General features: G+C 38.9%; 3 protein-coding genes and 1 pseudogene across 5 annotated transcripts; all 4 read left to right on the top strand.

Moving 5' to 3' along the window:
* Positions 1–2,099: 2,099 nt before the first annotated feature.
* LOC149815884 (UBP1-associated protein 2C-like) lies at positions 2,100–7,376 on the top strand. Of its 2 annotated transcripts, none has more exons than XM_089988672.1 (7): positions 2,100–2,323; positions 5,342–5,462; positions 5,674–5,808; positions 6,124–6,320; positions 6,399–6,474; positions 6,564–6,947; positions 7,043–7,376. In XM_089988672.1, the coding sequence occupies exons 1-6, from the start codon at positions 2,181–2,183 to the stop codon at positions 6,903–6,905; spliced, it is 1,014 nt and encodes a 337-aa protein (XP_089844798.1). In that variant the 5' UTR covers positions 2,100–2,180; the 3' UTR covers positions 6,906–6,947; positions 7,043–7,376. The 2 variants fall into 2 exon arrangements, with proteins under 2 accessions (XP_089844798.1, XP_089844797.1); XM_089988671.1 differs by having other exon boundaries at positions 5,665–5,808.
* Positions 7,377–7,867: 491 nt separating this feature from the next.
* Positions 7,868–9,960, top strand: LOC149815883 (pentatricopeptide repeat-containing protein At5g59600-like). The gene is made up of 2 exons (XM_089989309.1): positions 7,868–7,996; positions 8,083–9,960. The coding sequence occupies exons 1-2, from the start codon at positions 7,991–7,993 to the stop codon at positions 9,643–9,645; spliced, it is 1,569 nt and encodes a 522-aa protein (XP_089845435.1). The 5' UTR covers positions 7,868–7,990; the 3' UTR covers positions 9,646–9,960.
* An 18,581-nt stretch (positions 9,961–28,541) lies between these two features.
* LOC149815881 (beta-glucosidase 12-like) lies at positions 28,542–70,270 on the top strand. 2 transcript variants are annotated; one of them, XM_089989336.1, is made up of 13 exons: positions 28,542–28,664; positions 29,001–29,070; positions 29,169–29,227; positions 33,550–33,625; positions 40,088–40,165; positions 41,105–41,192; positions 53,613–53,865; positions 59,640–59,755; positions 60,580–60,797; positions 60,904–60,935; positions 65,035–65,137; positions 65,222–65,330; positions 69,907–70,270. In XM_089989336.1, exons 4-13 carry the CDS (start codon positions 33,565–33,567, stop codon positions 70,073–70,075), a joined length of 1,227 nt encoding a protein of 408 aa, XP_089845462.1. In that variant the 5' UTR covers positions 28,542–28,664; positions 29,001–29,070; positions 29,169–29,227; positions 33,550–33,564; the 3' UTR covers positions 70,076–70,270. The 2 variants fall into 2 exon arrangements, with proteins under 2 accessions (XP_089845462.1, XP_089845461.1); XM_089989335.1 differs by lacking the exons at positions 28,542–28,664; positions 29,001–29,070; positions 29,169–29,227; positions 33,550–33,625 and having other exon boundaries at positions 41,105–41,190; positions 69,907–70,215.
* Positions 41,960–42,078, top strand: LOC149815882 (5S ribosomal RNA; annotated as a pseudogene).
* Positions 70,271–72,089: the final 1,819 nt, after the last annotated feature.

The following is a 72,089-nucleotide window of genomic DNA, read 5'->3' as shown; positions in this document are numbered from 1 at the left end:
CGCACGTGCATGTGTGCACAAGGGCGCTTGAGGCGCAATGTGGTGTTTTGATGGCGCACTTTGCACTTCTCGCAGCGGTGCGATGTGCAAATGTCCGTTTTGACTTTTCGATTTTGAGTTATTTGTCCGTTTGAAAGGCTTTAAGTTGCATGTATATCGAGTTAATGTTACATTGTGACTGTTGGACAATTTTGAAGGCCTTTGATTGACAGTCAAAGGCGGGTGACCGTTCAGGTACCTTTTCATCCTATTTTCAAACCGTCAGATTTATAACCATTAATCTCATTTATCGCAAAGCGTTTTGGCCTCTCTAGAAGTCTATAAATATCATATATTTTCGTCTTTTGAAAACACAAAAAATTTCTGACTCTCCAATCTTCTTCTTCCTTCTTCTTGATTTGGCTTGCAGAGTACAAGTGTGGTAGAGATCATCTGTCCTTGTGAAGCGGTGACTCTCTTGAGGTTTAAGCCTAGTTGTATCCTGGGGACTCAGTCACAACAAACCCTTTTTCGCTTCTTCGGACTTTCCGGAGTGAGGCGATTAAAGTTCTAAAGATAGTGATCTTAAGAACATGTATCTAAGCTTGAGATCTCTTTTCTGAAATCCATTTTTCACAAGGGTGGACTAACACTGAATGCATGTGTTTTTTAACTTTTGCAGAGACCCCTACTACCAGATATCTCTTAAGCTCCATGTGGCAGAGGAATTCGAACCTGCGCCTTCAGCTTGGCACATGACCGGCTTATCACATGGGATACCACAGAGTAGCCATTAGCTTTATTGTAGGTCTAGCCACTACATTCAAGATAAGCCTGATGACAGTGGACTCCCGTGGGAGCTATTCTCCTTGCATAAGCCCCATGCCCAACATCGGCTATGGAAGAAGGATCCTAACCACAGAGTTTTACTCTAGTGGAGAGTTGAGGCTGAGCCAGCGCGGTTAGGTTATGCTCCTGGGGTGATTTCTTGGAGTAAATAATAATAATAATAATAATAATAATAATAATAATAATAATAATAATAATAATAATAATAATAATAGATAACCCTGATGGGCCTCGTTTACAAACAAGCAAAAAATATCGAGAAACGTTACGGCAGTTCCTACCACCCATAAATTCAGGTGGGCCACCACCTGAAGTAATAAGTGCTGATTGGCTAGAAGTGGATCTGCCCCTATTCTACATTTCCTAAATGAGCAAAAGGTAGTGCAAAAAAAAAAAGACAAGTTCATTATATTTGGTATACTCTCATATCATTTAGTATTAACAAAATTATTATAAAATTTATTATAATATAATTAACTTAGACCCTAAACCCTAAATGTTTCTTGAACATTGAGGTAGGCTCAAGTGATTTTTGGTTAACGGCTTGTCAAAAAGTCAGGCTTATTAGATCCCACATTGGATCCCACATTGGAGTCCCAAGGCTATATATATATATATATAAGTCATGCAATATGATTTGCACAAACATTTGTGCATTAAACACCTGATTGCCCTCCATCAGGCCTTGGGCCCCACAAGTCCCCAAGATGGAGGGTGATCAGGTGCTTAATGCACAAATATTTGTGCAATCATATTGCACCTGATGTTTTCACTATATGCCTGACCTGGTTCCACAGTGCTTGCTCATTCTATTGGCATAGATATGCTTTGGTTGAAACCCAGACAAGGTTGCAAATTTCATCATGAAGATTTTCTTAGCTAGAAAAAACTAATTAGTTATTTTTTTCCGAAAATGACAAAGTTTTGAATATATATAAAATTAAAGACGCATGTCAAAAATAAGGAGACGTACAAAAAAAAATAAAAAATCCCATTAAAATGATGATAAGGTTCTATGTATTCTTGTAAATTTGATATCCTAGGATCCTTATAAATTTGAGATTTAGGGTTTCGAAAAGCGTATTGTATTTATAACCATGAGGTCAAGAAGCCAATTAAATAGCTCAAAATATATTTTGTAAAATTAAAAAGAACTAAAAATATATTTGTTGAAATTAAACAAAAAAAACAAAAAGAAAGAAAGAAATAAAGTAAAAAGTAAGAAGATTAGAAGCAACGGAGGAAGCAAAGGGGTTTAGGGGCAGGTTGGTGGGTGACAGGGTGTTGGGTCGGGACAGCCTCGTCCTAGAATCGCCTAAAAATTGGAAGAATCATTGAGGGGCCGAGGCGAGATGGACGATCTGAAGAAGCGGAAGATCGAAGGGGAGGCGGTGCTGGACATGTATCCCGTCGCGGCAGCACCCTCCGTCGAAGAGCTGCGCCTGCTCCTCGACCCTCTCAAGAAGGAGCAGCTCGTCGATATCTTAATCAAGTTGTAAGCCCCACACGAATCACTCAAACTCTCTTTTTCTTTCTTTCTTTACTTGGGGTTCAGTGAAACCATTCGATTTTTTGGTTGAGTTTCTTCTTTCTGATGATTAGTGTACTTTTTTCTGATCCAAGGATACCGCCTGATTTGTTGGTTTTCTTCGTCTTCGTGAAGTATTCCGTTGTTATCGCATACACCCAAATCGTGCCTTTCTATTTTCTTTCTGTTAATATGTGTATCTTGATAGTTTGCTTTGTGGTTTTTGTTGATAACCCAACTCATTTCGGTGCGGTGGTCTGTCCGTGGTTTTTTGGTTCTTGTCATGGTCATTGCTCATGCCGACATCTTTTCTTGTGTTTCTTTCTATCTTTTGGGAGCTAATTTTAGGGTGTTTTTGTTGGTATTGGCGGTCTTTTTCTGTGCTAACGATTATGTTTTGTTTCTTAGTTTCTGGTTCGAGCTTCATGGCCATGTGTTTTTTTTTCTCTTTTTGGGGTTTTTCCCTATTTTTTCATTTGAAAAATGCTGAAAATCAAACTGGGTGTCGGCCAAAACGAGGTCAAATATAAAAGGGAGATTTTTGAACCAATATCCTGTATGTACCCAAGATGGAAAACCTCGCGACTGGAAAAGCGCGTTTATAAAGTTTGGAATAAGATTAGTCCTTATGCACTCAAGACACAGAAAGAAGCAAATTGGTGCTGCACAAACTTGGCAGACTAGAATGCCCACACAGTTAAAACCCTATGTGTTTGCCCTAGGCATGAAAACCTAAAGAATAGTGATTTATGTATTCATAAAGCCAGTGCAGTAAAGAACAACTCCTGCTTTTCTCTTTTGTTTTTTCCCTTCACATCTCTGGTTTATGAGGAAATTGATATCCTTTGTCGAAGATGCTAAGACCACATATCATGCCATTCAGCCACCAAACCTTCTGCTTGAAACGGCTCTAATTAAGTCATTTTAATGAGGAAGCATGCAGAGATATTATTCTTATTTTTCATTGCGTTTAATGTTTTATGACAGTGTGATGCTGCTATTAGGTTGTAATGTTAATATCTGGGTGGTACGTGAATTGATATGATGAAAAAAATAGTAAGGAAGGGAATAAGTCTGGGATTGCAAGTATGAGTTCGCCTCATCTGAAGTTAAATTTAGCCAATATGACTAGCCACCCATTGTATCAATAAACTCTTGAATCAATAGGAAATCTGATTCATTCTGCATTATTGTTGATGAAGATTTCTATCTTTGGCCATAAATATAGTCTTGTTGACGGAAAGATTGATTGGATATAAGTACGTGTTGTTTTATTTTCAGTTCTATCTATTTGTATCCCCCAAAACACACAGGTCTCTCTTTCTCTCCCAATCACACACATATGATCATGAGTTATGGAAGCCTTTCTGAGGAACCATGACTTTTTGAATAGTTATAAAATAACATTGGTCTGTTATCAATGGATCTTAATACATGGGTTGATTCTAGGAGGAAGACCATGAAAGGTTTTCTGATTATTTGTCCTGAAGGGGCTACATTTTATAATCAGTTCACTGATTAAAAAGATGTGGTTGAGAAGGCAGTGGTAGATAACTTGGGTATATGTTACCTCCAATAATGCATCTTTCTGGAATTTTGAACATCTGTACGAACATGTGGAGGCATTTGTTTTAGATCCAGCAGCATGACACAGTGAAGTATTTACAGAAGTTTGTAACAAAACATTGAAGATTTTCGTGATGGTGTTTGCTATAATGAGATACTTTAGAAGCGGGCAACACCATAAGCCTGCAGTTACGTGTTTTCCCTTTCTTGTCTTGACATTTAAGAGCACATATAGTTTTATATATATCTATAAGTTGAAAGATTGTATTTCTTCCGAAAGAAGGATAGAAATTAGATGTCAAACACTGCATGAAAAAGAATTCACACAATGACAAATTTCAAGCAATTCGTTTATGTTGACAGGGATGGTACCATCTATTCAGGTTCTAGATATAGCAGATAGTGCCAAGAAGCTTGCCATGTCATGGAATACCTGCACAAGGCTATGGACCACATAGAATAAAGAACCAAGATATCCTATATTGTTCAGAGCAAGTATGCACTAATTTTGGTAGATAACCTATTAGTAGTCCGAGTATCTGGTAATCTTGGTCCATGTGAAGAATTTTGTGTGAAGCTGCATCAGTTTAGACAAGTTTGGGTAGGAGTCACGTAAAGTCTTATTGTGCATGAGTGCCGTTATTTCAAACAATGTTAGGCTTGAGCTCCACGCTGATGTAATAGACTAAAAAATCTGTGATTTGTAAAAGGGGAAAAAAGCAATCAGGTACATTTTAGGTCTTTTCATTCTTAGTGTTATGCTACACCCTGCTGCTTATATTAGTTGATTAGCAGGTTGCATCTGGGAATGATATTTCCATGTGGCACCACATACGTGTCTTAATCCATGCATGCGATTTGTTCTGGTTGTTTTACTTGCTTATTTTTTATATTTAGTTTTTTGGAGATGTTTTATCTATGGATAGCAGGAACAATTTATAACTCTGCTATTGTTTAATATCATTTGATAACAATTTTAGAATCTGTTACAGTGGCTTTCTGCTGGTGCTCATACAGTGGTTGCAGACTGAAGTAATAGCCATATTTTTACAGTGTTTGTAATGGGACATGAAAATGTTATGCATAGGTTCATTAGTATTTGTTTTAGCAGGTTTCTCTTGGTTCTCATGCTAAAACTGAGATAAGGAAACATGTCTGATTTGATACTGTAACTTTTATCTTATATTGAGGACAACTACACTTCTGTTTATCGTTTTTAGTTACTTGATATATTTAATAGGAGGGAAAAAATATTTATCCATTGTCCAGTATCTGCCCATCCAAATGCTACCAAGGTTCTTTTCTTAGACACCATCGTGTTGAATACTTTGGATGCTTTTCTTGGCCTTCAGTGATACCTGAATGTTCATCCTGATGACTGCTGTGTGAATTTGCATGTGTGCATGTTGAGCCATACAGTGGGTCCCAATATCCTTCAGTTGCAGAAGGCATTAGAAGTGTTGCAAGTGCAGATCCTGTTCACCGAAAGCTTTTTGTGCGTGGATTGGCTTGGGAAACTACTTCAGAAACCTTGTGTGCTGTGAGTGTGTTGCTTGCTTGTTGTGTGTCTTATGGCAGTTCCCTAAAAAAATTTCAACCCATTTCCAAGTACCAACCATTCCTAGAGACAGTAACTTTGATGACTTTTAGGCTAATTCTTGATGAAAGTTTTTCATAATGTATGTTTCTACAGTAAAAGGCATTTATGGATGTGCATGCTAAACTTATGATCTATCATCCAGGCTTTTCAGGTACATGGAGAAATTGAGGAAGGAGCTGTCATTATTGACAAGGCTACTGGAAAGTCACGTGGATATGGATTTATTACATATCGGGGTATGGAATCAGCTCAGAGGGCCTTGAGAGAGCCTAGCAAACTGATAGATGTAAGGAAATAAAAGAAAAACTACACGTTTCATAAGCACTACAGCTATTGCTTGGTCTTCAGTGACCAGTAGGGAGCTAACTAAGATCCCTTTACTCTTTCTAATAATTCTTTACCTTGTTGAAACTCTCAATGACCCCATCTTGTCATCGCAATGGCCTCTTTCCTCATCCAGTGGCCTTCATTTTTCAAACAGTTCTTCCTTTTAACAAACAGTAGATCGAAGCCATGCTTCTCTTTTAGATGTTTATTTCATAAGGTCGTTAATTGTCAAGTAACTGTGACTGCTTGGGCTGCCTTTTGATGGTATTCTCAGGGGCGCATGGCTGTTTGCAACCTAGCATGTGAAGGTTTGAGCAGTGGTTCTGTAACAGTTGATCAAGCACAAAGGAAGCTGTATATTGGGGGCCTGTCTCTGGAAACCTCAAGTGAGACATTACTGAATTTTTTTGCCAAGCATGGTGACATAGAAGAAGGTTCCGTTGCTTATGACAAAGAGACAAACAATTCACGGTATGTTGTCATCTCTTCCATCATGCAAGACTCTTGAGATTTTTCTCTTCTTTTAGTAATTCAAATATTTTTTCTTAGTGGGTTTGGCTTCATTACATACAAGACAGCAGAAGCTGCTAAAAAGGCCATTGATGATCCAAATAAGATCCTTGAGGTGAGCCGGGTTTGTCTGGCTGTGTTCCTACAGTTTGCTTCTCGTTGAAACATCATTTCTTGACATGGCTGTTGGATATCTGTTTCTAGGGAAAAGTCATCACTGTGAAGTTTGCAGATAGTCAAAAGAACAAATATGGCCAGATGCAATTACCAGCAGCCATGCTTCCAGTTGCTATTCCATTTCCAGCTGGGTATACAAAACCCGGGACAACCCATGTTGTGGGCACAACCCCTGTTGGTTATTCTGCATACCAACAGGCTCAGACTCTGGCTCCTTATCCCACCAGTTATGGCAATAGTGCTATGCAGTACTCACAGCAGTCTCAAGCTGCTTATGGATCTATAGCAGGAAAGAGCCCACAGCTTGCATTGCCTGCTGGAACATCCACTGAAGTTGGTTCTTACCACTTCTATGCAGGAAAGCACTGAACAGGGCACACTTTATCATTGTGTTGCAGATTGTTTCATGAGGTAACATCGACCTCAATTGCTTTTGTTTCTTGATATATCTTGCTACTATCAAAAGATTCAAAGCCTATCTGATCAACTTCTTTTTTACTTTGCAGTTCTGATTACCAGACTAATATGTGCAACCAGGGATCAAATTGTGATGGGAGGATGGTCAAGCTAGGTACCAGGAAGCCGCAGTTATGAGTTTTTTTTTTCCTGGTCTTTGTTGGCTGTGCTAAAGTTGAGGTTTTTGAGCATGCACAGTGAATGTAATTTTTTCTGAGTGCCATGTGAGAGAGCCTGTTTACAACGTTGATTTGACTATGAGTAAGATTATAGTCTTGTTAAAACTGTGGATATTTGAGGACAATTCTTCGACAGATGACCGTCCAACTTTTGGTCAGTGACATAAAAAATGCAGATGATTGAGGTGATTGGCCTGTTTGTTTAAATATTGTTTTTTCAATCGATCATTGAATCTGGATTTGTGTGTTTCCAAAGGAACTCCGCCAACAAGGTGGGTTAGGAAGAGTTGGACGTTAAAACAGACAAGACAGCAACCACTTCTGCATTGCTAACAGCGCCTCATCTGATTGTAACTTATTCTGAGCAATGCTAAGCACCCATGAATGCTTTGCCGATGATCTCTTGACCTTTCTTACAAAGAGGCTGTCTTCTTTTTTTTTATAACGAGGAACCTCGCCGAAGAGAGGAAAATTACGGGTAGGGCCCCACGACCACCCTGCCTTTATGTGGCCTATAATCTGAGATGAAGCCTAGTACTTTAGCAGCTTTGGTAAATTCCCTCTTTTCATCGTTAGGTGCACGCTGAGTCAAATTTATTGAACCCATTGCCGCTTTGCAGAAATCACCTTCGACAGGCACGTCAGAAATTACAATCTTTCTGTGTCAGCGTTTGGATGTACCAACTGATCGAGAAAGGTGTATGCGTTGGTATGCTGCATCACGGGTAGGGCCCCACGACCACCCTGCCTTTTTGCAGAAAACAGTATGCCAACTTATTCAAGTTTTGGGATGAGCGTGTGGGGTGATGCACCCCCTAAATGCAAGTAAGATGAATTATGGTGGGAGAGTTTCTGCAGGATCATCATACCATCTTCGGCGTTGTTCAGATTATTTTGCTTGCCTGTTGCAGGACTGCACGAAATTGAAAGCCCTTTGTCAAGGTAAGCAGATCCATGCTCAAATACTCGCGACAGGAGTAGCCATTGATGGTGAATCCCTACACTCCAAGCTTGTAGGAATGTATGCATGTTGTGGGTCTCTTCAGTATGCAAAGCTTGTCTTCAATCGGATGATGAAACCAAGTGTCTTTGCTTGGAATTGGATGATCTTGGGCTCCGCATTTCATGGAGAGTGCGATGATGCACTTCAGTGGTTTTCAATGATGCAAAAGGCCGATGTTTATGCAAACAGATACACGTTTCCTTCAGTTCTAAAAGCAATTATCGGCATAATGGACGTTCAGAAAGGAAAGCAACTCCATTGTGCCATCATCACCAGAGGCTTCGAGTGCCAAGTATCTGTAGCAAATGCTCTGATTGATATGTATGCTAAATGCAGGGATCTGAGGTCTGCACGTCAATCATTCGATGAAATGCGTCACAGAGATGTTGCTACTTGGACCATCATGGTTTGTGGGTATGCACAAAGTGGCCTGCTTCAGGATTCCAAAAGGTTGTTTGACGGGATGAGAAGAGAGGGAATCGAGCCAAATGAGTTCACTTGGAATGCAATGGTTGCTGCCTATGCTGAGAGTGGTGACTGTGGAGAAGCATTCAAGTTCTTCAATCGTATGAATAAAGAAGGAGTCGAGCCAGATGAGGTCACTTGGAATGCCATGATTGCTGGTTTCAGTAGAAATGATATGGGAACCACAGCGTTGGAACTGCTTGGGGAAATGGTGATCTTGGGACTGAAACCCAATGCGGTTACCATTGCCAGTGTGCTCCCTGCATGTGGAATCACAGGGATGTTGCACACAGGCAGACAGCTTCATTCTTTCATTTACAGATTCCAGTTAGATAGGAACATACATGTAGGAACAGCGCTCATTGACATGTACGCAAAATGTGGCAGTGTTGGCGAGGCCCGTAAAGTATTTGATAAACTTCCTGAGAAAACTGTTGCTTGTTGGAATGCCATGATCGGGTGCTATGGCAAGCACGGCCAAGTTGAAATGTCATTGGCACTATTTGAGCAATTGCGAAAAATGGGGTTGGAGCCAAACCAGGTGACATTTACTACCATCCTTTCTTCATGCAGCCATTGTGGATTGGTCGAGAAAGGATTAGAAGTATTTAGGCTTATGAGGGAGAACTATCATGTAGCGATTAATCAGGAGCATTATGCTTGCATGGTTGATCTTCTAGGCCGTTATGGGAGGCTCACTGATGCTTATGAGTTGGTGAGGAGTATGCCTATGCAAGTTACCGAGTCTGTGATGGGTGCTTTCCTGAGCGGTTGTAGAGTTCATGGAAGGACTGAACTGGCAGAGAAGTTGGTAAAGGAAGTGGCAGGAAAGATGGGGAGTAGCAGGGGAGGACGTTTCGTGGTTATGTCCAATATATATGCAGCTGCTGGCAAGTGGGAGGAGGTTGAGGGTGTGAGGAAAGAGATGAAGGAAAAGGGAGTTCACAAGAAGCCTGGGTGCAGTTGGGTGGAGATGAAAAGGGTGAGCATGTCAGTTTCAGAGTAGAAAAGTCTGGGGTTTTGGTGGTTGTCATGTTCCAAGTTTTGTACTTTTACTGCACCAGTTAGTTAGCATCTAATTTATACGATCACGTGTTTCCGTAATTGGGCCCAGGGGTGTCCAAGCAAGATGGCAGAAAACAGCAGTTACAAGTGGAAAATCTTTGATGCTCCAGGAAGAATTTGAAAGTTTGCAACATGGAGAGCAATGCATAATTGTTTTGGTGGTATTGTATGGCATGGGTTTTAGTCTCTAATGCTGGCATAGAATTGATCATTAGCGTTTGCAACTCAAGCAAGATTATTGTAACATTAACACAAAGTCATGAGGGCAGGTACTTTCCATCATAGGTAGGACTGGGAAATGGGAACTGCTTACGGTTCAGCTTGTGCTCTGATCCTAAAATCTCGTTTGAACTCGTAAAATAGGATGAGGAAGCCAAACAATAGATGTTCCACTTGGCCCAGCTCGTACAGGTTTGTTAAATAATAAATACAAAAAATGACCCTATTGTACAATATATATATATGATTCTATCATGCTCATATGTGTGCTAAGGCAGTCAAAAAATTGAATATGTGATTATAGCATGTTCATATGTGTTCTAAGGCATCTAGAAAAACTCTATATGTGATTCTACCATGCTCAGATGTACTTTAAGGCAGTCAAAAAACTATATGTGTGATTCGATCATGCTTGTATGTGTGCTAAGGCAGTCAAAAAATTGAATATGTGATTATATGTGCTAGAAGGCAGGCAAAGCAAAAAAATTTATATGTGATTCTATCATAAATGATATATAGCATGTTCATATGTGTTCTAAGGCAGTAAAAAAACTCTATATGTTATTATAGCATGCTCATATGTGTGCTAAGGCAGTCAAAAAACTGAATATGTGATTATAATATGCTCATATGTGTTCTTAGGCAGTCAAAAAACTAAATATGTGATTATAGCATGCTCATATGTGTTCTAATGCAGTCAAAAAAACTTTATATGTGATTCTATCATGCTCATATGTGTTCTTAGGCAGGCAAAAAAACTTTATATGTGATTATAGCATGCTCATATGTGCTCTAAGGCAATAAAAAAGCTCTATATGTTATTATAGCATGCTCATATGTGCTCTAAGGCAGTCAAAAAACTGAATATGTGATTATAACATGCTAATATGTGTTCTTAGGCAGGCAAAAAGTTATATATGTGATTCGATTATGCTCATATGTGTTCTAAGGCAGACAAAAAACTGAATATCTGATTATACCTGAGAGGGACCTGGAATCGAAGATCCCCTATCCAGAACAACGGTCTTGATCTCATTTCGGAGAAAGGGGGCGACGATGTATTGAAAGTAGTTATTCAGTGATTCATTAACGATCTGACGTACATCATCACCAGAAAGAATAGTCGGCTGCTTGAAGCTTATGTCGGCGCAAGAAGTCGGTGAGTCGTAACTGGAAGAACCAATAACTGGTTAAGTGTTCATATTACTCCCAAACCCGAACACGCGACCTTTTTTGGGTTAACCTGCTGCAGTCACCCATGCTGTATGATCAAATGATGGATGCTGAGTAGCGTCATCGCCATATCGCTCTACCATCTGTTGCTCATATGCCTCCTACAAAATAATGTTTAAAGTATTCATTAATAATTAATGATAACATTATGATAACTTGCATATATATTGCAATGATTATTAATAGAATTAATACATACCGTTGTCGTTCTCGCCTTCTCTGATATGAAGACTCCCGTGGTCTTCCGTTTATGTGTTTCTACAAACACATTCTTATATGGTACACTGCCTCCTTTTTCTGCTTCCTGCGAAGTTAAATAACAAAAAATTTAGTACACAAGTTTGCAACAATACTTATAAAATTAATATTATATATTAATGAGTTACCATTTTCTTCAGGTGGCTCCCAAATGTCCTAGATCCACTTGTGTGTAGATGGGCTTCGGGCATCTTCGATCGATTTTGTGCAGCCTTCGCAGAGCGATTTCTAAATGCATCTCTCGCCCACTTATCGCACATTTCATCCCAGTAATCTCTCCTAATAGTAATAGGACCATGGCCCTTCCACAGTAATGGATCATCTACTACGCCAGATATTTTTTTGCTGCAGTCTTAATAGTGTGCAGCATGTCTGCAAATCGATTGGCAGCCACCTTCTGCCACACCTTCCTTGCATCATTTTCTTCCACCGTAGTTGCGAAGCGATTCGAAGCCTACAAATATTTTCAGAAAGCTAGTAGACATTGCTTAAATAAATTAAATATGAAACACATTAACTATGAGGAACAACTGTATACCATGAATGAGGACCACAATCTGTCTAACACCTCCTTTGGGTACTCTTTCTATTGAGCAACTGGTCCTGGTAGATGTTGAAGAAGTGAATTCCTAATCTCCCGTACTTCTTGTGGCTAAAACCTCGTGTTGCACATGAATTGTTACACAGTAAATATCAATATAAAATATTTAAAAGATATGCAATAATTGAAAACAAAATACTTACGGTCGATTATCGATATACACTATTCGAATGAGTCTTCTTGTGCCAGCCTGAGAAGACCCTGTTTCCTGTGTTGGTTGTTGACTTGTGTGATCAACTGGTGTAGGTGGGTCGTGTACAGACGCAACATCATCTGTAAAAAAATACATTAGAAATTCTCAGAATGCGCATTTGAACTAATCAAACATCCAATTAGTTATATGATATACCTATCACAGGAGCCCGTGAAGATGAAGGCTATGCCTGACTACTACTGGATGAGCGACCACTATAAGCTCCACGAACCATATTCTAACAAATAAAATATGGCATACAATGCATTCAAATAATTCACATCAAGTATTATAATGCATTCAAGTCATTCACATCAAGCATTGCAATGCATTCAAATAATTCAAATCATTCACATCAAGTATTGCACTAATTCAAATCATTCGTTGCATAAATTATAATACATTCAAATAATTGAAATCATTCACATCAAGTATTACAATGCATTCGAATCATTCGTATCAAGTATTACAATACATTCAAATAAAATTTTTAATCATTCACATCAAGTATTGCACTAATTCAAATCATTCGTTGCATAAATTATAATACATTCAAATAATTGAAATCATTCACATCAAGTATTACAATGCATTCGAATCATTCGTATCAAGTATTACAATACATTCAAATAAAATTTTTAATCATTTACACCAAGTATTGCAATACAACTCACATCAAGTATTATAATGCATTCAAGTCATTCACATCAAGCATTGCAATGCATTCAAATAATTCAAATCATTCACATCAAGTATTGCACTAATTCAAATCATTCATTGTATAAATTATAATACATTAAAATAATTGAAATCATTCACATCAAGTATTACAATGCATTCGAATCATTCGTATTAAGTATTATAATACATTCAAATAAAATTTGTAATCATTCACACCAAGTATTGCAATACAACTCACATCAAGTACTGCAATGCATTTAAATGGAGGTTTGTAGTATAAGATTTTGCTCACTAGCTTGAAAATTCTTCCTCGTCACTAGTTTGACTTTCTTCTTCTTCTTCTTCTTCATTGTTTGCCCATCCACTTGGTACATCATTTGGATCACATTTCTCTATAAATGTTTCATCGGCCAATGGAGATATGACATGCATATCATGCGCAACATCGTGACCATAAGCGAAGTCATAGACATCATCTGATTGATAGTAATCGCTGTCTTCAGCTAACTCATCTTCCTGTAACTGATCATACTCGGGGTATAGTTTGGATTTTACCTTGCAAACTGTCCACCATTCATTTCTATCTGACTTTTTTATACTCGGATATGAAGTATAATAAACTTGTTGAGCTTGCGAGGCTAATATGAATGGTTCATATGTTCCAAACCTGGATTTATGATTCACCTCCACAATGCCTGAAGCTTTGTCGAGTCTTGTTGCAGTTGGATCAAACCAATGACACTTGAATATCGTAACCCTGTTATTCATGCCTAAGTAAGTCAACTCTATTATTTCCTCTATAACACCGTAGTAATCATGTTCATTTTCACCGTAGCTGCTACCCTTGACACACACGCCACTATTTATCGTTGATTTGTTTATACCATAGTCTTTTGTATGAAATCGATAACCATTTACGATATACCTGTTGTAGCATTGCACAACTTTGGTCGGACCATTTTTTAAATCACATATTCCTTGATCTTTAACATCACCATGGCGAACCTACGCACAGACATAAACAATGATTGTGATCACGATCAATTAAGTAACTTAGTGTTGTTTATAAGTACAAAATTTATGTTAGCTTCTTTACCAACTGTTTCAACTACTCCACAAACTTAGTTTCACGTTCTTTTTGTACTTCTGCATCAGTGAGATGTGAAACTTCGCTTTGCAACTCCAGATCAAATCGTCTACAAACCACAAATACTTATATTACCGAGCCATGTATCCACATATAGAACATAAAAAGATTTATAATTGAGTTGCATATACATATACTTACTCGATGTATGGGTCGATCGCTGAGCAATTAAAAAGAATATAGATGTGTGCTGCATCTTGCTCTCGATCTGTCAATAGCCTTGATCGGCAACTACCAAATGCATGCCCAAGTGGTTGAAATATCGACAGCTTGTCAGCTACAGTTACTTGTTCTCCATCATCGTTACGGGGCGGGCATGTGTAACGTGTTGGAATATGAGGTTCGAAGTACATAGATGAGAAATTTGAAATCTCTTCTAAAGTGTACGCCTCACAAATAGAGCCTTCTACTCTGGCTTTATTACGAACTTTTTTTTTAGGTCGAACATGCATCTGACAATAATATACATTTCAAATTTTAAATATCTGTCATTAAAGAGACAAATATAAAAAAACATACACCTTTCAAATGGGTACATCCATCGATATTGCACAGGGCCACCAACCCTTAGTTCATATGGCAGATGTATGATCAAATGTTCCATAACATCGAAAAATGCTGGCGGAAATATCTTTTCTAGCAGACAAACAGTAGTGATGACAGAGTCCTCGAGATTCTTTATATCTGATACAACGACCTCCGATGAGCACAATGTTCTGAAAAATCCGCTCAACTCAGACAATACCCCCCATATAGGTTTGTCTAACATATCATGGAATGCTAGGAGTATCAATCGTTGCATAAAGATATGACAATCATGGCTCTTCAACCCATATAACTGTCCATCGTCAATCTTCACAACCCGAGCAATGTTAGAGACATATCCATCTGGAAATCTCAGTTGTCTCAACCATTGACATACATGTTTTATTTGATCAGGTCTGAGCACGTACTTCGCCTTTGGTTTCAGTACTTTGCCATTATACTCTTTGAGTTCTAATTCTGGTCTTTTACATATTAATTTTAAATCCATACAGGCCTTCGGATTATCCTTCGTTTTTCCTTTAATATTCATTACTGTATTGAACACATTATCAAACACATTTTTCTCTACATGCATCACATCCAAATTATGTCGTATCAATAGGGTCGGCCAATACGGTAGTTCCCAAAAAATAGATTTTTTTGTCCAATTGTGATCCTTCCTAAATCCACGGAAGGGTGTAGGACTGCGGGCATTTGTTAATACATCTGGAAAGTATCGCAATCTTCTTAGAATCTCTATGCCGGACAATCTTGAGGATGTGCCTTCCGTTTCAGTTGTGCCTGCTTTAAATGCATTCTTTTGACGTCGGAACGGATGATCGCTGGGTAGAAATCGACGATGACACTCAAACCAGCAAGGCTTCCTTTCATGCCTCAATCTAAAAGCTTTGGAATCCTCCATGCAGTACGGACAAGCCAACCTCCCATGTGTGCTCCAACCAGATAACATACCATATGCAGGGAAGTCACTGATTGTCCAGAGAACAACGACCTTCATGTTAAAATTTTGTTTTTTGTGGGCATCATACGTGGTAACACCATCATCCCACAATACTTTTAGTTCATCAATCAATGGCCTTAGATATACATCAAGATTTTGGCTAGGTGAGGTCGGACCAGGGATCAACAGAGACAAGAAAAGATTTGGACGTTTCATACACAAGCTTGGTGGAAGGTTGTATGGAGTTACAAATACTGGCCAGCATGAGTATGGAGTTGATCTACCCCCAAATGGATTAAATCCATCTGTATATAGACCGAGTCTAATATTTCGCACTTCCATTGCGAAGTTCTGATGAGTACGATCAAAGTGCTTCTAAGCTTCAGCGTCAACAGGATGCGTGATCTTGTTTTCATCGTGTCGAACTTTATTTGCATGCCATCTCATGTGTTTAGCTGTCCTTGAAGACATATACAATCGCTGCAATGTAGGAGTGATAAGAAAGTAGCGGAGCGACTTGTATGAAACTTCCTTTGATCTCGTAATACCATTGCCTCTTGTCTTTGTCTTGAACCGAGGATGCCCACATGACGAGCATAATATGTTGTTTTCCTGATCCTTGAAATACAACATGCAGTGATTTGGACAAGCATCAATCTTTTTGTAACCCATACCTAGAGCGTTGACCATAACTTTCGCACGATAGAAATTTTGTGGCAATTTCTCATCTTTGGGCAACATACTCTTCACAATCATGCACAAACGGTCAAAACATGATTGACTCAAATTACACTCGGACTTCAAATTCATTAGTTGAAGAACTGCAGACAAGATAGTGTGACTCTCACAACCGTTCCAAAGTGGTTCATCAGCATCTCTAAGTAAATCATAAAATCTACTAGCTGCATCGTTTGGTGATTTTTCATCTACGACAGTTCTTACATCACTAGAACTCATAGCAGAACCCAGTTCTGTTCCTGTGGCATCAAATATCAAATCCGTATATGGATTATCGTGCACCACATTCACCCGTGCATCGAAATCGTTTCTAAATTCTTCTCCATGAAACATCCAGTTCTGATAATCACTCACAAAACCCTTCCTGTATAGGTGATGTCTAATGTTATGTGGTTCTACAAATCGATTATTCTTACAAATCTTGCAGGGACACCTAATCTGACCTATAGGATCCACTGTACTGACACTTGCCGTTGCAAATTCAATAAAACTGTCAACACCATCCATATATTCATGCGATAACTCATTGTCCACTATCCTACGGTACATCCATTCACGGTTTGCAGTTATTCTGTCGTATGATATTACGAATAGTATCCTAACGAATTAAAAGAAAACAATCAGAATGCTACGATGAAGAAAATATCAAATTTATCATGCAATATACTATGTCAAACAATAACAAGAATTTTGATGCATGCATTGATAACTTAATATTTTCATGTGCAAACTATTAATGACATGATACAATCATTTGAAGCATGCTTTTATTATAAAATTTCTTATGGAAGTCAAAATCAAATTGAAGGTAACTACATACAAGCATGGATACAATTACATCAAACATTGCAATACATCGTAATCATTCATATCAAACAAATGGCAAACATGTACCTGCAGCAAACACACTTCAATATCTCACTAACTACTACCATGCTTAGCATGGACTCCGTACTCCGAAAATAAGAACACTTCCATATTCATACATTAAAATCATGCTCAGCATGATCTCCGAACTCCAACAAAGCAACCCTAAATATCAACAACTAAGTGAGTGTGCGAACAATAAAGTGTTACATCTAATAAATTAAATAACATGTGATACGCTTGCATCACTTACTCACCACGGGTATTTACCCGATTTGCATTATTTTTGTCACTTACTTACCACAGGTGGCTGAGCACGAGCAGGTTCTGTTGATAAATCTGTACAAAAAAATGTAGTTTCAAAAAAAAGTCGCCACAAAAAAAAGGAAGTTGTTCCGGCAAGGGGTCGACTCCCCTGCTGTTCCGGTAGAGGGTCGACCCCCTTACGGAACATAGGGGGTTAACTGACCCCCAACCTTTCCGCCAGTGAGTCGACCCCCTGCCGGGGTCGACCTGCCGGAAAGGTAGGGGGTCGACCCCCTGCCGGGGTCGACCTGCCGGAAAGGCAGGGGGGTCGACCCCCTGCTGGAAACGCAAGGGGTTAACCCCCTGCCTGTTCCGGCATGGGGTTAACCCCCTGCCGGAAAGGCAGGGGGTCGACCCCCCATGCCGGAAACGCAAGGGTTAAACCCCTGCGTTTCCGGCATGGGGGGTTGACCCCCTTCCGGAAAGGCAGGGGGTCAGGGGGGGTCGACCCCCTGCCTTTACGGCAGGGGGTTAAACCCCCTGCCTTTCCGGTAGGGGGTCGACCCCCCATGCCTTTCCGGCAGGGGGTCGACCCCCCATGCCGGAAAGGCAGGGGATTTAACCCCTGCTTGAAACGCGTAGGGCGGGCGAACCTGTCTCCAGCGAGGCGACGGTCGGTCGGCGGGGCGACGACTCAGGCGGAACGCGGAGCGACAGGCGACGGGGCGGCGAGCGGCGGAGGAAGTCGTCGGGCTGCGTAGGGAGGGCGGGAGAGAGGAAACAGGAAAAGAGGGAAAAGGGTTCTGATCAGATTTACGCGAAATATAGCGACGGATTGGCGACAGAATAATTCCGTCGCTAAGCCGACGTAAATATATAAAACTCCTTAGCGCCGGAATATGTCTGTCGCTAACGGCGTCGCTAAGTAGCGACGGAAAAAATGTCGTCGCCTACTTCGTCGCTAACCGCAACGTGTTGCGACAAAAATGGTCCGTCGCTAAGCCGTCGCTACGTAGCGAAGGCTTAGCGACGAACCATTTTCCATCGCTACATCTGTGAATATCATGAAACTTAGCGACGGATTAGTGACGCTCGCTAAGCCGTCGCTAATTGGCGACGGAAGAATGCCGTCGCTACTATCCGTCGCTAATTGACATTTTTCTTGTAGTGTCAGCGTAAACATGGAAAGACTCTGTAGTATGAAAAGGGATTTGCAAGCTTTTCATCGAAAACTATTAGACGATAAATATTGGATATATATATTTATAAGTAAATAAATGTTCAAATTTTTTGATTTTCATATACTAATTGATCTTCCTTTCGTTAATAGCACACGTCGAAGAAAATTTTAGAGAATAGAGCAAAACAAACGATCCAACATACCAGTGGATCATCTTCGTACCTCAAGGGGTATCATATGAGGGTAGGGGTGGCAATCAGGTCGGGTTGGCAGGTCAGCATACCTCAACCCAAGCCCGACCCGTTTATTAAACGGGTCGGCTGTGGCAAACACGAACCCGACCCGTTTATTAAACGGGTAACCCGACACGACCCTCCAACTCGCTTAATAAACTGGTTGGGTTGGGTAAACGGGTTGGCAGGTTAGCGGGTCAGGTTGGTGGGTCAGGTTGGCGGGTCGGCGGGTTGGCGGACGGGTTGGCGGGTTGACCCGCCCACCTAACCCGTTTATTAAACGGGTCAGCCGGGTTGGCATACCCCTAACACGAACCTGACCCATTTAATAAACGGGTAAGGCGGGTCGACCCGTTTATTAAACGGGTTCATTTTTGCCCAACCCGAACTCGCCTAAGAGGCAGGTTGACGGGTCGTGTCAAGTTTTGCCACCTCTATATGAGGGTAAGTTTCTTATTCTCTAAGTTTATTTTTTTTATATAATATAGTGATAAATATATTTGATCTAATAGATTCTTAATTTGTTATTTGCAGACTGAAAAAGATAAGCAAGAATTGACGATGTGTGCATTCTACAAAAAGATGCGCATTCAGATCATATGACATTCATCTATAGTGAAGCAAAAGACACCCATGTAAGTAACACATACTTTGTAGTGTCACATTCATTCATTCATTATATTTTGTACATTATCATTAGTTACTAACAACCGATTATTAACGATATGCAGTTAAAGCTACAATCTATGGAGATTAAAAATTCAACATCTTTTCCACAAGAAGGCTCATCAATGATGTAGTGAGACATTTTTGCCAAGGTCCTCGGAGAGTGATACAGACATATGAGGGGGGTGGATGCATTTTTTCTCCATCCAAACTATCGTACTCCAGCCAAGCCTGAATTTTGCAACTATCTTCTTAACTAGATGTGACACAAACAAAGATCTAATAATTAAGAGAGAAAATGAAGTGACAACAACAAACAACTAGACAAAAAATGGAGCGAGGGATTAAAGTAACTAGACAGAAAATGGAGCAAGATAGGGAGAGAAGCAACTACGAAGCTTAGAGAGAAGATTCATGCCTTCATGGATGCACACAGACAAACCCCCCCATCCTAGATTTTTAAACTCTTTGTTATAATTGTTTTGATTTTTGAACTCTTTACTATAATTGTTATAATTAAATTTTGATTTATATGAATATTAGAAGTGTATATGTTTATTGTAGGCTTAGAGAGGATGTAGAGAGTGTAAGGGGTTTGTATTTGAAGTGTGTTTGTTGCAGGTTTGGAGAGGATGTAATGAGTTTGTATTTGAAGTGTATTTGTTGCAGGCTTGGAGAAGATGTAGGGAGTGTAAGAGGTTTGTATTTGAAGTGTGTTTGTTGCAAGCTTGGAGATGATGTAGTGAGTTTGTATTTGAAGTTTATTTGTTGTAGGCTTGGAGAGGATGAAGGGGGGTTTATATTTTTGAAGTGCATGTTTACTTTTTAAAGTATATATTTGAAGTTTTTGTTGAATGTATGTTTGAAGTGTATGTCAATAGTTTGAAGTGTGTTGAATGTTTGAGGATGTATGTTTGAAGTGAATGTTTAAGAATGTATATTTGAAGTTGAAGGTTTAAGGATATATATTTGAAGTTGAATGTTTGAAGTGAATGTCTAAGGATGTATGTTTGAAGTTGAATGTTTGAGGTTGTATGTTTGAAGTGTATATTTGAAGTTGAATGTTTGAGGATGTACGTTTGAAGTGTATATTTGAAGTTGAATGTTTGAGGATGTAAGTTTGAAGTGTATTTGACGTTTTTGTTGAATGTATGTTTCAGTTGCAAGTTTTTTAATGGAAAAAAAAAATAAAATTAATTTTTAGTTTTTAATTTGTAGGATTATAGCCTATAATGGTGACATTACTGTCTCACCATTATGGGTTAATCCTTGTCTCGTCATTATAGTCAGCCTATACCGGTGAGTTAATTCTCCCTGTTATATCCTACAACAATGAGTTGATGCTTTTTGTTATAGGTTATAATGGCGAGACATGAATGTTTTAACCTATAGGTAGCCTATAATGACGAGCCAGATATCTCACCACGACAGACCCAAATGCCACATCAGATTCAGAGTGCTCTTTTGAAGATCTTATTAAAGGTCTTTAACTTGAAAAAGGATTTAACAAGGTTCATGTTGAGAAAAACATGGAGATAAAAGTTAATCGAGTTTCATGAGTCCCAAAAGATAGTAGAACTTTGAAATGGGTTGGAGACCAACATGCCAAATTACCTCCATCTTGTAACATCTCAACACATAAATATAAACTCCTCTCTTGTGAAGGAGCGTGAGAGAGATAGGAGATAATTCCTTAGTCGTGGACGTAGGCTACCATTATGTCAAATCATGGTATCCTTGTATCGTGAGAGTGTGTCTATTCTGCATGCATGCCTTATGGTGTATACGTGCATGAGTCTACCGTGTGATTGACTTTGGTGCCTTAACAAATTGCTCGTGCTTGACTCAACAAACACAAGACCCTTGCCAACTGATGGCTTGAATTTATTGTTGCAGAAAGACACATAAAAAAGATCTTAAAATTCAAAATAATTTAAAAAATTAATCATATATTAAAAATCTATTTTTATTTGAAAACAAAAATTAATAAAAATACAAAAATTCAAAACTTTTGTTTGACCATTTTGACACAAAAAATTATAATTAACAATAATAAATAACTGAATGCACGTGAACAAACAAGTGCAGTTGAAAGAAATTTAAGCATGATGGAGCTAATTTTTTGGATCCCAACCCTTATGAACAACTATCAATGCACAATCTTAGAGCTTATAAATTCGTAATTTACGATACCACAAAACGCGTTGGGCACCTTTTTTTACTTATATCTAACCTAAATTATGAACTTGCCATGGACGAAGCAACGTGAAGTTTGTGATCAGACTAAATTGAAGATTGAAGGCTAATCTTGACAGTGGGTTCAGATCTAGATCATGAGATCCGTGTTGGAGAGAGAGAGAGCCGAAAAGTAATTCAACATTACCACTCATGAAGATCAACAAAATGTTGAACCCATGAATTGAACAAGAACAAAAGCCAAAACAAATAAAGAAAGCACAAGAGAAAAGAACATTAGACAGATAAAATGGGCTCACGTCATAGCCGCTTGCCCAGATTGTGACAAAGGATAGGTAGCATTAGTAGGAGGGAGTGGAAGATCACTAAGATGCATAAGCAAGATCGCATAAACATCTACCAAAATTTTATGCACCAGGTTTTGAATGTTAACTCGAATATGACGAAAATGAGCATCGTTTCGCGCCATCCAAACAAACCACCAAGAGGTAAGCGCGCGCGAGAGAGAGAGAGAGAGAGAGAGAGAGAGAGAGAGAGAGAGAGAGAGAGAGAGAGAGAGAGAGAGATTTTATTAATGGGAGAGTGGATGATCACTTTCCGATGAAGGTAATTAATCTTAGTGCATAGGTAGAGAGAGCATAATCTTAGGAGCTAAGCATGGAGAAACTTTTGAAACCAGAGAGCAGAATGCTTGGGGTGAATCTTCAATCCATTCTCATAATCGATGAAAACAAGCTCGAATATGATGGTGTAGCCATCGGACCACTCAAAATTGTCAAGAAGCAACCATGAGAAATATCCCTTAACATCAACTCCTTCTCTGTCAGATAAACATCAGATAGAATGCACCAGAGAATCAGTATAGAATTGTAGCTACCATTAGTATTTTTTTTGACAAAAGTAGTTCTCTACCGAAGTGGATAATCCCAAGTACTTTATAAAGTACTCAGCTCAAACAAACCACACAAAATTGCTGCCCGTGTAGCGATTTTCTCTGTTTTGTATTTCACACAAATATAACTGCACTCATAGTGATTCTGTGTTCGTGTTTTTCACATAAAATCGCTACACGCGTTGATGATTTTTTGTATTTTGAGTGGCCTGAGCATCTTGTAAAGTAGTTGGCCTGATCAAAACTATAATTTCTTTCATTCATGCAAAAAGATAAAACATTTAAAAAAGAAATGGATGACCATAGAATGGTGGTGGGCTTTCCCAATCATGGTGGTATATGTGGTTAAGAAGAAACACAAGAATTCGACATGTCTAGAACTTAACCCAATATGTCCCGTAGAAGTTCTGAAAATTTTGGTGACTTCCAAAAATCATAACTCTCAGTTCTGATTTCCCCTCGCGAGTAATTTTTTCCCATACCTTTCTTAAAGTGTTAGGAACCATTCTCTAAAATTTAAAAAATCTCTCTTATAATATTTAAGAGAAATGATTTTTCTGTCAAACCTTACCCTAAACTAAGCTCAGTTTGTTATGAACCTATCTTAATTTTTGCGTAACTTTAAAAATTCATTTCTCCCTAAGCCCATGGCCTTAGACCCTAAGATTTTGACTCAACCTCTCTAAGATGTCTACAACCACATCTTAAATTTCATGATTTTATGTTCAACCATTCAGGAGAACCAGATTTACTATCAAATCTTACCTGAACCTATCTTACATAAACCAAGTGCATTGAACCTAAGTATATGTCCTTAACCTAAATTCCTTAAACCTCAGACCCTGACCAAAGTCTGACCATATCCAGTCAACTAAGAATGAAAGAGGTATCCCAAAAGAAAAAAAAGGTGATCCTCTGTAAGGATAGGGGTTGATGTTGGCATTGCCTTGGTCAATGCATTGACTACTTGCCCCAATTATGAAAGCGGTTGGATCTACATGCAACATGTAGGGAGTAAAAGTTGAGATAGATTTTTAGTAAAGATATAACTGAACCTGCAAATCTTGCCAAACTCTCATTGAGTTATTGAACGAAGTTGCTGGAGATCTTATGTGCATCTAGAAAACTTTTGTGGGCGATACCACAATCGGTAACACCATGGGGCCCCTGCTGCTGGTAGCTTGGACATCATTGTTCAGGCTGACCTGCATGGAAAAATAATAGTGGAGACTAAGTTCACTACCAGTGTTGATTTCCTGAAGAATTTGGTGTTCTAAATTAATGGGTGTTCATGGATTCTCAAAAGAATCACTCCAATTGCCTCTTGTAATCATGCCTTGTCATTGCAAGCAATGAAATCAAAGTGGTGCAGTAATGGCGTGTTGGGTGCTTCAATGACATATCTCTTTCCTAAGGGACTAAACAAAATTTCAAGGATGAGGGATTGATACGTTCCCATTTTGGGACCTGTATCGACCAAGTTACCCCAATGGATCGTATCCATAAACCTAAGGTCCAAACACTCAAAACAAGATCCATTTGTATGAAACAAACTAAATGGATCGAATCTCTCAAGTTAAGGTCTAGCTGCCCAAGCCTAATCCATGCAGGGATATTCTTGATATTAATAAAAATTTATGGGTCCACCTTGGAGGACACCCTAGCAATATTAAAAGCTCCTAGATGGATGCAAGATGAAGTTTATGAAGGTCCTTTAGGTGTCATCTATTTTTAGTTAGGTTTTACCTAGAATATGTTTCTTTTTATGCAAAAACTAGGTGTTAGTTAAATAGGTTTTATCTCTTTTAGTTAATGAGTTCTTATTTTTCGTATGTCTTTTATTTTCATCTTGTAAGTTGTGTAAGGGGCTTACCAATATAAAGACTAGCTGCCATAGTGTAAGGGATAAAAAAGAAAATAAACTTCTTCTCTTAAATCATCTTTTTTTTATTGGGTGTGTCCCACTCTCTCTCTTTCTCTCACCTACCCTTGGCCCCTAGGCCCTCACTTACTTTCTCCCTTAGCTCCTAGGGCCTCATCTACTCTAAGGTTCTTCTATCTTGAGTCAACCCTGACCTCTAATAGGTCAATCCACTCGTTGGGATTAGGCAACAACAAAGTCCTTAGTACATGTGCATTCAAGCAACCAGTAGACTCACACCCTCCTCAGCATCTCTATTGGTATGTAGCATTCCAGCCCCTGCCCAAGTATGCTTCTCTTTTATCATAACCATGGCGAGTTAGCCCAATATTGTTCTAAGCCTAAACCTACCTTACCTTAATTCTCATACTTCAAACCTTGCACTTAATTTTGCTTTACTGTTAACTACAAAAATAGACCCAACTTGTATACCTCATATCTCCATGCCCAAACTCATTTAGGTATAAGATTTTAACTATAGCTTTCCTGATCTATTACTCCTAAAAAATCATGATTTATCAAAACATCAGTAGAGAGAAATAGATTTTCTACTAAAACCTGTCATACCCAAAACCCAATCCAACCAGTCCTATCACATGTTCCGTCTCTACCTTTCTCAATCTGTCCCTAGTGTCCCCACCAATTTTTATATTTTTTTTCATGTTTTGTTTGGGAGATTTTTTCCTTAAAACATGTCTGTCCTAAAACCTGTTTTGAGGCTTGTCCCTATTCAGACCCCTTGTTCTCTAGACCGGTTCTCTTAACCTAAAATGATTTTGACCCTACTTTTGGACAATCTTTTTTGACCTCTTTAGAAGATCTCCACCAAGTCTCATGCTTTTTAGTGCACCCATTTGGGCATAGTAATTTTTTTAGAAAAATTGATCGGTCTCCTACATAGAATGAGTCTAAAAACAGTCTTTGTTTGACCTACCGAACCTAACCCACACCTAGGCTCAAACCCAATCTCACCTCGGGTCCATTTGAGTGCAACAAGCGGGATGGGGAGGAAAGGTGGTGTTTTTTTAGCGAAGGGTATTTGATTAATGAGATAGGGATCCAAGCCTAGAAGACCTAGTTTCCCTCATGAAAAATTTGGTTGTTGCAAGTTTTTGCAAAACCGGTTCATAATCCAATTAAGCATAAAATAGGTTTCCCCAAAACCTGATGTAGTGGCATCCAAATGTGCTACTAAATCTCGCTTTTGTGGGTCATACCAGGTCTTTACCCAAAACAGACTTGGTGTTGGATCATGTGACTGCGATGTAGATATATATGTTTTAAGATCTTAAAAAAACAACTACCCACCATGTGCCAAGATTTTATAACTTAAAAAATCTTATTTTTGTTATCCAAAACAGAGGATTAAGGCATGACACCCATCAAGTAATAAACTATACTACTTGCATTTACAAAGTTTGGTTGAGAAGATGCAAGCAACACCCATTCTTGCTCTCTAAGTACCACACACACACACACACATGTATATATTCACACGGCAAACCAAACGCATGCTGCTGATAGCACGCATGTTTTTCTTGCAAAAATGACCATTTAGCGGACCACTAAATGTTACTTTTTTCACCCAGACCTTTAGTGGCGGTTTAAACACTGAAAAGAAATTTGACGGATGTACCCAGCGCGTCCGACCTTTGTTCAATGATTGGCCATTCGATGATACGAGCAAACGCGTATATATGTATATAATTACCCCGTAACAGTGGATGTGCTTCTCATCGAACGCCGGCCATTGTTTTTTCAACGATATAAAGTTGTTAGCGGAGGTCACGAGCGCCGCTAACTCCCGTATCAAGTTAAAAAAAACGCCCATCACCCTCAATCATTTCTTAGACCCCACGTCTGACAGACCCTATTACTAAGATGGAGGGTGATCAGCACACTAAAAGAGTGCAATCACATTGCTCCTAATCTTTTTTCATTTTATATATCTATTTCCTCATACCCAAAAGAGAGTGAACTTTCATCCTTTGACTAAGAAACCAACAAAACCGACCAAAGGCAAAAACCTGATCAGTCTTTTGCCGCTGGTTCAAGTTAAAGATTAGATACTTTGATTAGGAGGTGTTGTATGGGCAGGCAGTTCCCTATGTCTCTTTTTGTTTTTTCTTCATCCGTAAATAATAATGAGTTAACCACCATCTTAAGGTGGGTGGCCCTTAGGATACATGGCATCACTAGTTGACAGAGTACTTTGTCAGGTTAGTAGAAGGCAAATTTAATACAACTTTTTAAAATTTTCTCAGTTCACAGAGCATGATAATCAAAGGCTATTTAGACTAGAACTTGTACAAATTTTTCTTTCCTTTTTGTGCTCTTTTTTCATTTTTTGAATAATCATCATGAGTTTTACAGTTACTAGCGGCAGGTGAAACACAATATTTTTATGCCATGCATGACAACGGATCCAGTGATATGCCAAAACAGGTTTTGTCTATGTTTTAGGATCTCCACCCTTCAGTCCTACCGATCAACCCTAGGATTAGGGGTGTCAACCCGCCTGGTTTACCCAGACCCGACCTGAACCAAACCCTATAGGGCCCGGGTATGATGATAAATAAAAAGACACGATTAAGACTCAGGTCTAGACCCGAAGATTTGTTTAATACATAGACCCGAGTATAGTTTGTGAAATTTTATACCAGACTCGGATCCAATTAAGACCTGCAAATTTTCAATGTAAAAATGATAAAATTATGGTTTTACCTGCAGGTATGCAGGTTTGGTTCATGTAGTTTTTATCGGATCCGATTAAGACCTGCAAATTTTCAATGTAAAAATGATAAAATTATGGTTTTACCAGGAATGTAGGTTTGGTTCATGTAGTTTTTATCGGATCCGATTAAGACCTGCAAATTTTCAATGTAAAAATGATAAAATTATGGTTTTACCAGGTATGCAGGTTTGGTTCATGTAGTTTTTATCGGATCCGGGTGCGGTTTTTCTTATAATGAACCCTATTAGACCTACGTATGGACCCCATACCATACCTGAAGATCTGGTCGAAGTCTGGTTCCACCTAGATCCGAACCAAACCCAACCCAACCCGTTGACACCCCTATGCAGGATCTGTCAATGACAACACGGTGGGCTCAATAGGGATGGCAGTGGACCGGGGGAAAGCTGGGCCCCGCCCCGCCTCGCCCCGTTTGGACCGGGGATGAAGGGTATGAAACGGGGATGGAGGCGGGGACGAAGGTTAAAATCCATCCCCGTCCGGGGGTGGAGGCGGGGATGGACGTGCACTTTTCCCCGCCCCATCCCGCCACGATCCCCGCCCCGACCACTTTTCCCCACAATATCCCCGCCCCGCCTCATCCCCGTTTGAACTGGGGATGGAGGACATGAAACGGGGATGAAGGTGGGGGTGGAGGATAAAATCCATCCCCGCCAGGGAGGCGGGGTGGGGGTGGAGGATAAAATCTCGAGGAGGGGCGGGGGTGGAGACCTTGTCCCCCGCCCCGCCCCGCTCCACTGCCATCCCTATGGCTCAATGAAGGTGAAAATGAATGTTATGGATGGTGGAGTTGTTAAAACACAAAGAAAGCGTGTTTTGGCCATTCTACACCAAAAAAGGAGGGAGGATCATGTGCGATGTAATTGCTCACTTTTAGTGTGCACCTGCACCTGATCATCCTCCATCACTACTTGGGCCCCACAGCTGACAGATATCAGGTGCATACATGAGATGAAGTACCGGCCCTGTTGGGGGGGGGGACATATAACCTGCTTCGCAATTATTGCTATGAAGAAACTTCAGCATCATATGTTTAACCTTTTCATAAGACACAGGATGACATGTAGCTATCTGGTCTCTCTTACCCATCAAAAGGAAGCCTTGTTTGTTCCTTTTGAGAGAAAAAAAAAAGAAAACGAAAGCATTGTTTGCATTCCAAGCTGTAGAAATAACCATAATGCATTTTTTTTACTGCAAGTAGAATAATACTTCATTATTCCATATTCAACCTTTCCAGGTGCCTTGTTTGAAGATATATAACAAGTTGTGCACTTTAAGCTCCGGGCAAAATTGAAGTTGCCCAAGTCGCAATGGTGAAGAGAAACTGCAGTTTCTTCCTTTTCTTGTTGCTCTTTGGCTTAGTTTTCAATGCCGCGGTTGCGACCGTGCTGAATAGGAGCAGTTTCCCGGCAGGCTTCATCTTTGGGGTCTCATCATCTGCTTATCAGGTTCCAGTACTGTCATGCAACTATGGTTTTCTGTACTGTTCTGGTTTACCAATGATACTTCAACGTTTGGTTTGCCTGTTGCTGAATGAATTGTTATTTCTTTAAAAAAAAAATGGATTCTGTTTAGAGTAGATTTAGTGATACTTTACAAAATACTCAGGCTACACAAAACACAGAAAATTACGGCGATTTTCTGTGTTTTGTGTACAGTAGCGATTTTCTGTGTTTTGTGTGGCCCGATCGAGCACTTTGTACAGTACTCAGGCCCGATTCTGCAGTTTGTGACTTACAATTTTGTGGCTCCATATCTAATTTGCTGAATGTGCATGGTTGTAGTATGAGGGTGCTACAAGCGAAGGTGGTAGAGGTACCAGCATTTGGGACACCTTCATTCGTGAGCATCCAGGTAACTGTCCCACGTTCCAGTGCAAGAAAGATAGCAAATATTAGAGCCTTTCCATTTACAGAAACTTAAAAAGAGTATGGTTGCTTGAAACTGTGCAGATAAAATTGCTGACCATAGTGATGCAAAGACGGCTAATGATGAGTATCATCGGTACAAGGTGAAAATCTCTTACTTTCTCAAAATTTAAAAACAAACTTCTTTTCTAAATTTCCATTTAAATAAGCTTACAAAAGCTCCTTTCATCTGATAAAAGGCCACTGTGAACATCACCGAGCTGATGGGACATCACGAATTCCAACCACGCCACCACAAACATGAAGTTTCAAGTTATCCCAAAAGAAAAAGTGCATTTAGATAAGATAAATATGACATATTTTTTGCAATTCTATCTTTTTGCTATAGAGAAATTTTTCTTACAAATTAAAAGAATTGGTTCAATAACAAAATCACCCTTAATTAAACACCAAAAAACATTAACTCACATTAAAAAAAAAAAGATTTTTGTGTCATTTATATTGTTAACATAAAAGTATATAAAGCCTAACTACTGATGCCTCAACTCTACCGGATTTGGAATCAGAATGAATTGTTCAAATCATTCTGATTCCGAATCCCAGGCAAAGCTGTGATTTTGAATCAGAATGATTCAAAATCACAGGCTGCGTCTCAAATCTCATGTTTGTTAGACATGAGATTTCAGGCATTTAGAATCGCTTTCTCAGTTTTTTCCTGAAAAAGTGATTCTGTGGAAACAAAAGGAAGCGATTCTGCCCCTAAGTCTCACCAAACCACACTGGCCTCTACCGTAGTAAAAAGATCTATACAAACACGTGAACGTGCATGACCGGGTGCCACACAATAGGAAAGAGATAAGGTGAGTGGAATCTTACAAGGGTGTCATAACAACAATTTTATGTTTTGAAAGCACCACCATTCATTGTACAAACAGCGGGACCCACCAAAATTGGTGTTGATGTATCATTAGACAATGGATGGTAGTGATGGAGGCACGAACGATGGTAATTTTGAAACACAAAAAATTGTGTTTTGAGGTATCATCTGATCCAACTAGGGATGGCAGTAGGGGTGGCAATAGGGTGGGGTTGGCGGATCAGCATACCTCAACACGAACCCGACCCGTGACCTAAACGGGTAACCCGACCCGACACGACACGGTTAACCCGTTTAATAAACGGGTCGGGTCGGGTAAACAGGTTGGCGGGTTAGCGGGCGGGTTGACGGGTCAGGTTCGGGTAAACGGGTTGGTGGGTCGGGTTCAAGTAAACGGGTTGGCGGGCAGGTCAGGGTTGGAGGGTCGGGTTCGGGTAAACGGGTGAACCTGCCTGCCTAACCGGGTTGGCATACCCCTAACACGAACCTGGCCCGTTTAATAAACGGGTTAGGCGGGTTGACCCATTTACGACATGAACCCGTTTAAGCCAAACCCGAGCCCGGCTAAGAAGCTGGTTGGCGGGTCATGTCAGATTTTGCCACCCCTAGATGGCAGTAGATCAGGCGGGGCCCCACCCCACATTGCCCTGTTTGGACTGGGGATGGAGGACATGAAATGGGGATGGAGGTTAAAATCAAAACACGTGTAGCCCCGCACCGTCCCCCATTAGTAAACCTTCCTCTCCTTTGAGGAAGGCAGTAGACCAAGGGGAAACAGGGCCCACCCCGCCTCACCCTTTTAGGATTGAGGATGAAGGACAAAAACCAGAGATGGAGGTTAAAATCAAAACCCGTGGGGGGATGGAGGTGGGGATCAAGGATAGCATTTTGAGATTGGGCCGGAGTGGAGATCTTGTCCCCCGGTCCACTGCCATCCCTAGATCCAATTCCTTAAAGGCTATTATAAATTGTGACACTGTACACTTAACATTTTTGCATACAATTCATTAAAAAAAAATCACAATGCCTTAAATGGTACTTACTTTTGGAACAACTCATTGTTTTTTTGCCACGACAAGAGAAATTCGTCACACATGGTCAATTGACTACTTAAAATATGCTTCTCAAAAAAAAATCTTCTCAAAAAGCCCTAAAAATATGCCAAACATAGCCACTTGATTTTTTCATGACAAGGTTACCCTTTTATCACCTAAAAAATTAGATACATTAATCCAACCACTTGTCTAAGTTGTCGCCTGAAAAAATCAGGCACCATCTAACTTTGGTTTGAAAAAATCAGGCATCCTATAAGTTGTCGCCTGAAAAATTAGGCTTAAACTTTCAAGCGACAAAGGGCAAAAGTGTCAAGTAAATAATAAATTGGCTTTGTTGGTCCTATTTTCTAGTTTCCTGTTTAGTAATGGTACATTTACGTAATTGTTCAAAAAAAAAAACGTGGTGGGTCCAACAGGACAAATATCATTTTTATTTGTGAGGTTGCTAGTCATGCATATGGTTCATGGGCTATGCTGAAATTGGGAACCATCACTGCATACGGAAAGCAAAACGTCAGTAACATGTCAACCATGGAGAACTAAATTATCAACACGCCACCACCTTTTTTCAAGGGTTAATGTTTCTTACCCTTATGGGTATGGTTGGCAAAGAACTAATAAAAAACTGTAAATTTTTTTTTTTATGTTTTTGCATCCTTCACATATTTGAGTTGGTAGAAATCAGAGCTTGGATCATATTATTCTAACTTGTATATAAGATTTTGTGGGAGAAAAATGTACCAAATTTTCAACCATCAAAAAATGATTTTTTATGTCAAAAAATACAATCAAAAAGTTTTTTTTTTTTTTGGACGAAGAAAGATGGGGTTAGGCATACCCCCACCAGTTATACAACTCATAAATTGGGTTTTGAACATGCAACATCCCAACACAAGGTGCCATGCACTAACTGCTCCTATTTGATTCCTACTATTTTAACCATGCTGAACACATCTGTGGGGTTGTATTTGGTCAAAACAACTCTTTCACTATATGGGTTCCAATTAAGGATGGCAGTGGACCGGGAGAAAGCGGGGCCCCACCCCGCCTCGCCCCGTTTGGACCGGGGATGAAGGTTAAAATCCATCCCCGTTCGGGGATGGAGGCGGGGATGGACGTACCCTTTTCACCGCCCCTCCCCGTCCCTGCCACTTTTCCCCGCCTCAGACCCGCCCCGCCTCATCCCCGTTTGAACCGGGGATGGAGGACATGAAACGAGGATGAAGGCGAGGGTGAAGGTTAAAATCCATCCCCGCCGGGGATGGAGGCGGGGATGGAGGTTCTAATCTTGAGGCAGGGCGGGGGTGGAGACAATTGTCCCCCATCCCTAGTTCCAATTAAGGGTTCTTTACCTACGAGGGTACCAAATACTATACCTTTTTAAACTCATGTTATTTTTATTGCCAAGTTATTTACATTGCTGTGAATCATCTAAAAAATCATATGACAAAAACATCACTTTGGCTTCAAGAGGGCAATTAGTGGACTGCGATTCGAAAGTTGTACTTCCCAACAATTTGGTGATTAGATTTAGGCTCTATTTGGGAGCCTTTGAATTGGAGGTGTGTGTTCTAATTCTTTAGTGCTCTCATGTTCTCTGACTGTTTAGTAGTGTGATGTTCCCAAAACACTGCATTGAGAATGGAATTGGCAGCCACAACACTAAATCTCATGTCATTCACAAGATGATTTTGGCAACTCCACCTGCAAATGAATTTTGGCAAAACCTTCTTTTGATAACACATTAAAATACTTTTTCCATGTCAATTCAAGGCTCCTAAACAGGGCCTTATTTTCATCATCTTCCAAGTTTGTGTACATAGTATCATCTCATATCCATGTGAGTCATTGGGGGCCAAGTTCAGGGACAAGCAGGTGGGGATGAAATCAGTTCCAGTGTGAATAGGGGTAATGATATGTCTTTTTCAATGACAGTCATTTTTTTCAAAGTCCCCAATATTCTCCAACTTAACTGGGAAACTTCAATTTTTTTTTTTCAAAGAGAGGAAAATGATGATATTTGAACCTATGCCAATTCCAAAGATGACCAATGATTTATCCATTAGGGTAAGACACTTTTTTGTGAAAACTTCAAGTGATATGTTGAATAAGAACATTGAGCATGTCTTGCCTAAGTAACTTCATAAAATTAAGACTATCTTATAGTTGGTTTAAAATGGGTGCCAACTGGTTGGGATAAAAAAACAAGTTTGAACAATAAGCGGGTTTGGTTCCATGGATTTGGATAGAAAATAAGTTTGAATATAAAGTGGATTTGGTTCCAAGTCAGTGGGTGTACGTACTAAAAAAAACCTAGGCCAGCAGGCCATGTATAAAAATAGATTGATTAGAAAACTAGTTTGGTCATTAAGTATAAACAAACACAAGCTATTTCGATTACATGTCATGAAGAACCAACTGGTTTTCGGCTCTGAAGATTAACGGTTTAGTTATAAACCAGTTGGGCTTGCAGATAGCTTTGTTTCTGAGAGTGCTGTTGGCAATAATGAGTGTCATTTATGTTCTAATGCAGGAAGATGTAAATTTAATGAAGGACTTGGGAGTAGATGCCTACAGGTTTTCCATCTCATGGAGCAGAGTATTGCCTTGTAAGATGTCTTGACACAGCATTTTTAGTTTTGCTTTCTCTTTCGTGCTATTTACAAGTCAAATTTGCTCAACATTATTCATGAATAATATAGCTCCTTAGTTTTTTTTTTAATGAAAAGATAATATTACTAAAAATGATAATGATAAGAAGATAACAACAGTTCAGATCAGAGAGTAACATGAAAGATGAGGTGAGATGAGGTGTGATGAGTTATCACACCCCATCCAGTCATAAAAATCAAATCAGCCTCCACTGCGTTGCAGCATGACCATCTGCTGAGATGCAGATTAGAGAAACGACTGGGACTGAGAATAAGGCTCAAGTGGCAGCTCTGTTTCTCCCAATCCATTCAGTGGGGCGGTTCGGCCATTTGCGGCGCACCCTCCCCTTCGCAGCTGGTTAAAAATTCCCTCTAAATCGCAAGCCTTACCCTTGAAGATGTGTTGATTTTTCTCAAGTCATATTAGTCTTCAAGCCATCGATATCCAAACACGCCACACAAATTTCCAACGAAAGCCCTTTGAGTCCATGTGAGATGCGATCAATACATCTCTCGGAAAGGATATGTTGTTCCAATTCACAAATTGATCATTTCAGGCTCAATGAATCAAGGTGTGAATGAAAGGTACAATTTCAGAAGATGTAAAGTGCATACTCTTCCTCACAAAGTTGCATCATATAGGATAGGAAAAAGATTCCTTAGTTTGGTTTTCTCACACCAAACATCTTTCCAAAACAAAGTTTCATTATAGTTTCTCACGTTCACCCGGATAACCGTATTAAAGTTGTCTAATGTTATGACCCATCCTTTTCAAATGTTGGAACCTTTTTTTCATTGATGACTTTCGGACCAACTCATCAAGTCATCTTTTTTTGAGAAAATTAATCTAATGTTGGCTTCCCTCATATATATCCTCTATAGCCATTTTGTCAAGAAGGCTATGTTGAATCTTATCAAATTGTGTATTCTCAAACCCTTAACATCCAATGGTTGGGAGATAAACCACCAATTAATGAGCACCATTGACTTCCCTTCCATCGACCCATGCCAAATGAATTTTTGAAATAAAACTATTGAGGTGTTTTTGGACTTTGTTAAGTTTCTTGAAATTTTATAGGAAATGAAGCACCAAGCAAGAAATGTTGAAACAAACAAGGGCGATGCACATGACTGATTTTTTTGGTAAATTTTATCGTCCACCATGCTCTAATGTGACTCCCTAGAGACCCTCAAATGGATCGGTAAGCCCAATTTTTTTATTGATAAGGACCCCTTCCCAATTAGAATTAGCCTAGGCCAACCTTTGGGAGTCCTCGGTGGGATCATTGAACATCATTATTTAGCTCTTTCCCTCATTCATACGTTGACCTAAAAATGTTTGAGCACCACTTGTAAGGCCTACATATTTTCCTTTGATGCTTCCCCCAAAACCAATAAGTCATTTGCAAAAATAAGGTGGGTTATTGTAAGTGAGTGACACTTTGCATTCATGGAATACACTCTCCTCCTCTATATGAAAAACATCATTGACAGATAATAAAAAGAAGAGGTGAGAAAGGGTTGTTATATCGTAACCCCCTTTTAGGCTTAAAGAAGTCACCATCAAGGTTGTTAAATGTGATGAGGTGAAGCCAGGCGTTGAGCCTGCGCTTCGCCTATGAGGCGTACGCCTCTCACAACATAAGACTCTCAAGTATCCGTGGTATTCTAAAATATCGTAAAAATATGTAGCATCACACTCAACGCCTCACACTAGTGATCTTACTCCTCTTGGAGGGCTTAGTATGTGATCTTACTTCTCAAGTATCCGTAGTACTTTTTTTATATTTACTTTAAGCACATCACATCAACGCCTCAGTACCTTGAGCATGCGTCTCGCCTCTGAGGTGTACGCTTCAGGTACTGAGGTGTACGCCTCTCACAACACTGGTCACCATTTTCCCTATTAAGAGGCACCACAATCGAGGTTGTAGATAGTAGCCCATCGATCTAATGCCTTCACTTCTCTCTAAACCCCCATATTTTACATACAATAGGAATCTCTAATCAAAGGAATCAAAAGCTTTTTCGAGGTCAATTTTTAAGACAATATTATTGTCTCATGGGCAATAACACAAGCCTTATGGAGCTGTCGACCTATGAATGCACTTTGCAGTTTCCAGATTAGATTAGATGTTTGATTACTCCCTTGATTCTTGTTGTCAAAATCTTGAAATTTATCTTAAATATTATGCCCACTAAAGAAATGAGAATGAATCTACCAATGTCCAATGTCTGTGGGTCCTTAGGGATAAGGACAAGTGTTCATGTCCCCTGAAGTAGTAGGTCAGCTTTTATACACTCCCAAGTGTGTTTGTAAAATTCAATGGGGAACCCGTTCAATCCCGAGGTCTTGCCATTTAGTAGGGACCAAATAGCTTTCTTAATTTTCTCTAAGGCAAGAACATTAGCGAGGCCCATCCTTCCCTCTTGACTTAAAGATTTAAATGTCATATGAGAAATATCATACTTCACATTTTGAAAAATTTACATAAGTGAAAGAAACGAGTATTCATCTCTTCTGATTTGAGCCAATGTGCCTTCGCTGTTTGTTTTCACCATATGCATTCGCACAACCTGCATTCGCCAATACGATTAACAATATTTTAGCATTCTACTTTCATATTTTCGAACTCCACAACATCTATTGTTTCTTCCTTATGATGTTGTAGGATCTTCAATTGAGCTTCTCACCGTCTAAATCCTTGAACTTCATCAAGCAATTTGTTTTGCTCCATTCGATTAGCTTACCTCTCATATACCCAAGTTTTTCATTGATTCTTTGGGTAGTCCATCCACCCTCACAAGGAGCTGAATTCTACCATTCTCATAAGAGATCCATGATGCCTGGCTCTCTAAATCATTAAAGCTCCAATCAAAATCATCAATTTCTATGCCTACCCCTTCATCCCATGACAACAAAATCATTCAGTGGTTCCACATCGAGATTGGGTTTGCAGCAGCCCTCATGTCATAAAGCCATTGAATCATGCGTGTAGAAACCAGAAAACTATTGAGCTTCCGTGAGCAGTTTCGATAATTGGGCCTCGTCCAAAAAAATGGCAAATCGATATATGTTTCTTGTATACATTTGTGTGTGGTTCAAGTCCTACAAACGAAGGTTGAAATTGCCACCAATGCACCAATCTTTCATCGTAAATGAGCCCAAGTCTTATTTAAAATTTTGCAATTCTATCCAAAAAAACATTTTTTTGATGTACTTATGCATAGCCCATCAAACAATTCGGGTCCGATCCACACATTGGTACCGGGTCTACACACTGGATCTGGCCGAGGTCTACCCATATATCTGAAACAAGCAAGCAATGTCTCAGGTCCTGAGATCGGAATCTACAGTATCCGGGTCAGACTTTGGTCCAACCGTCAACATAGGTAGGGTTGTTTGAACAGGAGGAGCTTGTAACTGTTGTTGTTGAGGATAGGCAGGCAAGAAATGATCACGTATGCCTCCTAAAAGTAGATAAGTGGTTGGTCTTTGGAAGCAGCTCATGATGGATATACAATCTCAAACGTTCCACCTTTCAAGGGATTGGCTCTCAAAAAGGGAAATGGTTGGCCATGCCATTTCCATGTAGAGTAAATGGCCAATTGTTGGTCATTGGGAAGGTTGAACCGCCCCTCCCAATGATGGCTCTTCGTTTCACTCACCCATGAGATGGCTCAGTCATAGCCGGACCGGCGACCAGTTCAGATTTCTGGCCGGTGGGTCTCTGAAGGACCATCGGAAGACCAGAGGAGGTTGGGGAAGAAGATGATACGAGTTTTAGCATTTGACACACAGACGTGGTCCTCGTCCACCAGCTCCCGGAGGAACATCGAATCCGGCCGAAGTATATGACCCCACCCTCATCTTCCTCACGCCCACCATCATCGACGTTGTTTCAGTTAGTGAAGGTGACATGGCCCCTTGAAGGATCCGATGTTGGTGCCTTGTCCCGAACAGCAGACATGGCCGGATGAGAGGTCTTGTTCTTTATTTTGGTTCGTTGAAGACCCCCCACTTTTTCTTCTATATTTTTTGTAGCTTCTTCATGGAAGAGCCAGAGCTGCAACTTCTTACCTCTGGCCTTCGCCCACCAAACTATCCTTGCCCCACCTTTGCGAAAGAAGATGTTAGATTCCTGAGTAGCCTTCTTCTCCAATCCTTCACCAGTCTTGACTACGTCAATGTAAGTTCTGAGCTTTTGATCCTTACGCCCATAAGCACCTACAGCCATGGAGGATAGGCGCACCTTGATAATACCTTGTTACATTGAGACCCGGCGAACCCAGTGATGGGGTATAGAGGGTTCCACGGCATGATGCCATCATGCTCAAGGTAGAGAACCGAGCTCCGGGAGGCTTACAGCCGGGTGCCCCTGCTTGTTCGGTGATCGTCGGTTCATGGAGTTCCGACAACACAGAATTAAAGCAGCTGGAAAGAAGGAAACAAACATAGAGAACTAGTATGATCAATAGCAATCAGTTGTCCATGGTACTCAGGTTTTTGCTTTCAAATTATAGCTTATGCTTTTATCTGCAAACCCATATTTTCTACTGAATATGCAATACTTAGCTTATAAGTACCTCCTCAGTAACGTCATATTTTGATATGTTGACATTGTATCCTGTTTGGTGTGTGCAATTGAAAGCTGCTTTGGTAACCATCAATAATGAGTGGCATTCTTTGCTAATATATACAGTATAGTCTTTTCACATCTTCTATGTAATATTGTATGCAAAATTTTGCAAAAACGAGAGGGCTTCTTCAAATATATTTAAAAGTTGTGGGACACTCATTTCAAGCTCCAAATATCCTTCTTCCAAAGAGAAAGTAAAACCGGAAAAAGTCGATCTTCGTGGCTTAGGATCCACAATGCAAAAGATTAGGATCAACAAACTCCAAACTCCTAAGAAATGCAGAAATCAGATTGAAATCAAATTGATACAAAAACATGGAAATGATTATGGATTTTACCTTTTTTCGAACTTAGAGTCCTTTGGGCTTTTAGGCTCCAAAGTTCAAGTTTTTCGCTAGCAGGGCCCCTTCCTTGAGCTAAGGGTGATGTAAGAGCACTCCTGAAGAATTCAGTAGAACCACGTAGTAGATCTGAATCCAATGTGAGAAATGGTTAAAGTTGGGTAGGGTCTAGGCAGAACATAGTTACCAATAAGCACCCTTAGGGTTGGGGAAGCATGCTTTCCTCAAAGCGTGCCTCCAAAGTGGGAAGCACCATTCTTCTTCCGAAGAGGAAGTAGCACGGGAAACTCGCTTCCCACATAATGGGAACACACTTCCCTTCACTTCTCAACTTGCTTTGTTATCACTTCCCATTTGCTTCCCCTTCGTTTCCCTCTCATTTCTTCTTCATTTCCCACTTTCTTCTTTCTTATTTCCCCTTTGATTTCTTCTTGTTTTTTGTGTTATCATGTCAATATATATATATTTTTTGCTTCCCACTCGCTTCCTTCGCATTTTCTTTTTCGCTTCCACAATCGCTTCTAAAATAAATCCCGCTTCACGCTTCAAGCTACTTTTTAACTCTTTCTTGCTTCCACTTCATGCATCACTTCCCGTATCCATTTTTCTTCATGATAACTATGAGGCAGAAGCCCCGCAAACAATTTAGGACATAAGCAAGTCATGCTAGACTTGTTTCATTCGGGTCCCATAAGATACAAATCTAAATCGGTCAAGATTTTGTACTATACAGTGAATCATATACACATCAGGTCCAACTAAATTGGGCATAGGTCCTTGTTAGCTTGTGTACAAAATACATGGACCTAAATATGCGGGTTTTAAAAATGTCATCGCTTTAGATGATTAATAGCTCAGCTTTATAATTGTTCCTATATTCATTCAAAAAAATAGATGTTGTATTCAATATCCAAATTTGTTTTGCATTCAAGGTCCATATTTTGGAGATACTGGTAGGTCTCATCAACCATGTTTCAACTACGAAAATGACACTTTTGGTGATCTTAGATCTACCCAACCGCCTATGTCACATGGGTGCGGGTGTGGGTGTGCGGCACTTTGAAAAAACTTGGGTGCGGGGGTGCAGCAAAAATAAATAAATAAATATATATATATATATATATATATATATATATATATATATATATATATATATATATATAAAGTCCAAAAGTTGGACATAAATGACCTTGAGTGCATTGACCACACCCAGGGTCAGGTTGACCGCACCGGATGCCACACCCGCATTGCGTCGCGGCATCTAGTTGGCCGAGTCCCTGTGACATAGCCAACCGCTAAAAAGATTTTGTTTGATTGCAAATAAATCCCAAAAACTACCATGACTTCGCCTATCAAGAGCTCTGAAGCTATGAATTTAAACTATCAAATTCATATTATTTAATATTTAAAAAACTAAACAATGATTCTTTTATTTGCAGTTGGCACAATAAGAGGAGGGGTGAACAAGGTTGGAGTCAACTACTACAACAACTTGATCAATGAACTTATATCAAAGGGTGCAAGGATCTCTCTCTCTCTCTTTCTCTCTCTCTCTCTCTCCATGCACATGCATTGCACACAAGAAATTCAAAAACTTGTTCCAAACCATTCAAAATCTCCCTAGTTCTAGCTTATTTCCTTATATATTCACTGTAGTATCATGGTATCTTAAAATTTGTTAAGGCTAGAAAAATAGTTGCTTGCTAAGATCATTATAGCAATAGAGTTTAATTGCTCAATAATTTTTTTCTTCTCATCTTTAATCTGATTAATCAAGTTTTTACTCGCAATTTTCAAAATGTCATGATAATGCCGTCTTAATTTTCACCATTTTATTCCATAGTAAGGCGAGGTCATTTCTGATATTATCCTTTTGCTCAATATGAAAAATCTTTTGGCAATGCACATTGATATTTTTGTATAAAATTGTTGGAACAATTTTTGTTGCATTACAATTTGTTCTTTCATTTGCCAAAATAAATTCATAATAAATTCAATATGTCAATTGTTCTACAAGATATTCAAGAATGTTATTTGCAACACCAACACAAGACGCCATGATACATCATTGCAATACAACCTTTGGTTGTCCTAGTCCCATCACCAAAACTTTGATGTAATCCTTGGGTTGTATTTGGCCTGGTTTATTTATTGCTTCAATAGATTGATTATGAAAAGCAATTTAGATTAGTAAGATAGCTTGGGGCAAGAAATAGTTCAGATTACTTTATTGTTTATAGTATAAGTTCCGAAGGCATCAAATAGGCTGTTTTCATATATTCTAAAGGTTAATCTAGTTTTGGTGGTTGGATTTGAATAACTAAAGTTTTTTTTCATAGTCAGATGTCATAATACAACATGATAGGCATATTTTCCCTTGCATTTACCTACAAACAGAGACCACATACGTTGTGTGTGTTTTGATGTACTAATTTACAAAGTTAATTACTTGTTAGGTCTGAAGCCATTTGTTACACTTCTCCATTGGGATATTCCTCAACACCTAGAGGATGAGTACGGAGGATTTCGTAGCTCCAAAATCGTGTAATCTTTACCTATCTTGCATCCTTATTAATGTTTTTTAGTAAAATATAAAATTGAATTCCATGCTTATTCTACAATATCAAAACCTCTAATTAATCTTGGATTTATTAGATGATCATGCTAATGCAGTTGGCAAAATGTTTTTGTATTATTATTGAGTTATGAATAATTGTAGTCTATTAAAAGGCAAAATAATGTGTAAAGAAAAACAAATATGCAAATATATATGTATATGTGTGTAAATACTTTCATGTCCTTTCATTGATGTCTAACTAGCTTACCAAATTTTTTGCATCTTACATATTTGGAAGTGATATTCAATGCTTATGTACTAATTAAAACTAAACAAGGTGCTTTCATATATTTATAAGAAAACACATTAAAGTATAAGTAATTAATGTGTATTTAACTAATTATATGAATATTTAAATATCCTAGCTAATTCTGATAATAAAGCTGGGTATTACCCCTATTGTTAATGTAAGGTATCAAATAACAAAATTACATGAATCACTTATGCTATAATGGCCGACAAACAAGGGCTTTATGCATCCAATGCATTATAATTTTCTAAATCTATGAGAGCTAAAATAGTTGGTACACTTCTTGACTTCTATAAAAGATTTTCAATGTCAACAACACTTTGTACACATACATATATGCATGCATAATGCATAATGAAGAGAGATTTGATAAAAAAATGGTTTTTTGTCTCATTTTTCTACTTATATATGTAGAATTTAAATATAAAAATGTTAAGTCCCCCTGGGTGTGATCATACCAGCACTAATGCATCGGATCCCATCAAAACTCCGAACTTAAGCATGCTTGGGCGAGAATAGTACTGGGATGGGTGACTTCTTGGGAAGTTCTTGAGTTTCACCTCTTTTAGGCCAAAGAGGTCTCGAAAAAGTCTTCTTCAAGTATGAAATGAAAGTCCTCGATTGAAATATTAGGAGTTTTGCTCGAAATGTAGCCCGTGTTGAATTGCATAATGTGATTAGATCATTTAGGCCCTATATCATGTTTATTTTGGAGCCTATAATTTCTCCTAGTAGATTTCAATCTTTTTGTTTTAAGTACAAGGATTTTTGTTTTGTTCATGATGCTTGAGATGTCGAGGAGAGAATGTATATTATGTGCTTTTGGAACCCATATTGTGTCTTGTGTTGCAATATTCATGTAAATTATGACTTTATATGGTTTGAGATGCATGATCTGATCAAATATGGTGGCAGGGGTTTACCTTAATAATAACCATGGAATTTGAATTCAACAATTCAATTCCCTTTTATCTGTTATGGATTCCTTTAAAGATCTATGGATATTGGATGATTATTATAGATTTTAATTGTATATTGAATGCCATTAAGAAAATAGGGCTACTGCCTCCTACTCAGTCATGTTGCCATTTTCAGGACTTTATTTCTACAGGAAGCCTCTTTGAAATTCATAATCCGAAGCATAAGTTCGCTTGGACCAATAATCAGAAAGGAGAGCAAAATTGAAAGATTCTTTGTAAATTATCAATGGTTCAATGATATAGGTATTGGGAGTTCTCTTAAAATCCTCCATAGGACTATCGCAGACCATAGTATGATTATCTTCGATGTGGATGGTATTGGTCAGCAGAAAATGGTTGGCCCATTCAAATTTTATGTTATGTGGTTATTGGAAGAAGAATGTCACAGGATTGTGGGTAGTTGTTGGAACTCATACCAAACTGGTTGCCCCATGATTCGCTTACTTAACAAACTTGATGATGTGCCAAAGAAATTGGTTGACTGGAATAGGTCTTCGTTTGGGAAGGTGGGTGAAAAAGTGAAGAATATTAGAAAACGGTTGCAATGTTTGCAAGTCTTTGGACTCTAATCCAAGACTGGCTGATTTTAAAGAAGAGATTGATCTCAAAAGTCAGCTTGAAAGAGCAGTTTTGCAGGAAGAGCTCTATTAGAAGCAAAAATCTGGAGTTCAGTGGCTCTAGAAACGTGATAGGAATACAAAGTTTTTATGGCCTCGATAAAGGAGAAGCGGCAAAGAAACTCCATTCATTCTCTCCTTGTAGATGGCGATTGTACAAAAGACCCCAAGTGTATCCAAGATGAGTGCCTCCAGTTTTTTTAGAATTTGCTCTATGAAGATCAGGTTAGACATGACATGATGCCCATGCAGCCCGATTTATGTGTTTCGAGCAAGGAGAATGATAGCTTATTTGCCCCAATTTCAGATGATGAAATTAAGATTGCGATATTGCATGATAAAAATAATAAGGCACTCGACTCCTATGGATTTTTAAGAATATTCTTTCAGAAATTTTGGAACATTGTGGATCCTGACATCTCTTTAGCTATGAAAGATTTTTTTTGCTAAAGGGAAGATAGTAAAAAATGTTAATGCGACTCATGTGATGCCTATTCCTAAGATTAGCAATGCCTAATCCTCTTCAATTTTTGACCTATTTCACTATGTAATTTTTTTTATAAGATTATTACTAAAATCATGGTGAATAATATGAGGGGTATTTTGTCTAGAATTATTTCTAGCAATCAAGGTGCTTTTTTGAAAGGTAAAAATATGTGTGAGCATTTTAATGGCTCATGAAGTCGTAGACTCTATTATGAAGCAACACACTCCAAGCTTATGTACTAAACTAGACCTCTCTATGGCTTACGATAGGGTTAATTGGATTTTTTTGGAGTTCACTTCTTCAGCTGGGTTTCCACTCCTCATGGGTCCAAAGAATTATGGTTTGTGTTTCTACTCTTTTTCGTGTGATAGTTAATGGGGTTCATGAAAATAAATTTTGGAGCTTGAGAGGTATTAAGGCAGGGGGTTCCGATATCCCCATACTTGTTTTTTATTGTTATGGAACGGTTGTCAAAGAGATTGTTTTTTGGTATCTCAGAAAATCATATTGGAGCTTTAAGTTTCCCTTTCTATAATAAATATCTCTCATTTATTTTTTGTGGATGATGTGTTATTGTTTACTCAACCTAATATCAGGTATCATAATTATTCAAGGAGATCTTGAAAGAATTTTAGATATATGCAGGGGTGAAGGTTAATGACTCCAAATCGGTGGTTGTACCATTGAATATAGAGCAGAACCATCTTGAGCTGATTGAAGTTGTTTTGAGCTGGTGGAGTGATGGGCTTCCTATGAAGTACTTGGGAGTCCCATTATTTGTTGGTAAGCTAGAAATTGATATGTGCACTGTGATTGTCACAGTGCAGAAACTAATAGAGGCCTAGAATTCCAAGTTGTTGTCTTATGCAGGTGGAGTTCTTATTTAGAAGACTTTGAGTAGTATTCCTATTTTTTGATGCTATCTTTTAGGATCCCCACAAAAATTATTTGTATATTGAAAACTCTATTCAAAATTTTTTATAATGAGATGGAGTTGGAGTTGGAGTTGGAGGAAAGATACAACCTTTGGTTGCATGGAACACTATGTAAACCGAAATTTGAAGGTGAGGTAGTCTTTCCGAGAGTAAAAGAGGTGAGTGGAACTTCCTTTGCAAAGCTAGCTATTGATATTTATTGTAAAGACTCCATGTGGACGGAGTTTATGAGATGAGAGCCAAATATATCTCCAAAAAGAGTTTTTGGGGGATGCCAAAAGTTTGTAAGGGGTCAGCAATTTGGAAGGGCGTCCTTTTAGGGTTGAGAAGCTAGTGAGATTTTATTTCATATAGGGTTGCCGACAAATTTTGGACTGACCCATGGGTCAGTTCCCCAATGTTGTCTTTGATAGATATGAATGAAATGAGGAGTTTAAGATATGTTCATTTCTGAAGCTATGTCTATATTTGGGGCATGCAGTCAACCCCCATTTTCTCTTTGGATGGTATATGGAATCAGGTTCAGGGGTTCTCTTATGCGCAAGGTAAGGAATTTTTATGTTGGAAAGTGTCTTCTAATGCTGATGGTACTTCTCGTAAGGAGTTATGGCAGGTCATTCAGGAGGAAGGGTTTCCTCATCCGTGACTGAATTTTATTTGGGCGAAGAGAGTTACCCCGAGGGCCTCCTGGGTTGTTTATTTGGCGTGTTTCCAGAGACACAAAGATTTAGGATGTCCTTACCTAATCAGTGTTTCTTGAGTTCTTTGGAAAGACAAGCCACCAGATTGGCTCCTCTCCTTGGGGTGATCCCCCCTCTCTCTTGTTCTCATTTGATGTGCCTATGTTGAGAATTGATGTAGGAAAATATCATGCAACTCTAATTTCTAACAACTTAATATAGTTAGAACAGATTCTACTAGTAGTATCTTCATCTAACATATCATCCTTTTATATCATAGAGTGTGAATATCAAAGCTTAGTGTTAAGTTGAATTAAAATAATTTTCTTTATACACCTACTAACAAAGATAAGTGAACATACATATTTAAAATAGATACCTTATAACATTCGAATTTCATCTTTGTTAGAAGGTATTTGTTTATAAAGAAAGACAGTTTAAATTAGATTTCTTTAATAACCTTATATTATTTAGCATTCTAAAATAAATGTAAGCAACATTCCAACCTCAATCCTGCCATGGATGCATTAGTTAGACCCACATTAATGGTTCCCAACCAAATCTTATGCCAATAAAACCTTAGAACATTTCTATTATGTATACTCACATAACCTCGTGTGACTTGGTTATCATAATCCAACTTCATTTAATGCCTACCTCCCGGGTCGTTCCATTATTCTCTCCATGTTTAAGATTCCTACCCAATCGGTAGGTTATATTCTTATTGGTTCATTTGTCATAAAGATTAATGGACATGAGGACATGTGTCATGGGTTTGATTCGCAAGTTCAAAAATTTGTTGAGAAAATAGGACACGAGGACATAGAATTGTTTAATTTTTTTAATCAATAAAAAGCTATTTTTTATATTTTAATACTATAGAAAACAATCTTATTAAAAACCAGTATTGTCAGTATCGGTGCGTATCAGCCGATACATATCATATCGCCAGAAAATCGATACGACATACTGACCTGAATCAGCTATTTTTTAATAAATATAAAAAATAGCTTAAAATTAAATTTTAATATTATTTTAATGGCTTTAACACGTGTCATGTTCTGATTGTCACGTAATATTTTTTAATCATTTTTTGGCTGATTCAGAATGATTCACTTGAGAATCGATATCGATCGATTCACCTGAATCGTTGGCCAAACGATATAGGTCTGATTATGATACTGACAAAATTGTTAAAACATTAAATGTATTATAAATTAAAAGGATGGTCACACATATCGATATTCCTGTCTGCATGTTCAAGCATGTCACCAAGGATACACACCCAAAATGGTGTGTCCCTATGGCATAACCAAAAGTGAAAGTCTAAAGCTTCTAATGGATATTTGCATGCCCATGATATTTGTTAAAATGTAAACTGCAATATATATATATATATTATTTAATATTATTATATTTTCTTTTATTATTTTCTTTTTCTATTTTTTTATTTTCTTTTTTAGCATCTAGTTCAATAGAAACTAGATATTTTGATCCAGTCAAGTTCCTGTTGGAACTTGACTGTGCAAGTAGCTGTTGGACTGTAGTCCAACAACTATAATAAATGCTGTTGGACTATAGTCCAACAGCTATAATAATAAATGCTGTTGGACTGTAGTCCAACAGCTATATTAAGAGACGTTGGAATCCAACGTCTCTTTTTGGAGAGCTCAAAATGAGCTCTCCTCTCTCTCCCATTTTTTTGTATATATAGGGGTGAACCCCTTCAATGTAAATAACTATGCTTCTTAAGCATTTTGTTCATGAATAAAGTATTATTTATTTTTCAAGTGTTCTTCCCTTTATACCCTTTCAAGGGTCATGCTTGTAGTGTCTCCAATAGACACTTATTTGTGAGTTATTTGTGCATTTGTTGAAGACCACCATTTCATTACATGGTATCAGAGCTACGAAATCCTTAGATCTTGAAGTGCTTCCGCCTCGATTTCCGTGCCACATTTACAAAAGGTGTTTCATCACCTTGTTCTTGGCTCAAGAAGATTTGTTTGAAGAAAGGCGAACTTGTGCTACAAAAAAAAAATGGTTTTGTATCCTCTCTTATTCCTTTGTCTACTCTTTTTCTTTTCTTTTTATTTTTCTCTCTCTCTCCTCCTATTTATTCCTCTCTTACCCTTGTAAAAGATGGATGACAATGATAAGATCACCATCATTCCTATGAAGCTAAATGATACTAACTATGTAATGTGGGCTTCGATTATGAAGCACCACATTTAGGGAAAAGGTTTATGGGGTATAGTGGATGGTTCCGATTTGGAACCTAAACTATCTCTTACCAAGAAAGAGGGTGATAAAGAGGTTCCTCTAACGGAAGAAGAGAAGAGTAAGGCGTTAGCCACTTATGAAAAGAAATGGAAAGAATGGGGGATAGGGCATGCAAAAATTATGTCATGGCTCATCAATAGTATAGACATTAAAAAATGCTCTAGTCTAGCTAAGTTTGAGCATGCCGATAAGGCTTGGGAATACCTCAAAAACATGTATTCCCTTAAAGATATTGCACATGTATGCAATTTACAAGATAAAGTTCGGACAATGACTCAAAAAGATAAAACTATTCGAGAATATTATAATGAGTTGTCCGAACTTTGGGAAGAGTTGGCTCTTCTTGAGCCCAAATGGCATTGTGCCGAAGACATCGAGCTTCGCCAAAAGCAACTCGATATGGAACATTTCTATCAATTTGTGAATGGTCTAAGGCCGGAGTTTGAATCCACCAAATCGGCCCTTTTACATCGTGGAAAAATTCCTTCTATTGTTGATACTATAGAAGAGCTCACTATGGAGGAAAATAGACTTAGAAAAAGTACTCCAAAAGTTGATGATGACTCCGTTTTAGCTGTATCTAGACCGGGGAATCATACTCGTACTTACAAGCCGCCTCATTTTGGAAGGCAAAACAGCGACTTTGATAAAAGAAAAGTTATTTGTCATCATTGTCATGAACCGGGGCACTATAGGCCTCAATGTCCAAAGTTAAAAAGAAGAGAAGAAAAAAGAGTTGTATCTGTTGAATCTGAGTCAAAAGATCAAGATGCACCTGTGTCTATGGCTCAACTGATGGAAATCCTTCAACCTCTTCTCAAAGGGGTATCCTCCTCAACCGAAGCCTCAACTGGAGCGGCAGTTGCATCTTTCTCCGGTCCAGGTAACTTTCCTTGGCTTTTAGATTCTGGTGCTTCTTTTCATATGACCCCAAATGTTAATAGTCTATCCGAATGTCTTAAAAATGACTCAAGTGTGTCAAAGGTTTTTACAGCCGATGGCACATCTCTCGAAGTAAAAGGAATAGGATGTTTTGAAAATCTTCAAAAATCCAAAAGATTTTTTTATCCCAGAAGTTAGATATATCTCTAAACTTAATTTGAATCTCTTATCTGTCTCGCAAATATCTGATTATGGATGTAATATCTCCTTCTCTTCTCATGGTTGTTGGGTACAGGATCGCCAGTCAGGGAAGCTGATTGGGGAAGGCCATAGAGAAGGAGAACTTTATTACATGGACTTTTTGGAATTACCCAAGAATGCATTTTGTTATAATATTCAGAAATTAGAATTGGATTTATGGCACAAAAGGCTTGGTCATCCTCATATGTCTAAAATTCAATATTTTCCAAGTTTGGAAAAATTTTGTAATTCTGAAAATTTTTCTTGTAAAGACTGCATTCTTGGCAAAATGAAAAGGTTACCATTTCTTAGTAGAACTTTTGTTTCCTCACGACCACTTGAGTTAATACATTCGGATGTTTGGGGCCCCGCACCAGTTATTTCCAAAGGTGGTTATACATATTATGTCATTTTTGTTGATGACTTTTCTAGACATACTTGGATTTATTTTCTTAAATATAAATCTGATGTCTTTACTAACTTTCAAATATTTCATAAAATGGTTAAAAATAAGTTTCAAAATGATATTTCTGTTTTTCGCACTGATTCAGGGGGAGAATTTATGTCCAACGAATTCAAAGACTATCTCAATTTACATGGTATTACACATCAAAGATCATGTCCACACACTCCACAACAGAATGGCCTAGCCGAACGCAAACATCGGCACATTATGGAAACTACTAGGACATTGCTAATTGCAAATCAAGTTCCAAAAAGTTTTTGGGCTGAAGCGGTCCTAACTGCCACCTACCTCATTAATAGGATGCCATCTTCCTCATTAAAGAATACAACTCCAATAGAAAAGCTTGTTAATTTAACTCCAGATTATTCTAGATTAAGAGTCTTTGGATGCAAATGTTTTGTTTTCACCAACAGAAATGATAAACTCTCTCCTCGTGCAATCCCATGTGCCTTTTTAGGATATGCTGATAATAAAAAAGGCTACAGGTGTTTCGATTTTCAAAATGACAAATTATATGTGTCAAGAAATGTATCTTTTTTGGAAAAAGAAAGCTTCTTTGAATTTGAAAAATCCAAGGATGTCACTGAATACTCGTTTTTAATTGATCCAACTTCAAAATCCAATGAATGTGATGTTGGATGTGACCTTGACAATGATCAAAGTCCTATTGTTGTTGAAAATGATGATAATGAAGAGCAAATCCATAGGGATGTTAGTCTACAATATTCAAGACGTAGAGAGCAAAATCTTCCATGTGCATTACAAAAATACTCTGAAGTCTCACCTAGAAGAACGTCTAGAATCTCTAAACCTCCAGAAAAATTTGTGTCTTATGAATCTTTTTCACCCACGTATAGGGCCGCCATTACATTAATACAATCATATGTTGAACCATCATCCTATTCTCAAGCAAAAAATCATATAGAATGGATAGAAGCCATGAAAATAGAATTGGATGCACTAGAAAAGGCCAATACTTGGACGATACAAGATATTCCTCCGGGTAAGAAACCTATAGGTTGTAGGTGGGTATACAAAGTCAAAACCAAAAGTGATGGGACCCTGGAAAGATATAAGGCCCGTTTAGTAGCAAAAGGATATGCCCAAGAGTATGGCATCGATTATGAAGAAACATTTGCTCCTGTGGCCCGTATGACCACTGTTAGAACTTTAATAGCCTTGGCCTCCATTAGAACATGGCCTATCTTTCAATTAGATGTCAAAAATGCTTTCCTGAATGGGAATCTCGTTGAAGAAGTATACATGGAAGCCCCACCTGGTATTAGTATCCCTAAGGGTAAAGCTCTTCGTCTAGAAAAAACTCTTTATGGTCTTAAACAGGCTCCAAAAGCCTGGTATGACCGATTTAGTCATGTTATGCTTGATATTGGTTTTCAACCTTGTTTAACTGACACTGCTTTGTTTGTTAAGAAATCTGATGCAGGCATCATTATTCTTCTTCTCTATGTGGACGATATGATCATCACCGGAGGCGACAAACAGGGAGTTGCGAATATCAAATCTCTTCTTAAAACTCACTTTGAAATGACTGACTTAGGTTTATTAAGATATTTTTTAGGCATTGAAGTTGCTTATTCCCCTCGGGGGTATTTGATATCTCAATCTAAATTTGCTCTTGATATCGTTTCCAGGTCTGGAATTACAGATGATAAGAAAGTAGACACTCCAGAAGTTGTCAATGTTAAAATGAAAATTGATGATGGAGAACTTCTTGATGATCCTACTCCTTATAGACAACTTGTTGGAGCTCTTTCTTATCTTTCCATTACTAGGCCAGATATAACTCATGCGGTTCATACAGTCAGTCAGTTTCAGCATGCTCCCACCTCCGTGCACATGGGAGCGATTTTGCGTATTATTAGATACTTAAAATCCTCTCTTTCACGAGGACTCTTCTTGTCTGCTTCATCTTCATTAAATTTAATTGCATATACTGATGCTGACTGGGGAGGTGATCCCAATAATAGACACTCAACTACTGGTTTTTGTGTGTTCCTAGGTGAAACCTTAATTTCGTGGAGATGCAAGAAGCAGCAGAAAGTCTCTCTTTCCTCCACCGAAGCTGAATACAGAGCCATGGCAACCACCACTATGGAGGTTGTTTGGCTCAGACGATTGCTAGCGGATATGGGAGCTAAAGCAACGCAAGCTTCAAAGATGTGCTGTGACAACAAAAGTGCGATCTACATTGCAAGCAACCGGACATTCCATGAGCGCACTAAACACATTGAGATGGACTGTCACTATGTCAGAGAGGAATACTTACATGGAACCATTGATCTGCCATATGTTACATCAGAATATCAATTAGCAGACTTCTTCACCAAGCCTCTCACTGCTCCCAGATTTCACTTCCTCTTAGACAAACTTTCGCTCATTGTACCGTAAGTTTGAAGGGGAGTGTTAAAATGTAAACTGCAATATATATATATATATATTATTTAATATTATTATATTTTGTTTTATTATTTTCTTTTTCTATTTTTTTATTTTCTTTTTTAGCATCTAGTTCAATAGAAACTAGATATTTTGATCCAGTCAAATTCCTGTTGGAACTTGACTGTGCAAGTAGCTGTTGGACTGTAGTCCAACAGCTATAATAAATGCTGTTGGACTATAGTCCAACAGCTATAATAATAAATGCTGTAGTCCAACAGCTATATTAAGAGACGTTGGAATCCAACGTCTCTTTTTGGAGAGCTCAAAATGAGCTCTCCTCTCTCTCCCATTTTTTTGTATATATAGGGGTGAACCCCTTCAATGTAAATAACTATGCTTCTTAAGCATTTTGTTCATGAATAAAGTATTATTTATTTTTCAAGTGTTCTTCCCTTTATACCCTTTCAAGGGTCATGCTTGTAGTGTCTCCAATAGACACTTATTTGTGAGTTATTTGTGCATTTGTTGAAGACCACCATTTCATTACAATATTTTTCTAGACCTAGCAAACTTAGAAATAATTTGGTAGTTCAAGGCACTAATTCTCTATTAAAGGCATTAAATTATTAGGTAAGCAAGTCAAAAGAAGCTTGACATTCACAAAGTACAATTGATAATATGTTCTTTATTTTTCATAATTTTACTTTTCCTATAAAGCTCCTAGATGCTTGATTTTTTTTAAAATGAGGTGCGTACCTTATTTTATAAGCACATAATAGTAATATTATCTTCAAAGATTTGTCAATTCTTGGCCGAGCTATAATCAAACCAATATAAACATTTATCTCACAACTTTATAGTCCATCTTAGTAGGCAACTAGTGTATCAACATAAAGAAAAAAATAATTATCGATTTATTCATATTTCACAATTAACGTTACCTTCATAATAATCTACTACTCCTAGTGGAAGCCAAATGCCTACTGCCTTTGTGAACGACAAATGTCCCCACTACATGGTATAGGCATGGCCTCAAGGTGGCTTCCTCTAGATTTTGTGCATTTTATGACCCTAGATTATGGTATCTAATCCTTATGGACTAATTAGAAAAAATGCAATCAATAAATCTTATGCAAGATACAGAGGTTTTTTATCGTTTTGTTTTAGGAAGAATAACTTCTTATCATATTGTAGCAACACCTTGAAAATATTTACACATCAATCAATTCTCTTTTCATTCTCCACATCATTAAAATTAAGAATCTTTTTTCTTAGGTAACTATGATGGGATCATTTCTTAGATGTATGCCAAGGATTGAGTGAGAAAAAGATATAGGACTTTTATGTGAAGACAATTTTAAGATCTTTTATTTTTGTTTAATGGTCATAATTAACGTATAAAGCTACCATGGATCATTGTATTTTGAAAGTCATTTTTTTTTATATTTACCAAACATCACAAATGTTAACAGTGCACATACACACATATCTATTTGTTAGAAGCCGACGGGCAAGCAATGTCAACTCTTGGTAAAAATAACACATTCTATAGTCCTACCAACAACATTAAAAGAAAACCATACTTTAATGTTCAACATTTTGCTTGGGAAATGGTTAGTCATGCTTGAGTTAAGGTCCTCATGCCATAGTTAAATGTTTTAGATTTTTTCCAAAATATACATTGATCATTCTTGGTTATTTTATAAATAGTCTGCACTATTCATAGTTAGCTCGGCAACTTTATTTCTAGACTTTTTACAATTAATATGTGATTTCTCATTTGTTTCTTAAAAAGTGTGTGCTTGAGAGAGAGAGAGAGAGAGAGAGAGAGAGAGAGAGAGAGAGAGAGAGAGAGAGAGAGAGAGAGAGAGAGAGAGAGAGAGATTGTGTTTGGCCAAAGTCATGTATTCACATTATGAAGCTTCATTTTTTACATATTAATAGCATATGTTGTATATTACTAATGATTAGTGAAACTCATATTTAAATAATTGTTCATTATTAATGAAATATATTCTTCTTATAAATTACACTTAATATAGCCGATAGAATTCAGTATTTTTACAAGAACCTATTAACAGTGTCAGTTAGTTTGTTATTCAAATCACAGACATGGTTTCATTGCAGTGAGGACTTCTCAAATTATGCTGATTTATGCTTTAGAGAATTTGGTGACAGAGTCAAACACTGGATCACTCTCAATGAGCCATTGACTTTTTCACTTCAAGCGTATGTGACTGGTGTAAATGCACCAGGCAGATGCTCAAAAGGTTTAGGGAATTGTAGTGATGGAGATTCTGCAACTGAGCCCTACAAAGTGACCCATAACCAGCTTCTAGCACACGCGTATGCTGTCAAACTCTACAGAGATAAATACAAGGTAAAGTCTGCACTCATTTGATGAAAAGGGATTATTGTATTGCTTTCAAAAATTGCATTTTAGATATTGCTTTTAAAAATTACATTTTAGATAATTACTTTGTAATGATTTTCTTATCAATAATTAAATCTCAAAGAAATGTCTAGGACAAATTCACCAGCAAACATTCTTCAAAAGACACGGAAGTTGCTTTTATCAATATTTTTTAAGAAAAGAGTGCCACTAGATGCAAAATTATTTAGGCAATGTTGTTACATGTCAAGCTTAAGATTACTAGGAGTTAAAAAAAAATCCCTTGAGAAGAATTCTTCTATTCCTAGAGATTTCTCACTAGGTTTGGGAGAACCAAACAAAAATAAAATATTTTATAGAAAAAAAATGTTGGCATTATTGGATATATTCCATAGAATATCTCCACCTCCTTTTCCATATCCAAACATACCCATATTTGTTGCATCTATTCTACATATACACATGGCATATAACTGAAATCCATTGGTTTTGCATTACATGCAATTATTGGGGTTGTTATTATTAAGTATGTTAGGTGGTGGACTATGCTTGAAGCACATTTTGGCACCACTTGTTCCGAAATTGGGTCCCAACTCAAATCACTGGTGGAACCCACATGATAGAATTACAGTAAAATTTCTGCACTCATTAATTTGAGTGAAATTCATATGACTATAATATAACTTATAAATGTAAATAAATAAATAAAGTGCATGACCACATACCTAACATATATGCATGCAAACTCATAACACTCAAAGAAATAAACCTATTTCAGATTATTACTATAAATGATTTAATGTAGATACACTTAATTATAGATTCACCCGCTGACATCAAAGGGGTTCGTTTCTACATGCCTCTTAGCTAGTGTGACTCAGAAAAACAAAAGTACAACACTAAATTGATGCTAAACAGACACTCAAGTAGAAATAACTATGTAATGTTGATATTGCTTAACTTTTTTTTTATTGTTGACCACTTTTATCATACCAAGAATTTTATACGATGTTCAGCAAAAGTTGAAGCACTTGGTACTTTAGGAAATATATTGAAAATTTTCTCCAATTGGTATGTAATAACAGTGTACCTAAACATGTTTGGTCCTAGTGTGAAACACTAAACTTTTAGCTAATTTGAAAAATTGTTACAATATCGTGATATTTGCAACATTTTTTGATATAGATTTTGAAGCAATTGTGTTAGTCAAGTCAATTTTGCAATCATTAGAGCAGATCTATATTAAGTCTCTGTGATTGACAATGAAATAGCCGGTAATTTCTTACTACAGCATGACACTATTACCAATTCTAGCTTGAAGGTATATCCAACAGTGGATCACAAAGTAGTTTTGATCACAAACAAAAGTAGCATCATAATTTTCTATCTGATCATGATTTTTTTTTGTTATAAAGAAGGCCATCATTGTATATCGTGTCTTTGATATATCACAAAGTATGATGAACCTACTTAGAATTGATTTTATAGGCTTCAGCATGAATTAATTGTGGGAACATCAATTGTACATGCTGTGTCAACTGAGGTCAAGGTCAGATAGAGCAAGCTTCTTATAATTTTCTTGTACATAGTAAAATCTTTAAGAACCTCTGCTTCATCTACACGCAACTTCATATTTGTTTCTATTGATTTAAAGACTGGCTTGCAATTCCTGTGTAAAAAGATCTTTTATATAATTTTGCTCTTATAAGAAGTATAAGTGAATAATCATTATGCAATAAGAATTCAACAATCTTATTATGTCATGCTCTTGGTGCTCACTTCAGTCCAGACATTGTTTTCTTTAATTTGTAAATGCAGCCGAGACAATCTTTGCTTTCAAAACCCTTGACTGTTAAATGTCTCAATTAATCTCTTTATGAAAAATGCATTATTTGCATTCATCTACTGAAGTCTTTACAACTTGCTTGCAGCTGATGTTATAATAGCATGTGAACTGTAATAATTATTAATACAGGGCTAAAGGTCTCACTGTAATAAATTTTGTATTGCTGAGAAATCTTCAAGCAACTAGCTTCGCTTTGTATCACTTGATTGATTCATAGGCACAGTTATTAACTTCTTTCATGAAATGAGCTTTGCACCCTTAGGTCTGTAGGCCCCGTTTGGATGCCACAAAAAATGAGGTTTTCAACCTGGTTTTCAGTGGAAACCAGGTTTTGGAGAGGTTTTGTGTCTGTTTGGATGATACAAAACCCAGTTTTCATAAACCGGGTTTTAACCAAAACCTAGTTTATGAAAAATTAAGGGAGACCAGGTTTTCACTTGAAAAAACTGGTTTATCAGGTACCCTCACCCTCTCAAGTCTCATCTTCCACCCCCCTTCATGTCCCAGCCACCACCATACCTCCACTACCCACCACCTTCGTTCAAGCATTTCCCGGCCAGTTGCTGGCCAGAAAATGGTCGGCCCATACCATCCACTCCGGAAGGTACTAGACTGGCCATTTTCCAACTGGTGGCTGGCTGGAAAATGGCGAGAAATTTTTCTTTTTTGTTTTGCTAAAGGATCTTAGATTTTGGTTTGTCCTATGATATGATCTTAGCAAACACTTGGTTTAGGAAGAGAGAGTCTCACCTAGTAACATTTAAAAGTGGGGTTAATACGAGTCAGATAGATTTTTTCCTACTTAGAAATAGAGATAGGGGTTGTTGCATCGATTGTAAGGTTATACCGGGAGAAAGTGTAGCTACACAACATAGAGTCTTAATTTTAGATCTTAGAATTAGACAATGCCGCAAAAGGGATAGACATAGGATAGATCCTAGAATTAAGTGGTGGGCACTGAAAGGAGCTAAACAAGGAATGTTTGTAGAGCAGGTAGTTAAGGAAGCTGATTTGTGTCTCGAGGAGGATTCAGAATCAATGTGGAATAAGATAGCGGGTGGCATGAGAAAGGTGGCTAAGGAGGTATTGGGTGAGTCTAAAGGCGGTGCACCGCTAGGTAAGGATATATCGTGGTGGAACGAGGATGTCAAATTAGCTATTAAGGTTAAAAGAGAGTGTTATAGAAATCTAAGAGTCGTGATAATGAGAATTTGGAGAAGTATATGATAGCAAAGAAGGAAGCTAAAAAAGTAGTTCGGAACGCGAGGGATAAGGTACATAAGGAGGTTTATGACAAGTTGGATACCAAAGAGGTCGAGAAGGATATTTATAGGCTTGCAAAGATGAGAGATAGGAAATTGAGGGATCTGGGTATGGTTAGATGTATCAAAGATGAAATACAAAGGGTTTTAGTCAAAGATGAGGAGATTAAGGAGAGATGGAAAGATTATTTTGATAAGCTATTTAATGAAAGTCATGCTCAAGATCTTGGAGACTTCTCCATTCCTTTTCATGAGATGAATCGTGACTTCATGCGCAAGATTCAAAAGAAAGAAATTGCAGAGGCTTTGAAGAAAATGAAATCAAGAAGGGCAGTTGGCCCAGATGGTATACCTAACGAGGCTTGAAAATGCTTGGGAGAGAAAGGTTTAGAATGGTTGACAAATCTTTTTAACAAGATTTGGCGGACAAATAAGATGCCTAATGAGTGGAGGAAGAGTACTTTGGTGCCTCTATATAAGAATAAGGGTGATATACAAGATTGCACAAACTATCGTGGTATAAAACTCATGAATCATACTATGAAACTTTGGGAGAGGGTGATTGAGTCTAGGTTGAGGAAGGTTGTCATGATATCGGAGAATCAATTTGGTTTTATGCCTGGAAGATCAACTATGGAAGCTATACATCTTCTTAGACAACTTATTGAGAGAAATAGAGAGAGGAACAAAGATTTGCATATGATTTTTATTGATTTGGAGAAGACATACGATAGAGTACCTAGGGACGTTCTCTGGTGGACAATAACGAAGAAAGGTGTGTCTCTCAAGTATATTAGTATAATTAAGGATATGTATGAAGGAGTAGTAACCAATGTCCGCACTTGTGGAGGGGTGACAACCAATTTTCCTATAACGGTTGGGTTACATCAAGGATCTGCTTTAAGCCCTTTCCTATTTGCTATAGTGATGGATGAGCTTACGAGATCAATTCAAGAAAATGTGCCGTGGTGTATGTTGTTTGCTGATGATATTGTTTTGATTGATGAGTCTAAAGCTGGAGTTAACGCTAAGTTAGAATTATGGAGACAGACATTAGAAGCAAGAGGTTTTAAGTTGAGTAAGAGTAAGACAGAATACATGGAATGTCAGTTTAGTAAGCAACGAAGTAGTGATGGGAGTGTAGTGAAGCTTGGTGAGCAAAAAATACCGGTGGATGATTGTTTCAAATATTTGGGATCTATCATTCAAAAGTATGGAGAAATTGATGGAGATGTAAATCATAGGATAAAGGTTGGGTGAATGAAATGGAAAAGTGCAACTGGAGTGTTGTGTGATCGCAGAATGCCATTGCGGTTGAAGGGAAAGTTTTATAGGACGACTATTAGGCCCACTTTACTATATGGTACGGAATGTTGGGCTGCCAAGAGACATCATATTCAAAAAATGAGTGTAGCTGAGATGTGTATGCTGAGATGGATGTGTGGAAATACAATAAAAGATAAGATTCAGAACGAGGAGATACGTAAGAAAATAGGCGTTGCACCCATTGAAAATAAGATGAGAGAGAATCGTTTACGGTGGTTTGGACATATTCGGCGAAGGCCTAATGATGCTCCAGTTAGAAGGATGGAGAAATGGGAAAATATATTAGTTAAAAGAGGTCGGGGTAGGCCTAGGAAGACATGTATGGAGGTGATAGGAAAGGATATGAATGCTTTGAAGCTCACCGAGGACATGGCATTGGATAGAAATGATTGGAGGAGAAGGATTCATGTGGAAGACCCAGAATGATTTTCTTTTTTGGTTCATATCGCCGACCCCAATTGTTTTGGGATGAAGGCATAGTTGTTGTTGTTGTTTGTTGTTTGTTTTGCTAAAGGATCTGATATATCCGTCCATTTTCCAGCCAGATACTGGTCAGAAAATGGTCAGCTGGCACCCTCTGCCGTGGGCAGCTAACAGTGCCATTTTCTGGCCAGTAGTTGGCTGGAAATTGCTGGAAACATTTTCTTCTTTTCTTCTTGTAAAACCTACCGTCTCCAGCCATTTCCTGCCAGCCACCGGCCGGAAAATGGCCGGGCTGGTGCCATTCAGCATGAACGGTACGTACTAGCTGGCCACTTTTCGGCAGGTGGATCACCAGAAAGTGGCTGTTCTGTTTTTTTTTTAAGGTTTTTATCAACTAGACACCAAGTTTTTACTGTTTTTTTTTTGTCATCCAAACATGAACAAGACCAGGTTTTTATTGGTTTCAAACTTTCAAGCAAAACCTGGGCTTTTGAAAACCCAAGTTTTGAGCCCCGTCATCCAAATGGGGCCTAACTGTATCAACAGTTAGTTTTTGGTAACACTGTTGCATTCAAAATAGGATGCTTTTGGCAACCCCTTATTTTGACAACATATGGGAATGTCATTTCCATCCCAATGCAAGGCTCCAAACAGAGCCTTCATGTCTAAAATGGATCCAGTCAGTTGAGATTGAATGCGTGCTGGTGAAAATGCCCAGAGTCGCCCATTTGCACACCAAGCAACGGTTGATCAAATTCATGAGTACCAATATTTCTTCTTCTACTACTACCGCTAAGAACCTTGGACTTCATGAACTTGACCCTTCACTCCTGGGATGGGAAAGCTTGGTCTTGCGGACTTGGTAATGTTTTCCTGACGGTTCTTGATTGTGGTGTTTCTTGCAGGGTGCACAAAATGGAGTGATCGGCATCACACTGGTATCTCCTTGGATTTTGCCTTACTCGCCGTCATTGGCTGACAAAAAAGCAGCTCAACGAACAATAGACTTCTTGTATGGATGGTATGGTTGCATTTGCATGTGCATATGGAGAGTAAGACTGTAAGCTGCGTCCAAAATCGTACATAAAACCTGTATGCTATACACAATACATGACCTGATCTGCAGTTTCCATCTCTAGTTCCTAGTTCTCCTCCTAGCTATACTTTCAATCCTTGGTTAAGGTTTTCTTTCTTCTACCCCCTCTCCACTAATCTATTTTTCACCCAAATCTGGTTACTGTTTGCCCATAAGCGATGACGTATCAAGTGTCCAGCTGGCAATACACAACTTCAAGTAAGAATCATGCTTATTCTCTGTTTGGGAGCCCTCAATTAGAGGTCTGTTGCCCTCAACACCTTCCACTCTGTTTGGGAGCAATGTATGTTGCCAAAACACTGCATTAGGGATTGGAATTGGCAACTCCAACACCACCATTCACAAGAGGATGCTTTTGGCAAGTACACAATCTTCAACATCAATGTAAGGCTACCAAACGGGACCTCAACGTTTCCTTTGAAATTCAGTCTCTGCTGCCCTGCATCCTAATGCAGCTTACTTAACAACAGAACTTGCTAGGCCCTGTCAATATTAAGTTTAAGCTGGCTGACTTGAGGCTGTTGTCCAGTGCAAAGTATAGAACATCACCCAATTGCTTTTGTCTGTTAGCTTCTCCAAGTTTTAGTCAAAGCTCAACAAAAACATGGCTGTTGTTCAGTAGTGAGTCTAGCCTACTCATTTGGCCAAGTCCTGTGCCTGGTCTTTGCACCAATTTGGCTCAAATATGCCTTGGATGCTTTGCATGAACCACGTGGTTTAGATGACCTAACTTCATCACATTGATCCAGGTTCATGGACCCATTGACTAGAGGCAGATACCCACGTAGCATGAGGGCGCTTGTGAAGAACAGACTGCCAAGGTTCACAATAGAGGAGGCACAAACCCTAAAAGTATCCTTCGATTTTCTGGGAATCAACTATTACACATCTCTATATGCAGCAAATGCAGTTCCTACCAACACCACGATTCGCAGCTACAGCTCAGACTACCTTGCTACCATGACAGGTATGATCACCGGTAGTCCATCGATCTGTCGTGTTTGCCACATTAATTAATTTTTAACTCTTGTTTCACTTTCATGATATTTTCGGTGTCTTTTGGTAATCAACAGGGGTAAGAAAGGGAGTTCTCATTGGCCCTTTGGTAAGAACCTCACCAATTTAATGCTGTTATGAAATTTTAGTATCTTTGCTTTTCCTTCTTCATTTAAGAGATTCTGGGTGATTACCCCCAGATGAATTCGAACCCGAGATCCCTCATCTAAGATACCCTGATCAAATCAACTATCAAATGATTTGCATCTTAGAGCTTAATTTTTTTTTTGAGGACAGAGTATATAGTGGCACTTTTAAAGGTGTCAAATATGTGTTTCTCAAGCACATGAATTGTCACTAATTTCAAGAACTCTACTGGCACATTCACAGTGCACTAGGAAAAACATGTAGTGAATCCATTGGCCCGTGAAAGTTGATGTTTTATGACTGTTTGGTGAAAGATAAGAGATCAAAGTATCTTAGGTCTATCTCATGAACAGATCAGAAATACATTTGACTCGTCCAGTGTCCAAATATGTGAATCATTAACTAAAGCCACCCAACATAAAATTTCTGTGCTCCAAAAGAAATTGCTAAATCCAATATCACACTTAGTGAAGATTTAATGATAAATGTATAGGTTTTACCCAAGGTATATGAGCATGTCCTTCAGATGTCCTAAAAGTGACACCCTTGGATGGATGTAAAGATCAACAAATTGCTTCCAGACCAAAAATGAAGGACCATGTATGTAATGTTCGAGGAAAAAAAATTCGGATCCGGCTTCTCGAATTTTCGAGAAGTCGGTACACCCCCCTTTTTAAAGGGTTTGGGTGTCTCGGGCGAGGGCATTTGCCCTCGCTTGATTCTCTCTCTTCTCTCTCTCTCTTTGTCTTTCTCCGACTCCGTCGCTTCCACCCGCCGACCGGCCCTCCGGCAGCCATCTTGGTGGCAGTCGACTCCCCTCCTCTGTGCAAGCGTCGGAGACCCGCCGTCTTCACCTGCTTCTCTGGCAACTCGCCGTCGATTACTGCAGGAAGGTTCCTCCCCCCCCCCCCCCCTCCTCTCCTCCCGGAGCTCGGGTTGTCGGCAGGGGGGTTTGGCCCCTGTCGTCGGCAGGGGGCTTGGCTCCCTGTCGCCGACGGGGTGTCGGTAGGGGGTTTGGCCCCCTGTCGTCGTCGGCTCGTCAACAGGGGGTTTGGCCCCCTGTCGCCGACGGGGTGTCGGCAGGGGGTTTGGCCCCCTGTCGGCCGTCTGTTCGCTGACAGGGGGCTTGGCCTCCTGTCGACCGTCAGTCTGTCGGCAGGGGGCTTCGCCCTCTGTCACCGACGACTCGTCGGCAGGGGGCTTGGCCCCCTGTCACCGTCGGCTTGTCGGCAGGGGGCTTCGCCCCCTGTCATTCTGTTTGCCGGCAGGGGGCGAGCCCCCCTGTCGTCGTTCTGTCTGCCGGCACGGGGCTTCTCCCCCTGTCGCTTTTGTCTACCGGCAGGGGGCTTCTCCCTCTGTCGCTTTTGTCTGCCGGCAGGGGGCTTCACTCCCTGTTGCTGTCTTGTTTGTCGGCAGGGGGCTTGCCCCCCTGTCACCAACGACTCGTCAGTAGGGGGCTTGGCCCCCTGTCACCGTCGGCTTGTCGGCAGGGGGCTTCGCCCCCTGTTATTCTGTTTGCCGGCAGGGGGCGGGGCCCCCTGTCGTCGTTTTGTCTGCCGGCAGGGGGCTCCGCCCCCTGTCGCCTTTGGTTGTCGCTTGCCACCTGGGTTGTTCGTCAGGGATTATGTTTGTCTGACTTTCCTGGGCAACCAAACCCTTGTTTCACTTTTTGTCTTATGCTAACCTCTTTGCGTTTGCAGGTTGCACGATAGAACGTACACGTGCCTCGTGGCCTGAGACTCTTCGCACTTACGCCCGCAGGCGTTCAGGAACTCGCAACTCCCCAAGGTAGGGGAAAGTTGCGCGAAAGGACTTTGGATGAACTAAACTGAACTAAAGAAAAGATAATTAAACAATATATATATATATATATATATATATATATATATATATATATATATATATATATATATATATATATATATATATATATATACGTTCTTTAACTCAAGGACGCGGTTTCGCGATCCTTGTCCTGTTTACTTTTCAGCACTTTACTTTCTGTTGTCGCCGCGCTACATGTGCCCAGACTTTCTTTTCTATTCTTTAACTCAACGACGCGGTTTTGCGATCCTTGTCCTATTTACTTTTCAGCACTTTACTTTTTGCTGCCGCTGCGCTATATGTGCCTAGGCTTTACTTTCTGTCTTTTAAACTCAAGAACGCGGTTTCGCGATCCTTGTCCTGTTTACCTTTCAACACTTTACTTTCTGTTGCCCCGTGCTTTATGCGCCTTGGCTATTTACGTTTCAGCACTTTACTTTATGTTGCCCCGCGCTTTATACGCCTTGGCTATTTATGTTTCAGCACCTTACTTCTTGTTGCCCTGCTTGCTTATGCTGACTCACTTCTTGCCTGCGCTATGTAGATTACAATTATGTTGTTCTACTTTGCAGGTACCTATAGAAATTGTTGTCAGCATTTGAGCTCGTTTTTGTGTTTTCTGGTGGCTTGTGGCTATAAACCTAGCCGCATCTCTTGGCAGTGCTATGCGATGCTATGATGCATAGCACGAAGTGAATATGCCTCATGTTCTGCGAAATATCATAATTTGGATATCTCACTAAATGGTAATCATGCGCCTTCACAAGCAAGATGCTCAAGTGGGTCGAATAGAGCAGGGCATGTAGAGCAAGGCGTTGATGAAGAAAAACCCCTCATCGTACTTGTTCGGGTTGGTTCATCAAGAGAGAAGATGGATGGTACAAAACCTCCGATGGACAGGCCATTCATGGCTATTTCGGGCAAAGATCCGGCTTCCCCAGTCATCGGAGGTAGGAAAAATGACGTTACCATAAGTATCTTAGGTGGTAGTCGCCCGACACTTCTGCAGAAGTTGGATGCATCCTTGGGCTCTGTTTAGCCTTTGAGGACTTACTCTCTCGACCACTGGTCATTCCCTTAGGAGCGGACTCAGTCAGTCCTTCGGGATATAATAAAATACATAGCATAATGAACCCCCGAATGGATCTCGACTGTTTCTACGTTTTATACATTGTGCATACCCACAATGTCCAGATAATGATCAGATTACATTATGGCATGCTCACAGCTGTTGTTTGTTCTTTCTTCATACTGCATGTTTTTACCTTGCTATCAGTTTGTTATTTACAATAGTTAGAAGGTATGCATGATAAGTCTGGTTGTGATTGCTTATAATTAGATTGTTATCACTGTAACACTAACTTGATTGAGCTCATGATATCTTGGTTAGCTTTGCTATTCACCTGTGCATGTTGTATCAGTTTCTATTTGCTTATATTTGAGCATGCTTTAGATTAGTTCATCTTATTCTTTTTGTATACCTACCAGTTTTCAGGACTGACCCCATTTTTTATGGATGTAGGTGACATGTAGCTCTTCTTACTAGCGGCGGTGCAGATGCTACGTGGTCAAAGCCTCGCCTCTCTTGTCGACACGCTGGCTATTTGGTTTTGTACTTTTTGTTGTTTTGGGTGGATACCTTCTTGTTTTGTATAAACTAAACTTTTTTTTATGAATAAACTCTTTTCTATCTTTTGCTCACTATTTTGGCTTAGGAAATGGGTTTGTGTTTGCGCTGTGTCTTTTTACTAACGTATTCAGAATAATCGACTTGTGCTTTTATTTAAAACCTTTGGCATCTTTAAAAATCTTTGCTGCAAACGCTGATTTTCGAAGGTAATTTTTATTCAAATCTTTGTCTCTCAAGTCGAACTTCTGGGGCGTTACAATGTAGGTTGTAAGAGATGTAATTCTGCTTGTCCAATGGATTACTTAAGAAAACAGGTTTACTTATGGAATAAGACAACCCATGACATGAGTAAATTTCAAAAAGCTCCTCATAAATCCATTTGATTCCTTAAAAATGCTTTTGATAACTTGGCCAGCTTAGTACTCAATCTTAAAGCACCATACTTACCATGAAGAATTCTACCATGAATTTGAATATCTCTTGCATTTTAATTTTAATTACAAAATTTTTAGTTTCCGTCCATGATTCCTAAAAACTTCTTTATGCAGTTCATATTGATTTATTTTCCTGAAGTATCATCTAACATAGTTGCACTTGTATTGTGCAGGCCGCTTCATCATGGCTCTATATATACCCAAAGGGACTAAAAGATCTATTGCTCTACACCAAGAAAAGATATAATAATCCGATCATTTACATTACTGAAAATGGTGGGATCCCTTCCCTTGTTATGCTTATTCTTAACCCAAAGAGATTGTGGTTTATCATTTGTGCATGTTCTGCATCTTTCTCAGGAGTTGATGAGGCTAATAATAGTACAGTGTCTCTTGAAGAGGCACTCAAAGATCCCAAGAGAATTCAGTTTCACACTAATCATCTCTCATATTTACATCAAGCCATAAGGTAAATAATCGACAAAGAGATTGTTATTGAATCAGTTTTAGTCTCCACTTTTTTTCTCTTTTCTGTTTATTTTTCTTTATAATTTTTTTCTTCAACAAGCATGGTTCATCCATACCAACGTTGCCTCCGCTTGTCTGGTAGGAGCAGTGAGTGCACGTCACCTTGTATTGGGACGTTGCAAGTTCTAATCCCAATGGTATGGTTGTATATCTGGTGGGGGCTCTGCCTAACCCCAGCTTGCCTATCTAAAAAGAAAAAGCATGGTTCATCCATGGATGTGTGACTGGATGCCGCTGAAATTACGGACTTTGCTAGGTACTTTTAATTTTTCTAATTTCCAAAACTCTTAGTATTGTGGAATTTAGTAACCATGGGAAGTTACCCAAGATGTCTGTGAAATAGGAGATCATGAGTTTTGGTTGTGTAATCCTGCAGGTTAAGCAAAAAAATAGGTGTCATTGATGCAGAGCCACATGCATCCATTCAGTTATTCAACCTAAAACACAAAAATATGATGCACGCTCGTGATAGGTTGTCTCTAGGGGTGTCAACGGTTTGGGTTTGGTTCGGACCCAGGTAGAACCAGACTTGGATCCGGTTTTCAGGTATGGTATTGGGTCCGGACTTGGGTCTATTTGGGTCCACTATAAGAAAAACTATACCTGGACCGGATAAGAACTACATGAACCAAACCTGGACCCAATAAGAACTACATGAACCAGACCCGGACCATACCCAGTAAAACCCTATTTTTTTTATCATTTTTACATTGAAAACTTGTGGGTCTTAATTGGAACTCGGGTCGGGTCCAGGTCTGGTATAAAATTTCACATACTATAACTAGGTTCATGTATTAATCGGACCTTTGGGTCCAGACCCGGGTCTTGTTATTTATCACCATATGCAGACCTTATAGGGTTTGGTTCGTGTCCGGTCCAGGTAAACCCGACCCATTGACACCCCTAGCTATCTCAAAATAATGTGTTGTGAATTTTTCTTTAAATTATGTGTGTGGAAGCCTGGTCTTTTATTCACGACCCACTCTTTCCCTAAGTTTATCTTTAGCTTTGGACTTAGAGCTTAACTTGGATTTGGATTTTGGTTTCAGTTTTGTCGACCTAACTCATTTTGTCTCGGCTTGGTTTGGTTCGGTTGGTTCAGTCATGGTCATGGTCATGGTCATGGTCATGGTCATGGTCATGGTCATGGTCATGGTCATGGTCATGGTCAGGGTCATGGTCATGATGGAACTTTGACTTATCCATTAGGTATTTGGAATGATTTTAACCTATCAATGCTTGAGTCTTTGGCAGACTTATTTTTGGGTTTGACCAACTATTCTTTGACCTTAGCTAAGTCATACATGACCTTTAGATTGACTAGGTTCCCCTCAACCTTGTCTTGAGCCAGTCCAACCTTTATGCATGTGAGCATTTGTGTTCACCTATTCATTCCTAGCCAATTGACTTTTGACCAAGTCTTTCTTGGACATTTTTAGACTCTTCAAGGTTATTTTGGACCTGTTCATTACTCTTTTGGTCTGTTGACCGCACCTAACCCATTAATTGCCTTTGACTAGCTGTTATAGCCAACCCAACTAGCCATTGAACCATTGATAGCTAGAGGTTATAACTTTATTGCTAGCTGTAATAGTTTTATTACTAGCCATTAAGCATTTTTACTAGCCATTGGGCTTGAGCTTATATAAATCCATGCCCTCTTATTTTTGAGTTCTCATATCTCTCCTTTCCTCTCTTCCTCTCCATGCCTCTCTAGCTCCTTTCTTTTCTCTTTTGAGCTTTCAAGCTTTGACTTAGTCAAATCTCTACCAGGCTTAAGTCAATAGGCTATCCAAAAGTTTCTCTGTCAATTAGCTTGGTCTCACCTAATGCAAGACATGGACTGATTATCGTGAGTAGGTAAAACTCAGTTGTATCATAGGAGCGAGGTTGCTCATAATCCATTGCACCAAGAACATGTCCTAAGGTGGACAAGTATCACTTTAAAGAAAGTGTGTACACCGTGTGCCTTGGAGCCTACCTTTGGTCAAAGCCTCATTGACATCTATACACAAAATACTAGGATCAAACCATACCAATAGGTTGGACATTTTAGAAAGCAGAAACAATTTGTATCTGATTCTCTATTTATACGCAATCCCAACTATATCTACTATCCTGCCCACAAGGGCTCCACTCATCTGGTAGGGTGACCTGTGAATGTCAACAAGTTGACGGGACAGCACAAGTTCGAAACCCATGGGTGGCATCCATTGTGGCAAGGTCAAAGCTGGGTGTACCAGTGGGGGTAGGAAGGGACCTCAAGGGTTTTACCAACCGGAGCCGGCCAATGTGCGATTGGTTATATATATATAGTGTCCTTGATCTAGAATGCTGATAATAGGCCATGTCCACGGATCTGTAAGATCACTTAGGGCCACATTCTTTATGATCTCACTGCAAGTCTGGTGATTCTATCTGTTGCATGGTTGGCCCTCATAATGGCCGAGTGTTGGTTATGGTCCGATGTCCCCTAAGACTAAACCATAGTTGAGGGTAGGGATGGCAGTGGACCGGGGTGGGGGACAAGGTCTCCACCCCCGCCTTATTTCAAAATTCGAACCTCCATCCCCGTGCGGGGATGGATTTTAACCTCCACCCCTGCCTCCATCCCCGTTTCATGTCCTCCATCCCCGGTCCAAACGGGGCGAGGCGGGGCCCCGTTTTCCCTTAGTCTATAGTCATCCCTTAAAGGATTGTGGACGGGGCGGGGGAAAGCGTAAGTCCATCCCTGCACGGGGATAGATTTTAACCTTCATCCCTGTTTCATGCCCTTCATCCCCGGTCTAAACGGGGCGAGGTGGGGCGGGGCCCATTGTCCCCCGGTCCACTGTCATCCCTAGTTGAGGGCCATCTAATCTCAAAGTTTGAACAGTTCTATTTGCATCAGCCATGGTAATAGTGTACAGATGTTCAAAAAGCGTACTTTCAGATAGATCAAAGGATGTTGCACCATGAACTAGTACTTTAGAGCTCCTCTCTTTTGCAGCCATACTCTGCAAGCAGAATACCACTAAAATGAAGGTTTTTCAAAATTAAACATTGAAGGACAGAACAAATAGATGGACCTCCGTATTTTTTGCAATGTTAACAAGAACATATCACAAATATGGAATTGCTATATTACATGAGAATCACAATTCCCAGAAAGTCAAACCAGAATCGGTCAAGAATTGCAATCCCTAGTGGTAGGAATCCCAATTCTCATGGGATGGCAATCTTGATTCTCATATCTGGGAACCCTGATTCCTTCAAGCATCTTGATTCCTATGTTCAAAAATTGTGATTCTCTCAAGAATCTTGATTCTTTCATGAATCTCATTTCTTATGCTTATACAATTTTACATGTTTCCTAAATGATTTTTCTCATATTTATTGAAAGCTTCGTGCTACATGGGAAAGCTCACTTTCCCAAAAGCTTGCTTTGAAAGCAGGAAACTCCCTTGAAAGGAGGGAAAGTTTTGAGAAACTCTTTCAAAATATGGAAAACTCAATTCTCTTTGGTGGAAAGCCTGCTTTCTCCTTGTTTCCCAAATCATTTCACTTTGGCTTCTTTAAGGTGTCTCTTTTGTTTCTTATCACTTTTTCCTCACTTTCTATGTTTTAATATTTTAAAATTAATAATTTTTTTATAACAAGCTCGTATTGGTTTTATATCATTTTATACTTGTGTTCATGTCATTTCTTATTTGCTTCTGCTGTCTATATGTTTCCTTTTCATTTTACATGTGCTTGCATAATCGATTCACAATTCATACTACTTTTTAACCCTCACTTTCCTGCTTTTGCTTCACACACCACTTCTCGTATCCACGGTTTCCTAGTAACTATGATTCTCCATGTGACTTCTTACTTGCTTCTTGCTTTTTTGAATCCTCTAATAATTTAAAATGACTGCTTTGTGTTTTTTATTCTGGTATTGCTATCTGATTCCAATTTCTGCTTTCGCAATTATGGAACACATTTTTTTCAAAAAAATAGTTGAAATGCAGACAATGACAGAGATGGTCCTAGCTTTCGTCACAATATGGAAACTGGCCGCGAACTAGAAAATATGACACATCTATCCAATTAGCTTTTTTCTTGATACTTTTGCCCTTTTGTCGCCTAAAAAATCAGGCACCTTGGGCAAAACCACTTCCCTGGTGGCACCTTATTTTTTCAGGTGAAAACTTACACCACGCCCGATTTTTTTGTTCAAGTCGCATGATTTGTTCAGATGAAGTACTTAGAAAAGTGGTTTTGACCATGGTGCCTAATTTTTCAAGCAACAAACGGGAAAATTCATAAAAAAAAATCAATTAGCCAAATGTGTTATATTTTCTAATTTCTGGCCAATCTTGGTATTATGCCGAAAAGCTAGTGCCATCTTCATCTTTATCAGTTTAAAATATGATAAATTGCTTTTGAAAAACAATTCACACATCCACATACAGGCATACATGTGGAGAGAGAGAGAGAGAGAGAGAGAGAGAGAGAGAGAGAGAGAGATTGATGGGAATATTAATCCTTGACAGGGAAGGAGTGGACGTAAGAGGATACTTTGCATGGTCATTGCTGGATAATTTTGAATGGGGAGATGGCTACACGTTTCGTTTTGGACTCTACTACGTTGATTACAAGAATGGGTTGAAGAGGCACCCCAAGCAATCGGTTAAGTGGTTCAAGAGCTTCCTTCGTGCCTAGAAATCAAGCCGTTAAAATATAATGCAAGGCTGCTGATAGCTCCTGCTGCTTTTGTTATCATCTCTGTCACTGTTGAATAATTTTTGGTTGGAGCATATTATCGTAAAAGGAGAATGGCAATATTGACTGCTCATTATATATATCTACCTAGTAACTTGTTACACCCTTTAAGAAATCCTCTCTTTTTTTTCCTAATTCAATTTTGGTATCACAATTTTCTTTCTTTTAGACTATTTCACAAATTTTCAAATCGTTTCTTCCCTTTTTCTATAACATTCCCCACTACAAAAGTATGGTACGCCCATGCTAGGAGTTGTAATTTGCAAAGATTTCTTTTGATGAAATAAGGAAAGCATACACACTAGGTTGTAAAGACCTATGTGATAGGACATGAAGACACTCAGATTGAAAGCACTCATACGTATTGTCATGGTTGGCTTTCTCAGAACTCGGTTCGGTTTATTTATTAAAAAATATAACAAAATCATATATTAACTGTGTGCAAGCATGCCATATATGCATATTACATGAAATATATATGCAAGCATGCTCTATCTTAATAAAAATATAGACAAAAAAAAAAGGATTTACGGATTCTGCAACTGCATGCTTAATTCAAGTAAGATTTAGGGTTAATCGAACCCTAATTGTTTCAGATTTAAGGTTTCAGTTTTGAAAATTCCTGTTATAATTTTTCTATGGATGCATGCATTAAATTAAAAAAATGATAATAATAAAGAAAAACTTAGATCATGAATACATAAACAGGACCCTATCAAATTTCAAATTTTTTTCTCCTTCAAAAACGCATGTATCAGGAGGAAAAACCCTGCCGTTTGTTGATTCCCTTTTGGGGATTTTAAAACTCCGTTTTGCTTCTTTGGAGTAGGGCTCATCCTAATCTTTTGATTGAGGGCATCTTAGCCCTAATCAGGTCTGTTTATATTTTTTTTTTGCCCTAAACCCCTTCTTTCTATAATCGAGATTGACAGAAAAAGGGGAAAGATTGAGAGACATAAAGAATGAAAGAAACTGGGTCAAGAAATAGACAAATATTGCACTTCAATCCACCCCAAAACTGGGTCAAAAAATCATGAAACCTAAAATCATGTTCAAGAGGAAGAAAGAATCACACAGGCAAGAGAGAGAGAGAGAGCAGGCCGCGAGCCTATGGCCTGCTGGCTCGAGCTCAAGAGCCTGAGAGAGAGAGACCACTCACCGGTCATCACAGTCGCCAGCGTGCGTGAACAGTCACAGACGCCGAACCAGGGCCAGTATAATCCAGGTCGTCGACACCACAGGAGAGACTGGAGGGGCCGTCCGCAGTTACCTCAAGAGAAGCCCAATCGAAAACACGAAATCAAAAAAGGGCTTAGGGTTTCAAAAATAAAAATCAAAACTGAAAAGTGAAAACGCGATTCAAAAGTGAAAATACACGATTTTCATTTCATTGTGACTCGGCCAAGTCACCCGAGTTTTGAGCTTGAATCGAGCGAGTTTAAGGTTATAGTGAGTCATACAGTTTTTTTAACTCAATATGTGCCGATTCTGAGTTGACTCGGCTAAGTTCCAAGTCAACTTGGCAAGAAATCCAACCATGCTGGAAACATTCCTCCATCCCCTCCCTGAGGAATGTTTCCTATCAAAAAGTGTACTTTTAGAAGAACTCTTTTAGAACATAATTTTCTCTCATTTGAAAGAGTCAAGAACCTTTCCCTCAGAAAATAATTTACTTAGCATATCTGATTGTTGGGTTAAACCACCACGTTGGTGGTGGTTACCCACGATGTGGGTAACGCTTCCCCACATGAGGTGTTCCTTCCGTTAAACCTGAAAAACAGAGGGAACGGTTACTCAACCGTTCCCATTTCGTAGCTTATAAAAGGGTTTCATGAGCAACCCTTTCCATAAGCGCAATACAGAAATTACAAGAGGGGAAAAAGGTCGACTTACCGGTAGCATTCGGAGGCCTGCGCTCTTGGTGGCAGCATACCGGCTAAGTTGAAGAATCCTC

The sequence above is a fragment of the Nuphar pumila genome, chromosome 15 (assembly GCF_984573655.1).
Source record: "Nuphar pumila chromosome 15, dmNupPumi1.hap1.1, whole genome shotgun sequence".
Taxonomy (NCBI): domain Eukaryota; kingdom Viridiplantae; phylum Streptophyta; class Magnoliopsida; order Nymphaeales; family Nymphaeaceae; genus Nuphar; species Nuphar pumila.
The sequence above is the reverse complement of the archived record's forward strand: the minus strand, read 5'-3'. Positions and strand labels throughout refer to the sequence as shown.

Excerpts from the sequence above, each read along its gene's own strand:
- LOC149815884 (XM_089988671.1), top strand. The coding sequence starts at position 2,181 with ATGGACGATCTGAAGAAGCGGAAGATCGAAGGGGAGGCGGTGCTGGAC. Across the intron at positions 2,324-5,341 it reads GTCGATATCTTAATCAAGTT|TGGGTCCCAATATCCTTCAG; the intron begins GTAAGCCCCACA and ends TGAGCCATACAG. Across the intron at positions 5,809-6,123 it reads AGCCTAGCAAACTGATAGAT|GGGCGCATGGCTGTTTGCAA; the intron begins GTAAGGAAATAA and ends TGGTATTCTCAG.
- LOC149815881 (XM_089989336.1), top strand. The coding sequence starts at position 33,565 with ATGAAGGACTTGGGAGTAGATGCCTACAGGTTTTCCATCTCATGGAGC. Across the intron at positions 59,756-60,579 it reads ATAGACTTCTTGTATGGATG|GTTCATGGACCCATTGACTA; the intron begins GTATGGTTGCAT and ends ACATTGATCCAG. Across the intron at positions 65,138-65,221 it reads CATTTACATTACTGAAAATG|GAGTTGATGAGGCTAATAAT; the intron begins GTGGGATCCCTT and ends CATCTTTCTCAG.